This window comes from Marmota marmota, unplaced genomic scaffold (genome assembly GCF_001458135.2).
Source record: "Marmota marmota marmota unplaced genomic scaffold, marMar, whole genome shotgun sequence".
NCBI lineage: Eukaryota > Metazoa > Chordata > Mammalia > Rodentia > Sciuridae > Marmota > Marmota marmota.
The window spans coordinates 4,484,293-4,556,104 of record NW_025999983.1 but is presented as its reverse complement, the minus strand read 5'-3'; the positions used below and the strand labels follow the sequence as shown (position 1 = coordinate 4,556,104).

The following is a 71,812-nucleotide window of genomic DNA, read 5'->3' as shown; positions in this document are numbered from 1 at the left end:
GATGCTGTCAGACCAGCCTTCCTCATGAGCAGAGACTCTGCTGTTACACCAAGTGTCGATGGTAGCAGTGGTAGCTCCAAGGAGTGGCAGTCATTCCTGTAGTGCAGCCTGGACTGGGAATTCCCAGGTCTAGGTCCAGACCACCATGGTCAGTAGCATTCTGGGATCCTTGGGTCCAGGTTTGATCAGATCAAAATATGGTGTGTTCTCTATTAAGACCTGAATATTGTGTTTGAATACAATTACAAAGGTCAGAATGCTTCACTTTAGCTTAATTTAGCCACTCAGTGTGCAGGGGTCTTGAACAATATATGGAGACCTAGGGAACATGATATGGAAAATTGCAACTGGAGCTCAAACCTTTGACGGGGGAGTGTCGGTAGCTGGATGATGAGATGCTTCCCTGCTCACTCAGACACTTCACCAGGGTGTGCTGGGAGCTCTGGCGGAGTTGGTGGTGGGCAGCGTGGACCACATGCGTCCCCTGGGAAGGGCAGGTGTGTAAAGGCAGGGGTGCTCCCCGAGCTTCCTGCAGGTGGGGCAGGGCTTCTCAGCTGTGGAGCCATGCTTCCCATTTGGGGCCAGATGGTCATCAGATGTGAGGCCATCCTGGATACTCAGCAGCACTGCTGCCTCCCCACTAAAAGCTAACAGCATTATCCCAGTGTGACCACCCAAAATATCTTCAGGTATTGCTGAATGTGACCTGGCTCTGAGAGGCTAGAGGGAAAGGCCTGGGGGTGCTGCTGGCCTCCAGTGACATGTGACAGGGGCACCAAAGCTGGTGCCTAGGAGCCTTTTCCAGGGAGCAAGAAAGCTCAAGAACACAACTGGGGGTGGGAACTGTATTTTGAAATAATAAGTCGTTTGAAAAATAAAAACAGCTACCGTTTATTGCGTACTGAGCTTATGTCCGGTGTTTTAAATGCGTCAGCTCCTGTAATCTTCACAATCATCATTTTCAAATGCAAAAACTGAGGTTTGGAAACGAGGCCGATGAAGCTTCACTTGGTGCCACTGGACACAGGCGCTTCCATCTGGGTTCCTTCTTGGTGTCCCAGAAATGGATCTCGGTCTCGCACCTGGTGACTGCATCAACTCCTGCCTTTCCCAGACCCCAAACCATGCAGGTCCGCAGGAAACTGGGATGAAGGCAAAAGTGTCATTTTGTACTTCAAGAAACAGAGGAGCGAAGCTAACTGCAGGAATGATTATTTCTAAAAGCGACTTCGTAGCTCCTCCACGGATTTCTCTGCGCTTTTTGACTGGGGACTTTCGTGTCTGGAGTTTCTCCATGGCTAGCTGCCTCCCTCCGGAAAGAGCCTGGGTCCTTAAGGTGACTGCCCCGCCCCCAGCACCCACTCGCCGCTGCTGACCTCTTCTGGATGGTCCTGGAAGGCCTGGTCCATCTGAGGGCCTTGGCCTTTCCCCAGGACGCTCCTCTCCCCCAGTTTACTAGAGCAGCACCCCTCAGTACGAGCTTCCCTCTCCTCCATCACCGTGACTTCTCATCTTACTGATGCGTTTCACCTAATTTATTCTCTGGTTTTGCTTCTAGAATGTGAATTCATGAAAGTGAGATGTGTGGCCTGTTATTCCCTCTGCTTGGTGTAGTTTGAATCTAAAATGTCCCCAAGGCCATGTGTGAAAGGGTGGTAATATTGGGGTGGTATTAAGAGGCGGAGCCTAGAGGAGTAAGTTACATCACCAGGGATGTGCCCCAGAAGGGGACTGGGGGACCCCGCCCCTTCCTCGCTCTCCCTTCTACTTGGTGGCTCTGTAAGTCCGTAGTTTTGCTTCATTACTTGCTCCCCAACCTGAGGCGTGACCTTGCCACAGGCCCAAGCAACAGGGCCAATCGATCATGGATGAAGAGTATAAAACCATGAGGCAAAATAAACCTTTCTTCTTTTAAGCTGGTTATCTCAAGTATTTTGTTACAGTAGTGGAAAGCCGAAAAACAAGATGTTCAGAGACCTTATAAAGGGTATGGCAAGCAGTAAGTCTTGAATTAATGGGCAAATTTCCTACTTGGACAGGTTGGTTGAATAAAACGAAATGTGTGGAAGGGCGCCTCCACACACACGCAGAAAGCTGAAGGCCACATTGAGCACCAGATTCTTAAGCTGCTCTGCTTGAGCTGCTGCCACCTCTCCCACCTGCCCCTTGAGCAAGGTGGGCCTGGCAGGACTGTGATGCTAGGGCCCGGTGCCTTTCTGAGCAGTCATGGTCTACTGAATTCTTGTGAGATTGAGCTTGTCTTGGCATGAAAAGAATAATCACATTTGGGGGAATAAAAGTAATTACTCCATATTGCTTAATATACCTAATAACTGTTTAATAAAGGATATAAAAATTTCCTTGCTTTTCACCTTTGTAAATGTCACTCAATCTATAACCTAATTACTTCAATTTTCCATTTAGAAAATTAATTCATTTTGAAGGCATGAAAAAGCAGCTGAGAAATTTTCCTTTCTGGCCAAAGACTTAGCCACTCCGAGAAGTTCACAGACCTCTCCGTTCTCAGAGGTCAAGAGCAGAGCTTTCCAAGTCAGCTAAATGGACTTCCACTTACGCTCTGCTCCTTGAGTCTGACCTGAAGTAAATCAATTAAAGCAGACATGAGATTCTCAGGTTTCCCTCCCTCCCTTTCTCTCCTCCTGTTTCTTCTTGCAGGGAACGAACTTGCTCCAGAGAGACCGCAGGAGCAGCATTCAATAGGAGAGGAGCCTCCTCAGTGTTTGGGAAGGAAAGGGAAAATGGAATAAACTGTGTGAAGTACTGACTATGTGCTAGGTTTTAGCCAGACATTCTGCATCTTATTTGATTCTCATCCCTTTGTTAAGAGTCAATAGAGGGATGGATAAACAGCACTCACATTGGTATTGTCTAATAAATATCAATAAATGCCTCATATGTTCTGAAGGCTATGCTAAGTATTTTGCATGAATTATTTCAATTAATCCACCTAATAGCTCTATAAGGTAAGATTGTAGTTACATCATTAACTCCATCTTCTAGATTAGAAATTGGCTTTTTAGTAATCAAAAATAATTTCCCCAAATTTATGCTTTATAAAGAGTCAAACCTGATGCTGAAATAAGTATTGTTTGCTTCTAGTTTAAATAAAGCTCCAACTTCTTAATATCTTTGGTAAGATACCCCACGTGTGTGGAGGTGAGACCACCACTACTCCTTCAGTGCACTGCACGCTCATCCTCCTCAGAGTGGATCCTGCCGCCTGCCTGGAGCTCCATTCACACTGAGTTAACCGGGGGTGCAGGACTGGGATTGACTGGGACAGTGTCTGCTCAGTATGGGGTGCGTGCCCCCCTGTGAACAGCTCTGGGATCCTGCACCTGGGGCCGTGGGGCCAGCACGCCATGTCACTGCCCAGCCTGACTGGCTTCCCACCGTTCCCCACTGCAGACTGTCCTTCAGCTGAGAGGCTTGGAAAGCCCACCACTGAGGGAGGAGCTGGATCACGCTGGCCTTTGGTTCCTCTCTGGGTGTTTGGAGGGAGCCAAGGCCCCTGTGGTGCATGTGGCCCTGGGGGTCTGGGAAGGTGAGATGGAGACACAGCCCCGCAGGGACCAGCGTGTGAGAGGTGGTTTTCCTTGAAAAGAAGCATCTGCCCTCTTTGACGGGACCTGTCTATACTGACCTCAGAGCGTAAGCCTGGTCCCCATGATTTCACTGATAACTGGAGTAAGCCCCTTGAAGCAGGGTTTTAATGGGAAGTTGCTCACTGTGGGCTGAGCGGCATTATCAGGCCGCTGCAGTCTCTTTATAGAAACTGGCGCACCAATACTAATTACAAGTTTTCTTTGAGTAAGGACATTTCAATAGATCCTTGGCTTTTGTTCTTTCTCACCCAGTGATAAAAATTGATTGTGACTAAATCTGAATAATTCTAACTTTTCTCATTTCTCTTGTTCCCTCCGGACAGTAAGGGCACAGTCATTAAAATCAGGGACCTTCCTGCAAGTTGACCTTATTCTAAGCTGGCACCCATTCTCAGGACCTGGGGTGGTCTGAACACCGCGGGTCCTCGATCCAGAGCCTCCTGGCCTGATGGGATATTGGGGTGACATCAGCAGGTGGTGAGAGGAATGGTGCTGGCTCCTTAACTCACCTGGTTCCATCCCCAGGTGGGACCTGTAGTGACAGGAGGGGCTGTGGGTGCAGGGTGCAGCTGTAAGGGGAGCTGGGACTTGAGTCAAAGGTTTTCAACATTCAGGTCTCCAGGTGCTTGGGTGCGATCACATGATCCCCTCACCAATGGATACCCAAGGTCTCCCCTCTCTCCATCTTGAGCTGCCAGTGTTAAACCCCAGCGCATCAGTGGACTGTTATGAAAAAGAATGTTTATGATGGTTTCCTTCCAAGCAGAGCTTTTTCCAAAGTATGATGGATCGTTCACTTCTAAAATCTCGAAGGCAGATAATGGCTTTCCCCTTAATTATTCAGCTATGAGGTTCAAACTTGCGTAAGGCTGGATGGGAGGGGAAGGTTGGGTTGCTGATGGGGACCCTGGTATGGCACCGTCTGTGCTGCCTAGAGCAAGCGCCTTCTTTTGTTCTGGTCTGGTTTTCTAAGGTTCTCTAGATGGATCTCACTACCACAATTTAAAGGGGAAGAAAATTCACAAAATGGCATTGAAACAAGGCAAATGGACCTTGTCCAGTAAGAAAAAATGTTACTTACTGAGGCGAGGATGAGAGCACAGATCATACTTATTTATAACAGCTACATCTGGGGTGCAGCACATGTTCAAATATTATGAACTTTTATATTTCATAATACAAATAAACTGTTGTAATTTATTTTTGTGCATCAGGATTGTGGACCTGCCAGGAATCGTGTTGGATCCTGGAAATATTCGTTTTTAAAAGAATTACTTGTATTATAAAATATGTGGTATATATTTGCATCTGTCTCAAAGCTTTTGGTGTGTCCATACCCAACAGAAGCCTCAGGAACAAGACTTCTGGCAGAGGGGGCGGAGCCTTGCCGGGCTTTCCAAAGCTGATGCTCAGTGCCTTCGGGAGGAGCTTGAGTGTCCTTGGTTGCCCTCCTCACCTTTTAAGCCTGACATTTGCTTGAGGGTATTGCACTGTAGCTGTGACTCCTAAAGTACCCCTTTCCTAATATTCTGAAGCCTGGTTGATATGTATGAAGATCCCTTGAAGAATTATTATTTTCTCCCAATCTATATATTGCAAATAATACCAGCAAAACTGAGCTTTTCTTGTGGTATATTTCTGAGTTGGAATTAACAGGATTCTGAGTCATTTTTAGAAGGTATCTTCTATGAGCGAGATGTTCTTCCCTTGAAAAGGTCCTGCAAAATCAATATTGATTTTAAGGTGAAGCATATGATATGCACCTTTACAATCCTTTCTGTATCAGAATCAATTCCGGTATAACAGACACAACTTTGAGCTTTAAAGATTGGTGACCTTAATAACTTTGGCAAAAGGCCCTGTGAGAAACTATTATGAAGGATTCTTTATTGCTGTACATCACACATGGAAATGACTTTCAACTTTCCCTCCCAAGTGCTCAGGAGCATGGTTAACAAAGCCAAAAAAGAAAAAAAAGAATCCTACAAGGTGAACTTCTCTTGGCCTTTGGAGTGTATATTTTGATTATGATGAGGCTACCAGCTGTAACACATAAACCCTGAAATTTTAGTGGCTTAAATGATTTGATTTATTCTTTATGTAATATTCCAACAAGCAAGCTCAGGGGATGGTCTTCACTTTATGGTTCAGGGGCCCAAACCTTTCCTGGCTCTGTTCTGTTGTCCTCTGTGTGTGGCTTCCATGGTCACTATGAAGGGAAGGGAATGGGCAGTGATGTCACCGTAGCTTCTCCATCCAGCCCAGGAAGCACACGCATTCCTTCTGCTTTTGATCCCTTATAAGAACTGGCATCATGGCTGTGTGCCAGAGGAGATGGGGAATGTGGTCCTTGCTCAGGTCCTTGAAACAGGACTTTGCAGAGAAGGACATCTTTTCGGGACCACAGTCTGTCTGTCTCTGCCACCATAGAATATAAGCCTCATAATTTGTTGCCATTAAAAAAAAAATCAAGATATCTTAATGATATGTTCTTGGGAAATATTTTTCCCTGAAGGGATGTTAGGAACAGATATTATTAAAAAGATGTTCTTGCAGAATCTGGCATCTCCTCCCTGAGTGGGCAGACCACGTGGGTGCACGCCTCCACTGCCTCTGCTGGTCTAACACCCTTGACTTCTTGAGCTCTCGTGATGCTGTGGGAACCAGTCACAACCTTCACGTTATAGACAGCATTTCTATTATAAATGTCACTTCTGATTTCTGTGACATGCAGTGATATGGTATCATTAGGGAGAGGCTTTTCCTGGGCCATTATAAATGTCAAATTTGGTTGGAGGAATTCACTGTGAATGGTGCATGGGCAGCAATTCCACAAACTCATCTAGGAAATCTCCAATGCTGCCTGGTGGGGACAGTCGACACGGCTTTTCAATAACTCAGAGATGTGCTCACCAGGCTTTGGATTTCATTTGCAAAATTTGAATCTCTAAACAGTGAATGATGGCTGTGATTAATAGAGTGCCATAGTCCCACATTACCTTAGATTCTTTTCTTCACTCTGGCAGAAGCCTTCGGGGCTCCTTGTGCATGAGTGTGAGTGGGGAGGAGCTGGAGCATCAAAGTGAGGCCTTTCCGTATTGCCAGACTCCGTCTCGCACCTGATGGGAACGATCACAGTGCCATCTCTGGGCTGTGGGATTGAGGGAGATAATGAAACGAAAAACGCTTAGCCCAGGGCTTGGTTCATTAAGTGCCCAGGGAATTGCAGTTCTTCTCTTCCTCCCTCTCCTTCTGTATCAGTTTTCTATTGCTGCTGTAACAAATTGCCACAAACAAATGTATCGTTTTATAGCCCTGGGAGTTGGAAGCCCAACCTGGGCTCAGGGCCAGCATTGAGGGGTTGGCAGGGCTGGATCCTTCTATAGGCTTAAGGCTTCCTGCAGGCTCTCCTACCTTTCCAGCTTTAGAGGCCACCTCGTCCTGGGCTCAGAGAGGCTTCCTCATCTGTACAGCCAGCCTCTGCAGGTGGAGCCTCCTCATGTCCCTCCCACCCTGGCACCCTAACCCAGTCTTGCTCCATGGTCTTCCATCTCTCAGGACCCTGGGGCTGTGCTGGCACAGTTGGACAGCCCAGGATGGTCTCCCTCCCTAGCAACCTTCATTCTATCTGCACCTGTAACTCTCTCCCCCACTCCGTGCCAGGTAGCCTCACAGGGTTGGAGACTAGGGTGTAGACATCCCTAGGGAGTCCATTTTCTGCCTCTCCGACTTTATTTCTTTTCTTCTGGGTTGTTTTTGTTAAAATAGTACCATTATTTAAATAACCCTTAATATTTTGATGTAGCTGGTGCTGAGCTCTGTCTTTTTTGCTTTTAGAGTCAGCTTCCTTTACTATAGGAATCTTCCAAACTAGTTTTTCTGATGCCTAATTTCTGCTTTTGCTCCAAAACAACTATTTTAAGCATAGTGGACCAGAATAGAGATGATGTTCTATTATTTACCAGTAGCTAGGAAGACAAAATGATAAAGCATATTATCATTTCTTTTTTCTTCTTGGATGTTCTGATGTCACTGGAAAATATGCCCTGATGGGAAGCCAACGAGAAAGAGCAATGCATGAGCAGCACTCACTCAGTATGGGAGCTGGCCATCGCCACCAAATGATTCTGGAAGGACTCCACTTTAACTCTTTGCTGCATGAACAATATTCACAAGGACAAATCAAAATTTGAAACTGAAAAAAAAAAAAACCCAAAACATTGCTGTAGGACTTGACCACAGGTCATACTCCTTTCTTGGGGTATTAGCATATTCGCATATTCGTAGTTAACATCTTTGGCCAATTAAAGGGAGGAGCCTAGGGAGCCCTGCAAGTTGTAGGGGACCTGTGGGTTCCCAGGTCATGGATTAGGGCTGGGCTGCTGTTGGTACACATGCCCTCTCTCTCCTTCTTGAAAGCGACTTGGAAGGTAGCTCATTGCACAGGAAAGGGATTCTGCTCGGTGGGAGGGAGGACAGGTGTACTAGCATTAAGTGAGTCTTTGATGCTTAATGCCCAGCCAGAGTGCTTCAGAGCCTGGGGCTTTGCTCCAGCCTCCTGCTGCTGCCTGCCTTCCTGCCTCCCTAGGAGTCCAGGGTCTGGGGAACCTGCTGAGGGCTCCCAGGAGAGGCACAGCCTGGGCCTGGCTGGGAGGCTCTGGGCAGAGAAGCAGCTCAGAGGGGTGGAAAGGAAGGACGGGACTTGGAGAAGCAGGGAGAAATTCCATTTAGCAAACAGCACAATGTGTGTCCATGCACAATGGCCTTTCCACAGCCGGATTATGCCAGCCAGCGGCTTTGCTGTGTGAAAAAGGAAAAGAGAAAAGCCTGGAGCTGGGCAGAAAGAGAAAGGCGAAAGAGAAAGGCGGGTGAGAGGCAGCAATCAATGCTGTCCTTTGTGCTGCCTGACATTTGAGGGGCTTGTTATCGGCGATTGCTGGCTGCTTTATCTAAATGTATCTCCCCGGCTGCCAGGCAGTGCTGATAGGTGGGACGTGCGATGGCCCTGGGAGATATGGTCCAGATGCTGTCATGTTGGAGCGGCAGCCGGACCCCTCTTCAGGGCCCTGAGGAATGGAGAGAGGCTGGGAAAGCACACTGCTCCTTTCTGTTTCTTCCGCGAGCTGAGAGAAGCAGCCAAACAGAAAAACCCAACCGCAGACAGATCCTGCCCCATCCCAGGCCAGTGAAGCCTGCAGGCAGACACACACGTGTACATTTAGGGACATACACATGTGTACATCTAGACTAGATGCTCGTCCCAGGCAGGGAAGAAGCATCTCCCACACAGCTCTTCTTGCACTCCCCAGACCCTGCCAAGGGGGGCCAGTGCCAATGTGATCATGTGATTTTTCTAACCTTCCACAGGCCTGCCCTGCAAGCACAGCCCCAGCCCAAAGCCTGGCACAGCAAAGATGCTCAGCAGTCCCACCACCCCGTCTTCCACAAAAACCTTTGGTCTGTGTTTAGCTGGTCATGGGACTGGGCACTACTGTTATGGAATGTGGGGTCTGAGCTGAGGCTGTTCAGCATCGTGGACAATGACGGGTCACTTCACACCTACAGGGGCAGCTATGAAGGAAAACGGTCTCTTGTGCATAGTTGGAGGGAGTACAGAATGGCTTGGCCACCATAGAGTGTCTGTGTCACAAAAAATAAAACTACCATACAGTCCAACACTGACTTTTAGATATTTATCAGGAAAACTGCAGTTAGGATCTGGATGAGATGCTAGTTCTCCCATGTTCAAAGCAGCTCGCTCCCCATGGACCAGAGGTGGAAACCACTGAAATGCCCTTTGACTATCAGATGGCCAAAGAAACTGCAGAATATTTACACACAACAGAACCTCATTTAGCCTTGAGAAAAAAAGGAAATTCCTTAGTATGCAACCACATGGGCATCGTGCTAAGTGAAATAAGCCAGTCTCAGGACAAATCCTGCACAAATCTCTTCATAGGAGATTTAGGGTCTAAAGTCAAACTGAGAATCAGAGGTAGAGAGGGAGCTGCTACGGTCTAGGGGAAGAGGAAATGGGGAATTGTCAATCAATAGGCCAGAAGCTTTAGCTACTCCAGGTAGACAGCTCTCAGGATCTGCTGCACATCGCTGAGGGAAGACCCTGTTGGACTTTCTTGCCACAGTAGAAAAAGCACCGAAGTCAAGTTGTGGGGACCCTAGCACCTGTGCCTTGTGTAAATCTCCACTGCCACTTGCCACCAAAACTCAGTTGTGACTAAGCCTTCTGAAGCCGAAGTTTCTCTGTCTGCAAAGTGGCAATGATGCCCACAATTCAGGCAGCTATGAGAATTAAAGGAACCACTCCTCTGCCGGTGTCAGCACACAGTGATTTCCTAGTGTGGCTAAGGTATTCTTTCTAGTACATTTTCCCAGGAAGGAATATATAGGTTGAGTGTTTTTTTTTTTTAAATCTGATATTATTTGAACTAGAAGTGTTTGGGGTTTCAGATGATTTTGGATTGTGGAATAATGTTTGCCTATGTATGAGATATCTTGGGGATGGTACCCAAATCTAAACAGGGAATTAATTCACTGTGCTTCATATATACTTTATTCACACACCCTAAAAGTAATTGTATACAACAATTTTAAATGGGGATTTTGTGCATGATATAAAATTTTGTGGTGTGGAATTTTCCACTTATAGCCTCATGCTAGTGTTCAAAAAGTTTCCAGTTTGGGAACATTTTGGCCTTTATTATGGATGCTCAACCTGCAGTAAAATTCTTTGAAATATTGTCTGCTTGACATTGGATATTTTCAGGCAAAGAAGTTCTTCCAGTATGTGGATGAGCTCACGTACTACTGAACTAGTGGAAATCACACCCTGAAAATACATAATACCAGTGTATTTGTATATTCCTTGCCCTCTCTTGGCCCAATATTCGGGTATTTCTCTCTCCACATTCAAAATACGTTTCCTCAGGGCTGGGGATGTGGCTCAAGTGGTAGCCCGGCATGTGCGAGGCACCACTTCGATCCTCAGCACCACATAAAAATAAATAAATATATTGTGTCCACCTAAAACAAAAAAATAAATATTAAAAAAATACGTTTCCTGTATCATCAGCCAGAAAGTCTTAGATCACACAGGCTGTTATGAATGGAGACTAGGGAGACAGAATGCAGAAGCAGCAAATCTCCCTGCGGATGCCCTGGGTGAATGGAGGAAGCTGAGTTCACAAGGAGCAGCCCCATAGCTGAGGGTCCTTAATCCACAAGGCTCTGCCCCTTTGGGTGGTCTATGACCTCCCACTTAGATACCGATTAAAATTACCTATGCTGCTTAAAAGTTTTGGTGATCCACATGTAAATGTCGGCTCAGAGCTCTGCACAGATTTACACTTGCTTAGAGGTGATGGATTTCACTGGTGAAATTGACCAATTTTCCCCTAATGCAAGTTTTTGCTATGGTGTTGTTTCAGGAAAAGCATCACTTAATGATGACAAAGTTTCAGAAGCCTATAGACAATGATATTCATCACTTCTATTGTTTCTTTAGCTACAGAGGATTCGCTGCCAAACATGGTAATTAATTAGCTGTGTCTCTAGCTCCAGGGTGCTGTCTCTTAGAGACTGGAGCAGCCCTGTGTGTGGCCATGCACTTGGCTCAGCTGCGTGAGGCTTTATAATGAGAAGCAACGTTGGTACAACTAACCCTCCCCAAAGTCAGATGCTTGTCATGTGATTTTATTTATAAAGGTTGATGTTTCTTTCTTGAGACTTCGTAAACAGAATTCTTGAGATGTGGGCTATTATGGAAATAAGAAAATAATACCCTGATGATCGATATCAGGGACACAATCCTGAATGCAGGAGAAAAATAAAAATGTAGCCCTTTAAAATACACCTGGCATTTAAAAATGTTCTGCTGCACTTTATTCTTCGGTAATTCAGTTTCCCGACTGGGCTGTAGGATCTGATTTAGTTTGGAGCTGCCGTCTGTATCATTTTGTTATTGCTAATGTTATGCCAGGGACAAGTGAAGCGTAAAAGGCCATCTTTGTTCTCAGGGCAGCAATGATTTCTGTGTCCTTAAGGTGGAAAAAAACCAGGACATTCTTATTTTGTTTTCTGGAAAGCTCAAAAGAATAAAATAAGCAAGCGGCGAGAGCATGATTGCATGTGTGTGTGAGTGCTGGAGAGACGGGCTGTGCTGACGCCTTGCCCTCTTGTGTTGGTCACCTCTGTGGAACATCCACGTCCTCCCTGCTTTGGCCTGAGTCCCTGGGGTGCCCTACCAGTCTTTGCCACCTGCTGTCCTGTCCGCCTGCCCTGGAACACATGTTCGGAGGTGAGCGAGGCACCCCGGCCTGGGGAAGACTTCTGGGTCAGCAAAGGCTCCCCCGGGCCAAGCTTCCATCAGTCAGGCTTCCTTTCAGCTGAAGGCTTTACGATTTGGGGTGCGTGCGTGGAAGCTGGTCAGCTCACCCGATCACGCACTGTGCAGGTGGAGTTTGTGAGCCCCTACCTCATTCCCTTCCCACCCCACCCCCCTAACTGACATCGACATTTGTCCCCAACCCCTTCCTAATGCTGTAACATAATTCATTGGGGCAGCCCTTAATGAGCTGATAATTAGGCTGGTGGGAGGAGGTGGAGAGGGAGGGGTGGAAATGCCAGACTCGGGAAAGTCGAGCAGGCTGGGGCACCATAAAGATCCCTGAGAGAGCTTTTTGTCAACAAAATGGATCATGCTCACTGGCAGTAAAACTTTCAAATGACCTTCATGTCAAAATATTAGGCTGCTATTTTTCGCTGGATGGTGATTTCATAAACATAAAAAGCACACATATCATTCAGAGTGCAGCAGAATTTGTCTCAAATATGTGGAGCTCCCTTTTTTAAAGAAAGACTAATGTAGCTCCGTGTGGTGGGCAAAATGGCATAACACCCAGCCTCTTGCTGCAGCTGAAATGGATATTTATGGCAGGCTCCCGCGCACACTGCAGGATTTTTTTTTTTTTTAAGGAAACACTAAACTATATGCACTATTTATAAATAGATACAAGAGAAAGATCTAGACCCTACAGAAATTCTGCTTATTTTCATTCAAGAAAATTACTCATTTGAGTTTTGCGATTTATGGAAAAGTCAAGGGTATTAATATTATTCTCAAAGTCAGAATAATGAATGACTGGAAGTGACTCTTCTTAAACAGAGGAAAAAATCATCAACACTATGGACAATAGTGTGGCCGACAGCTATTTTTTTTCCTTGCTGAAATAATTTCTTCTTAAGGTTAGACTTCAGGAAGGCAAATAAACGTTTGCATTTGTATGGTCTAAATGAAGGAAATGTAAACAAACGTCCCAAAGAATTTGCAGCTCTCTTCCGCTGGATTTTCTGAGCAGTCCTGACTCTAGGGGCACTAGGCAGAAGGAAAGCAGGGTGCTGATGGGTGACTCAATGCTAACTGCTGAGTCGGGTCTAGGCAGCAAATCCAAGGATAAGTTGCCCCTTTAGGGGACTGAGAAACAAGGGTGATTGGAGGGAGACCAAAGATCCAGTCACTGATAAAGATTAGAACAGAAATTAAATGTCATTTTCGAACAGCGCTGCGGTTGCCAGTCAATAAAGATCATGTGCATGGGATGTGCCTTGCCAAGGAGAGCCACAGACAGGCATCGAGTTTCCTTCTCAAGGTGCCACTTCACTTGGGCTTCAGGGGCACGAATCAGAAAGGGCCGCCTCTTACCGTCACCTTGGGCATTCCTAGGTGGAGTGAAATTGCTTCCTGCCCTTAAGATTCGGGTGACCCAAATGTCCTGCTGAGCAAGTCACACACAGACATGGGAAGGGTCTCGTTTCGGTCCAGTGCTTCTCAAACTTGACCGTGCAGACCCTCGCTATCTGGGTGTTGTAGTGTGGCCACGTGCACTTACCAGCAGGACCTGACTTAGCAGGATGCGGGGTGCTGCTGAGGGGTTGCATGTCTCACAGCTCTCTGATGAGGCCGGGGGGCTGCTGGTCCAAGGAAAATCCCTGGCGTTTGTGGTCAGCTTAAAGCTTACATCTCACAAAGCCCGTTTCTCAGATGCTGTTTTCTTTTAGGCTCCAACTACTAGTCCTGACCAGCAAATAGAAGGGGGTTTGATTGGCCGGTCACAGGACCACATTATGATTCAATCTGACCACAGATTACTCAGGATGACCTTTCAATTTTACTTTTCTAAAATTTTAATGTGGTTAGATGGTAGGTTTTGAACAGGGAAGGTCAGTTTCTTTCATACACAGGATAAGATGCTTTAAAATAGATCATGACTGGGTTTCTAATATTAGAAATAAATACACAGAAGGTCTTCTCTGCTTCCCAGACTGGGCCAGTATCTGAGTTGTGGGTCAGGCTAGGACTTGGCAGGGTAAAGATGGCATTCTAGATGCACTGCAGGGGCTCAGTCTAAGGCTGGGCTTCCCTTGGGAAGAGGTGACCCTCCAAAGGCTCTATAAATACTGGTGACTTTGAAGGGTCCCTGATAACGTGGGAGCTGGTTCATACCTGTAACAGTGTTCATTGGCTGAATTATTTTATTAGAAAAACTTTCACATCTGAGCAACACAATATTCCTCTCCAAGCCACCAACAAGCCATAAGTCCTTGGGGTTAATGCAGTTCTGTGTCTCCAGCAGCCGCTGTATCTATTTTTAGAGCACAGGGGGCCTTGGCAGCTGCAGATCCCTTGCAGCCACAGTCAGGCTGGCTCTCAGGGAGGAAGTGAAGGTCTCTGGGATAACCACTCATTCCCTGGGGGCATTGACCATGATCATTTGCTCACAGTCTTCTACACAGCTCTCTGTCTTATGACTTACACCTCTGTTGATGGACAGAGCTTCCTAAGGAAGATGGGCTATCCCCAGCTACTAATATTAGCCAACTCTTTTCAACCTCCTCCAAATATTTCAGAAGAATACATTTACTTCCAAACAGTACAGTTGCCAGTCATGTATCATTTAAATTATTCACCAAAGTAATTCATTCCAAAATTCTGAGTAGTTAACATTAGCACCCTGGAAATGTATATCTGAAAAATAAGACACTTGTGAATCTCTAGATACAAAATGCAGGTTCCCCCACTCAGACCAGCCATCTTTAATTAATGTGCACTCGGCTCTATTTTCAGCAGTGCCAGCTGCTATGCACCCAGAGCTCAGAACCAGCTGTAGTCCTCTGTCCACAACAGCTAACAGACTAGAATTAAAAGGCACCAGACAACCAGGCAAGTTCTAACCAACTCAAGAACAAATGGAAAAATTTAAGGGTATACATGCTCCCAGTTTTTGTGTCTATACCTAGGTGACCATCTGTTCTAAGTGGTGATTAGGACAGTATAATCACTGTGAGTTTCTTATCTGGGAAACCTCACATTCAGTCCTGGTTGGCCACCTTAAAGTTCACTACTGTCATTATTCTTAAAATTAATAGCCTGGAGAGCTTGGTGGGGGCAGCAGGGTCTTCCTGACTGAACTTCACATCATAGGAGAGTTCTACGAGGACCCTAAGTGAACACACATTAGTTGAACTCATCTCCATCTTCTTCTTGAGATGGCCTTGCACCTAGATCCAGAGTGGACCTCCTTTCACAGGGTCCAGCCTCCATGCTGCTTGCCAGGTGGAAGGGGACACTAGACTTGGGGAGGAGGGGCACTTATGAGGCTCAGTTCTAAAGGGCCATCATTGGCTTGCGTACTGGATCACAATCATGTTCTGGGTATGTTAGTAATCTCAGGCCCGTCATGGTGGCCCACTTATAACCTACTCATATATGCCTTAGAACTGCCCTTGTAATTTATTTAAATGTATCAGGACTTTGCTAATCAGAGAACAGTGTCAAATGACCAAGGCTCTAATATAGGAGCAGATATGATTGAGCACTTCTCTCCCTGTGGCCCGAATAGAGAGCTGTCTAAAATCCATCTCTATAGTTCTTACCATACAAAATCTTAATCTCCAGCAGGGAAGTCAAACCAGAGGAGGAGGAGAAGGAGGAGAGGAGGAGGAGGAGGAGGAGAGGAGGAGGAGGAGGAGGAGGAGGAGGAGGAGGAGGAGGAGGAGGAGGAGGAAAAAGAAAGCCAAGCAGACTTCAGTTTCTGGTAAGTCCTCCCTTCCTAGTGCTCTCTCACTCTGTCCATGCTAGCCAGGCCCCAGCACCATACATCTGGCATCTCTGTCCCCTGTGTAGACCTCTAGTGCCCAGGATTTTTTAATCTAAGTCTTTGTGAACTCATCGTATCTACAGTCTTTCCACATTTAGCTGCTGAATTTATCACTTTGCTCATATTCTGCCACTGATCAAAAATACTGTGTCCTTCCCCATTAAAGGTCCAACCTTTAGGCGAGTGGCCTCTGAAAGGACTGGGAGATGCGGAAGTGAACCAAAGCTAACTGGAGCAGATGCCTAGCTTCAGCTGAGAAGGGAGCATGCCACTTTTCTGGGAATGGGCGAAAGCTAGCTGATCATTCACGGGAATAAAGGAGTCCCTGAGCCCTGGGGGCCAGAGCCCAGGAGGGGCTCTTCCTACCTGGCCCATCGCACAGTATGTCAATATTGAAATGACAAGTTTTGCAAAAGATGAGTAGTTTATTTGCAAGGTGGTCAACACCAAGGTGAGAGACCAAGAGGTAAATCCACCTCCCTGAAGATAGGGTTGCGGCTATTTACGGAGCAGGATGAGTTGAGGTCTGGGAAACTTGATTGGAGGTGAGTTCATCAGTGGTCTGTGCCTGGAGAGTTGATCTTCATGGCTCTTCATGGAGTAGTGCTCGTGGGATCTGAAGGTCTTAGGCCTCCTCACAGCAAAAGGTCCCCTCCCTGACACCTGCAGAGCCCCGAGTGAGGAGCTGCCACTTTCAACAGGAGCAGATTGCACATCCTAAAAAGTGACCTAGACAATGGTCACTACCACGACCACATGACAGAGGTATCCTCCACAGCATAGTCAGGGGGCACCTAATGCTATATTGTTCAGCTGTGTGACCTCCCAAATCAGTGACTTTTAAAGCCAAAGAAAAGCAAGTAACTAAAAGTTGAGCAAAGCAGGGGGTTATTCTGGTCTTCTCTCGGCTTCATACCTCCGTCCCTCCTCCACTCTGCTCACCCCCTCTGAGCTCCGTCCTGCAGTGGATCTCTCTGCATGGTCCTGGAGTCATGTTTTCTAAGTTTAGCAAACTCAATGGAAAGAGAAAAAATCTCATCCTGCAGACTTACTGAAAAGTCCAGGCGATAGCTCCATCTCTGCTGGGCCCGTGCCACTTCTTGGTGCCTGTTGTGAGACAGTGGTAGAGGGACTTGGCCGGCTTGGCCTACCCATTCCTGTGGCCTCCCTTCAGCTGTGAGTGACCAGCACCCCAGCCAGAAAGAATGGCAGAGAGGTGACTTCCTATGGGAAAGTTGGGCAACTGCAGAGAGCAAGGCAGCGTGGAGCGTGGATCTCCCACAGCTGGAGAAGGGTGTTCGAGTCTGAGCCACCCCACCCTGCTATCAAAGTTAAACAGGTATTTGGAATGTGCTCCCTGTTCCGAAATGTCCTGTTCCAGGTTCTGAAACAGTGATTGACTTCCCAGAGCCCCCTCCTCCCACCTCTGGTCAGAGGGAGGCCCAGGACGACCGTTCAGCCTGGGTTTTAACTGGTTCTCCTCAAGCCCTCACTGGAGTATCTTAGCTACACTCGACTCCCTTTAACTTTTCTGCAGGGCTTTGGCATAGAAAGCGACTTTGTTTTCGACTTAAATCAGAAGCTTTGTTTTTGGAGTCTTATGTAAATCTACAGGTTTTCTTTGAATTTGCTAAAGTTGGAAAATGTGGCTCCAGGGCTGTGAGGAGGGAGCCTCTGCAGAACTTAGCCAGGGGAAAGGTCCTCATGCTGGCATTCTGGATGTGGGTCAGGTGACAGGATTGTGGGACACTGGAAAGATAAGGGTCAAATCCTGTGCTGCAGAGGTGGCTTCATCACACCCCCGGCAGTCTTCAGAACATGTTCCAGAGATGACGAATTCAGTGGTTCATTGAAGAACTCATGTGACCATGTTCTTTCTGTCCACTTGAATTTCTTTCTTTCTTTTTTAAATTTTTAATCTGTTCTAATTAGTTATACAGGACAGTAAGATGCATTTTCACACTTTGCACACCACTGGAGCACAACTTCTTCCTCTGGCTGAACGTGGTTAGGATTTCTTTCTTTCTTTCTTTCTTTTTTTAAAAAGAGATGAATTTTTTTTTATTTTTTTAATATTTATTTATTTATTTATTTTAGTTTTTGGTGGACACAACATCTTTATTTTTATTTGTATGTGGTGCTGAGGATCGAACCCAGCGACCTGCGCATGCCAGGCGAACACACTACTGCTTGAGCCACATCCCCAGCCCCTGGTTAGGATTTCTTTGAATGGGAGAATTTCCTACTGATTTCCTGCCACCTAACCTGGGTGTGCAAGTCCTCCCAAGCCCTGGTGCCTTGTGGCAGTCAGAGGGTCAGTAAGGATCTCCTAACCACGCTGGCTTATGGTGCCTCATGATCCGAGGAACTCCCCCCTCCTCACATCTGCATCAGCCAAGCTGGTGGGACCAGGACCCCAGGAGGCACACTAGTCCCTCACCCTTATCACAGGTCCATTTTTTTTTTTTTTATCTTAGCTTTAGTTGTTGTTACTCAGTTGTGTGAGTGTCTTGTGTTTTCTGACTGTTAACCCTTATCAGCTACATGGTTTGCAAATATTTTCTCCCATTCTTTACAGTGCCATTTTGCTTTGTTGATTGTTTCTTTTGCTGTCGAGAAGCTTTTTAGTTTGACGTAGGAATCAATTTCATCTTTTGCATGTGGACGGATATACATTGCTCCCGACACCATCTAAGAGACTATTCTTTCTCCATTGTGTATCCTTGGCACTCTTATGGAACATCAGCTGACCACATTTACATGGGTTTATTTCTGGGCTCTCTATTTTGGTCTGTGCATCTGTATTTATGCCAGTACCATATTGTTTTGATCACTTTGTATTATAATTTAAAGTCAGGAAATCTGATGCTTCCAGCTTTCTTCTTTTGGCTCAAGATTGCCTTGACTATTTTTTTTTTTTGTCATTCCATATGAATTTTAGAACTGTGTTTTCTGTAAAACATGCCAATGAAATTTTGATAGAGATTTAATGAATGAGTAGGACTCTTTAGATAGCATGAACATTTTAATAATACCATTTCTTTCATGAACATGGGATATTTTTTCAATAATGTCTACTTAATTCTCTTCATCAATGTGTTACTGTTTTCAATATACAGATTTTTCATATTTTTTTATTAAATTTATTACCAAGTATTTTGTTCTTTTATATTCTATTGTGAAGTGTTCTCTTAATTTCTATTTTGGGTAATTCATTGTTAGTGGAACTGCTTTTTATTTGTTGATTTTGTTTTCTTCAATTGATTTTTTTTAACTTCTAAAATTTTTTGGTGGCATCATTAAAGTTATCTATATATAAAATTATGCCACTTGTAAACAGAAACAATGTTACTTATTTCTTTATGATTTTTGATGACTTTTTTCTTGCCTGGTATAGTTTTATCATGAAAGAATGGTGAATTTTGTTAAATGCTTTATATATATATATATATNATATATATATATATATATATATATATATATATATATATATATTCAGACGATTGCATGATTTCTAGCTTTCATTTTGTTGTTGTGATATATAGTGGTTATTGATTTGCATGTGTTGGATCCTTCCTGCATCTCATGGGTAAATCCTACTTGATTATGGTGTGTGGTTATTTTAATGTGCTGCTGAATCCTATTTGCTTGTATTTTGCAGAGTATTTTTGCATCTGTGCTCCTCAGGGACATTGGTCTTTTCTTTTTTAGTAGTGTATTGTCTGGCCAGTTTTGTCTCTGGCTTTTGCGTGCTGGTAAATGAGGCTTTATAGGATAGGTTTGAAAGTATTTTTTCTTTCAACTTTTTGGAAGAATTTGAGAAGGATTGATGTTAATTTTATTTAAATGTTTGTAAGACATTTCTGTTCCATTTGGGTTTCAGTTATCCAGGAAACTATCTGATCTTGGAATTGTTTTTCAGAAGATTTTTGATTACTGATTCAGTCTCCTTATTTGTTATAGGTCTGTTAAGATTTTCCATTTCTTCATGGCTCTGTCTTGGTATGATGAATCTTTCTAGGAATTCCCATTTCCTCTGAGTTATCCAATCTGTTGCTATATAATTGTCATCTCTGCTGTCCTTTGTATTCCTGTGGTATCAAGTTTAATACCTCCTATTTCCTTTTTGATTTATTTATTTGAGTCTTCTCTGTTTTTCTCTTAGCCTAGATAAAGATTTGTCAGTTTTATCTTCGCAAAAAAATCAACTCAAATTCATTGATTTTGTTTTTCTGGTCTCTATTCCATTTATTTCTGCTGTGATTGTTTTGTTATTTCCTTTCTTCTACTAACTTTGGGCTTGATTTCTTCTTAATGTAGTTCCTTGAGATAAAGAGTTGGGTTATTTATTTGAGATTTTACTCTTAATAAATTTATATTGCTAAATTCTTCTTTCTTAGGACTTTTTTTTCTTTTTGCTGTATTCCATAAGTTTTGGTATTTTATTTTATTTTTTTAGTTTTGGTATATATATTTTTGTTGGTCTCAAGTTTTCAAAAAAAATTGTTTGATTTCTTGTTTACTCATTGGTTATTTAAGAATGTATTGCTTAACTTCCACATATTTGCAATTTTTAAAATTTTAGTCCTATTATTGACTTCTGCTTTCTTTTATAATGATTGAAAAGATACATGATTTCAGTGTTTTCAAATTGGTTAAAACTTGTTTTTTGATCTAACAGATGACCTTTCCTGGTTAATGTTCTCTGTATGTTTGAGAAGAGTGTTTTATTCTGTCACTGCTGGCTTTAATATTCTATATAAGTCTACTAGGTTCATTTAGTCTACAGTGGTGTTCAAAACAGCTATTTACTGGTTGGTTTTCTATCTGATGATCAGCTCATCATTGCAAGTGAGGTGCTGAATTCCCCTAATGTTATTGTGTGCTTTCCTTTTTTTTTTTTTCCATTTTGATTAGCACTTGCTTTGTATATTTAGGTGTTCTAACGTTGGATGCATACACATTTATATATATACACATTTATAGTTGGTATGTCCACTTGGTGAATTGACTCCTTTTGCATTACATCATCACCTTCTTTGTCTCTTGTGACAGTGTTTGATCTAAAATTTATTTTGTTTGATATAAATGTAATCATTCATGATCTATTTTCAATAAATGTCTTTTGCTATCCTTTACCTTAAGCCTATATGTGTTCTTAAGTCTAATGTGAGTCTCTTGGAGGCAGCATATAGTTAGATCTTGTTTTTTCTTTTCTTTTTTTTTTCATTCATTCTCTTCATGCCTTTTGATTAAAGAATTTAATACATTTAGTTTAAAGTAATTATTGATAGATGAGAACTCAGTGTTGCTATTTTATTGATGGTTTTAGAGATCTATCCTTTTTTTTCCTTTCCTGCTGTCTTTGTGACTTAACACTGTTTTTTTCATAATGCTATGTTTTCTTTCTTATTATCTTTTGTGTATACACTGTAGGCTTTTAAATTTGTGGTTAACATTAGACTTACATAAAACATAATAATCTGTTTTAAACTGATAATAATTTAATTTTGATTGCATACAAAAATCTGCATACTTTTATTGTCCCATACATTTCATGTTAATACTAATTTAATATCTTTTTATATTATGTATCCTTTAACAAATCATTAGAGGTATAGTTTTTAATATTTTTGTCTTGCAACTTTTACTAGAGTATTCTGAATTTGAGTGTATACTCATCTGGATCAGTGAGTTTTGTACCTTCATATGTTATCATGTTACTAATTAGTATTCTTCCATTTCAACTTTAAAAATTCCCTTTAGCATTTCTTGTAAGCAGGACTAGTGGTGGAGTACATCCCTGACTTTTATTTGTTTGGGAAAGTTTATTTCTCCTTCATTTCTGAATGACAGGATTATTTTTTCGTTTGCTTATTTTTTGGTACATGTTCTTGTGTGACATATTTTTCTTGCAGGACTTTGAATGTTTTGTCTCTTTCTCCTAGCCTGCAAAGTTTCCACAGAGAAATCTGCTGATAGTCTTGTGGAGGTTGTTTTGTATGGAAAAAGTTACTTTTTCTTGCTTTAAAAATTCTAATTTTGGCATTTTGATCAAAATGTATTTAACTGAAGACCTTTTTAATGCTCAATCTATTTTGAAAATTTAAAGTTTCCTGGTTGTGGATCTAAATTTTTCTCTTCAAGGGCTGGGGATGTGGCTCAAGCGGTAGCGCGCTCGCCTGGCATGCGTGTGGCCCGGGTTCGATGCTCAGCACCACATACAAACAAAGATGTTGTGTCCGCTGAAAAACTAAAAAATAAATATTAAAATTCTCTCTCTCTTTCTAAAAAAATAAAAAAATAAAAAAATAAATTTTTCTCTTCAAGTTTGGCAAATTTCTATGCCATTATCTTATTAGATAAGTTTTTTCCCCTTTTCTCATTTATTGCTTCTTCTGGAACTCTCCTAATGCATACATGTTTGTGTATGTATGTGTGTGTGCAGGTACCTATATATACGTATATGTATACCAGGACCCCCCACCCCCACCCCCAGGGTAAACCCTAGGCTAGAGCTTGCTTTTGTGTGTTTGGCTTCCTGATTGGAAGGCCCCACTCCTGCTCCGATGCCCACACATTCTGTTGTTGCCCCAGGCCTCCTTGACTCCCTAACATTAGTGAACCCAGAGAGTTGTTTGGAATTCATCCAATTCTTTTGTTTTATAGAACAAGTACAGGACAAACTCAGGTTAACCAGCACATTAAATTATCCCATGATGGAAATAAGAAATTGTACACTGTCAATTGAATCAGAGAAAAAGATCAAGGGGGAATCTCCAAGGAAATGTTAGTTCCTCATCAAAACAGTATTAAAAAAAAATCTTAGACAGAGAGCCATTTATGGTACTCTCTTTGGGACCCCTGCCATGCTGTGGGAGCCTTATTTAAATGGTTATTTTTATTTTTATTTTGATATAGGGTCTGCCTAAGTTGCTGAGGCTGGCCTCAAACTTTTGATCCTCCTGCCTCAGCCTCTAGAATGCTGGGATTACAAATGGGTACCACCATGTCCAGCTCATAATGTACATATTAATTTGTTAGATGGTGTTCGTTAAGTGCTGTAGGCTTCACCCATTGTTTTTCCTTCTTTTTCCCTTTTGTTCTTCTGGTTGGATAATTTCAAATGATCTAGCTTCAAGATCACGGAATCTTTCTTCTGCTTCAGCTAGTCTGTTGTTCAAGTTCTCTGAAATTTTTAGGTCATATGTTATAATTTTCATTAACAGAATTAATTTTCATGTATTATGTTCCTGCATTAATTTGGTGATCTATTTGTGTTCTGTTGCAGCTCACTAAGCTTCTTTAAGGTGATAATTTTGAATTCTTTATTAAATATTTCACAGATACCCATTTCTTGGGGGTCAACCACTGGGGCTCTCTTTTGTTCCTTCTTTAGAGCTCTATTTCCTTGGCTTTTCATGTTCTTGCATTTCTGATTTTGAAGGAGATAATTGCTTCAAAGTGAATCTTAGCTGACTGTCTTTGGGAGAAAGTCTTCACCAGTGAGCCTGGCTAGAGACTGGAGATGTCACCTGGGACTTCCCTGTGGATACCTCCCCTTCTTTGGGGAGTGGGTCAGGACGGTGCGCCTCCTCTCAGTCCTACTAGGCGGGTCTGGTGCCGGGAGCTACTGTTCATTCTCCCCAGGCAGCTCCCTGTTTGTTCAAGGCTGTGTGTTTTCTCCCAAACTGGTGGAGTCACACTGGTGGTAATGGTCACGCCTGCCATTGAGCCCCGTGTGCTGCCTGAAGGAGTTGGCAGGGGCATGCGCAGGGTGAATGGAGCACTGTCTGTGGGTGAGGGCCACTCGATGGAGCACGGGAGCTGGCCAGCGGGACCTGGGGACTTCTGTGGGGACACTGGCCAGTTGCTGTGTGCTCCCCAGCCCTGCTTTGCTTTGTAGCTTTCTGTACCCAGACAATTCAACCATGCACCCTCAGCGCCCTGGGTGGGGTGAGATAGAAATGGGTCTCCTCTGTGCATCCTGCAAGTGCAGGGAAGCCAGGTGCTCACTCTGCTCTCACTACCCTGTAAGGGCTGCCCCCACCAAGCCCTGCTGTCTCATGGGAGGGGTGCAGGTACTGTGAACCTGCTCCTCCTCCCTCATCGATGCCGTCTCCCCTCTCGGGCTTTAGATCCTCTGGAGTGCTAGACTCAGAGCTAGACTCATTAGACTCAGGCTCCTGCAAGGCACTCCTGTCCACGCCTGGTTGCTGAAGATCAGTGGTGCTGGCGATGGAGCCCGGGGCCTTGTGCATGCAAGGCCCCATTCTACCCTTGCCCTGTCTCCCTGTTCTTTTTATTTATTTAAGATAAGGTCTCACTAAATTGTCCAGGCTGGCCTTGAGCTTATGATCCTCATGGCTCAGCCTCTTTCAAGTTCCTAACATTTTTAATTAAAACTAAGAGAACGTGCCTCAGAGGAGGTTTGTCAAAAATTTTAGGTAAAAGTTTCCCTTTTAAAGTAAAATCGACATAGAAACTTGCTCTAGACCTCTAGATTTATTTGTTGAAGCGGAGATGGGGCCTCTGGGAGGTGACTAGGGTTAGATGAGATCTTGAGGGTGGGTCCTCTGGAAGTGCCCTTGTAAGGAAAGGGGAGAGACCAGAGGGGACAGTGAGAAGGTGGCCACCTGCAAACTGTGAAGGAAGCCATCAGTAGGGGCTTATTTCCTCAGCTCTGGAGGCTGCAGGTCCAAGACCAAGGACTCCTCAGAGTTGGCTTCGGGCCTGGAATGGCTGCTGTCTTGCTGTGTCCTCACATGGCCTCTTCCTGTGTGTGTACAGAGAGCCCTCTTATGAGAACTCCTTCCTATAGGGCTAGGGCCCTATCCTCATGACCTCATTTAAATTTAATTACTTTGTAAAGGCCCTATCTCCAATTGGAGTCACATTGGGGATTAGTGCTTTGACATGAATTTTAGGGAGACACAATTTAATTCATATCAGGGGTAATCAATTATTTAACGTATATGATTGATATGTAAGTAGGTTAATGCACAGGAATTAGTTGGAGCTGTGCTTTATAGGAAACCAGTGCTTAGCAATTGTTCATTATTTTTATTGGAAGACCATGTCGTCATCAGAAAAATCCGCCTGTATTAGATAGTGCCCAGACTTTGGAACAAGGTAGATGATCTCATGGGGTTTTTACTCAGAGCTGTCTGGGCAGACAAAGGTCCCGGTAACCCCCTGTCTCCTGCAGCTGGAGCCTTGATTCCTGCTCTCTGGGACTCTCAGGAGGGAGAGATGTCCCACCCCTTGGCAGCCACATATGGAATTCTCTACTGTCAGCCTTCCTTCCTCCGGACAAGAAGACCTGCATTAGGAGGTGACAGTGACTCAGGGCTTGTCCCTGGCTACGCACACACTTCAGTTTTAACAGAACGGGGTAGTCTACAAGAGTCAGGGAAACAGATTGGAGAGCCAGGCTGGAGTGAAGCGGGGTTCCCATGCTCCCCACAGCCTGGGCATCCGTCCTGAGCCCGGGAGTCTCCGTGAGTGTTCAGGAGGTGCCTGCTAAAGGCATCAGCAGGTGGAACTGACCGCAGCTTTCCTCTGAAGAGCCTGTGAGACGCTGCCAGGTCCTGAGGTGCGTTGGCTGCTTCTTTTCTGGTAAAGAATGAGAGAAAGAAGAAAAGGGAAATTCAAAGGCAGAAAGAAAGGAAAGAAGAAAAGCAGAAAAACAAGAAAAGAATAAAGAAAGAAAAGAGGGGAGAGGGGGAGAGGAAGGAAGAGGAGAAGGCAGGAGCCAGGCGGGGCTGTCTTGGGAGCCACATCTCTCCCCTGGGGGCACCTGGCTCTGAGGAGGCCGGGCCTCACTTCTCATGTGTCACCAAATTCATTATTTTCTGCGCTGACACCTACTCTTGCACCCCCCGGGGCAGTGCTGGGCCTGGCTGCACCTGGGCCTTGCGACAAGGAAGACGGTGACTGTCGTGGACCCAGGAGAAAGTGGATGAGCCGCAGCAGGAGAAAGAGGAAAGGGGCAGAGGGGGGGAGAGGCGGCCTCGCTGCTGCCGTCACCTTCGGGTCTTCCTCTCCCTGTCCTCCTCCGGCCTTTCCCAGTGGCGGGAAGCGAGAGGCAGAGGTGCAGAGGCGCGAGGTGCCCGCGCTGGACTCTCCATTGAGGCCCAGGGGAGCCCAGGTGCGCGCCATGGCCGTCGGGGAGTGGCCGGGGACCTGGAGCACAGGACACACCGCGCAGACAGGGGCCTCTGTGGGATTTTGAGAGACCTCCTTGGAGGCAGGGGTTGGGAGAACAAAGCCAGGGGGCTCGGGTTCAGGACAAACCCCAGTTCTTCCCGTTTTGTTCCTTCGGCCTCCGCGTGTTTCCTCCCCAGACCGAAGGTTGGCGGTCCCCAGCCCCCAGCAGCCCTGCAGCCCTGGCGACGCCGTGTGATTTTACCCCATACGGAATGGATTTCATCCTCCAGCAGCTCCGAGGGAGGCCTGTGGGCAGGAAGGCTGCAGGGGGCTGTGGACTGAGCCCCCCCTCCAGCCTCCCTGGGACCAACTTCCAGGTGACATAAGTTAGTGACAAAATCCGGGGAACAGAAACCTACCATGCTTCCTAAGGGGCTGAGAACCGTGAAGAAATGAAACACTGGCCACGCAGAATCGGGAATCAGGAGTGGAAGCCGGCAGTTATGGGGCTCTGGCCAGGGTCCCGGCTGCTCTTCAGGGGACAGCTGGCCCTGCCATCACACGAGGACAGGTGTGCACGCAGTGGACCTCCATCAGGAGGTGGGTAGGCTGTTATCGTCAGGGCCAGAGTGTAGACAAATGGTTGGAACACAGAAAGACATCTTGGGATTTAGAGGGTTAAAATTCCCAGGAGCTTGTAAAAAAAATGCCCCCACAAATGAATAATAAAAAACATTTTGGCCATTTGGACATAAATAGAGCAGCTCAATACACTAGAAATCATGCCTGCAGTGCACAGAGACATAAAAGCCCTGAATAATGTATTAACACGTCATGTGAGAAGAGAAAGTGCTGAAGAAATAGTGTAAGAAAAAATAAATAAAACCACATTAAAAGTGAACATGTCCCATTTGGTCAGTTATGTCAAACGTAAAACAACAGAAAGCACCATTTGGAAGTTAACAACATTTTTAATTCTACTGGTGCCTTCTCTTTTATAAACTATATCAAGGTGTGAATGGAGTCCAGGCTGAAGCATCGATTTGTATGTCTGCCTTGAATATAAATACATATTTAAAGAATGTGCAAGGCAGAATGTGTATGAAATTATTAAATTGGAACTGACAACTTCTTTGCCACCATCATTTCCTTTAGGACGCAGCACATCCCACTGGGGCCTTCACTCCCTAGGTATCCCAGGCCTGGACACCAGGTCCTGGAGGGGATTGAGCTTTATGTGCTTGAATTGGCCCCAGTTTTCTTGACTGTGAGGTGGGTGATAGAGTATCTTCACTTATTATTGACAACAAGAGCAAGAAAATGATTGCAGTTACTACAGAGATTTGCATTTATTGAACCTCCCATCCCTGGGAGTTGAAGGATAAGGTTCAAATGGCAAGGTGATGGCGGGGCCCTTTCTGGAGATAGTCGGCTTTCTTTTTAAATATTGTCTGGAAGAACTGAACCAACCATTCATGTTTAACTTTGTTGCTGTTGTTCTTGTTCTTGTTTGCTAGTGGCTTTGAGTACATTGGTAAAATTTTCTATTGTACATTTTAAGGAGAGAAAAGGAGTCAAATGAACATAAGGAACAATGCATTTGGAAACAATGAGCCCAGTTGCCCTGGGGTTTAAGATCAGGGCTTATGAGACATGGGATGCAGAGGAGAGATCCGCAAGCTCCAGGGCTCCTCTGCCCCCTCCCCATCCTGTTTGCATCCTCTGGGTTCAGCCCAGACTGGGAGGTGTTGCAGAGCCAGAGGGAAGGCGGCAGGTTTGGGCGGCCGGGGCTCTCAGGTACACCTGCGCCTGGTACCCTGCACACAGGGAATTCCATCTCAGACATGCATGGGTTAGCTGGATCTCTCTCACGCTGGAATCTTGATGAATACGCCATAGGCAGTTGCTGGCAGTGAGCCTACTATAGTATACCATAATACGCATTGCTGTTCTATCTATAACGCAATACAGTAATGACTGTGATGAAAGTAACAATGTCTTTTACGTTTTAATGGACTGTTACCATTTTCTAAGCACTTTCTCTGATATTATTATCTTAATCTGATTGTGAAACTTACAAGACCCCAATGTGATAGTTGAGACAGTCATTCCGAGAAGACTGTAGCCCAAACCTTCTATTTCCAATTAAAAAGTGAACAAACAAACTGTTGGTCTTTACATTGTTGCTCCATAGTTATTCACAGTTAGTAATTTTCATTTCAGTTTGGAACAGAGACATGGATGGCGCTATGGTTTGAATGTGTCCCCGCAAAGATCATATGTTGAAAACTTAAACCCCAAGTCATGTTAATGATGTTTCGGGGTGATGCAGAGGAAGAGGTCTGAGTGGCTCACTGGCTGCATCCTCCACTGTGTTGTGATGCAGGTAGGAGGTCCTCGCCGGCCCAGCGGAGGCCAGCACTGTGCTGTTGGACTTTCTAATCTCCAGAAGCATGAGCTAAATTAATGTTTACTCTTTTTAAATTACCAGGTCTTGAGTATTCTGTTATAGCAACAGAAAACAGACTGAGATGGAGAGACTTCATTTAGATTCCAAATTGTCATTAGCATGTAGGATTGCTTACATTCAAGTAGCCATTATGGGATAATAATACATGAATACTTTGGCCGGTGCTCTCACATCCAAGCTGTACCCTTCCTTACTGCATATTCTTATCATAATTGTGGTGAGTAGAAAGCTAGAGGTTTTCACGGGACTGATTTTAACTGGTGCCAACAAGTTCTTTGGTAGAGATTCCTGGCTTGTTCAAGCTTTCGTAAGCCATTGTAACATAAGAATGGGGAGAAACAACTTAACCTTGGTTCTAAAGTTGAAACAGACCTACTTTAAAAAAAATCAAATATCAGAAATACCTGTTGTGGAGGTGGCACGTGCTGTCAAATGAAGATAAGATTCGAAGCAGGAAGTTCAAGTCTTCGCACCACAACATTGGGCAGGTCACATGGCCTCTGTAATACGGTTCTCTTCTGTGTGAGATAGGAAGCTAGTAGCCACAGTAGTTAAGGAAAACCTTTGTGATCATGGGTGAGCAGAGGAATGCTTCACTGAGAGACACGTGCAGGAAAATGGATCTGGAGCTCTAAACACCTGACAGGATACTCGTGAGGCTCTGTGGCCTGGATTTATTCACATGGGACTCCCACATGGTTAGTTTTTGCCACGTCAGTCCCTGTAATTTCCAGACAAATTCATTTTCCCCACCTTTTTGAGGTACTGCATGAAAAGCCTTATGTTCTTATAAATACAGTTAAATGAATGTGTACTATGCCCAAACCCATCCAAACCCATGCATTCACCACGGCAACTGATTTAATGGACATCACTCTTTATCTCCGTGTTCATATTGCTGGTTCTTGAGATGGATTCCGGCATACTTGTTCACATTGGCTATGATTTTTGTCAAGACAGTAATAAATGGATGAAAAATTAAATTGCTCTCTTAAGCCTTCCTTGAATGAAGTCATATCCCCTCGGCAGGGCATAGCCTCATGGGTTCCTTTAGGCTTATTTGCTTACTTATTTTGTAACGTTGTTGCTGTCATAACCGGTATATTTTTGAAATAGTAAAATTGTAGTCAGACAAATGTGTTAAGTAGATAACTACCCTGGTTTAGTTCCAAAACTAAAGAGGATGCTGTGATACCCCAGACCCTGATGGGAATCCAAGTCTGTCAAGACGGTGGAAATGGTGGCAAAAGCCTCCGATGCTCATTTGTTTCGTTTCAGATGTGACATTGAATGTTCTAAGATAAAACACATCATTACTAATGATGGCATCTATCATTCTGTCATCCATTTGAAGCTCCTAGAAGAGGAAAAAATGCAAAATAAAATTTGTTCCATTGTACAAAAAAAAAAAAAAAGCAAATGCCTCATCTAGAAAGTTTTTATTCAACTACAAAATATCCTGAAAGTTTCATTTAGCTGTCTAAAGAGAAAATGTAGTAAATAACTAAAAGAAAATTACTAAGAAATGCTTAAAGAAGGCTTAGGTTAGCTGCTTGGGGACTAGCAAAATAGCAATTAAGTTTATAGAATGAAGGGATTAAAAGTAACACAAACGAAAAGTAGAAGGAAATGAACTCCGTTCTAATCTCTAAAAATGGCTTAAATAAAATGCTCATTATAGGGTGGGTTTATGAGGCACACAGCTGAAGGATTAGGGTGCATGGATTTAAAAGACCAGAAACCGACTTCTGACTACGCTGGCACAACGCGGGCAGCAGGCTCTCGCGACGCCCATCTCGTCGTGCCTGAGACACAGGAATGCTCTTGGAAACCGGGTGACTTTTCGGTTTCGTCATCAGTATTAATAAGCTGATTCCTTGCGGGTGAAATTCCTCCAAAATATTCATATGGCGCTTATATTTATTCTTGAAGGTCCTTATTTATAGGAAGATCGTACCAAACAGTGTACTGCAAAATGATTCCTGAAATAGAGTTATTGCAATTCCTGCCGCAAAGTAAATGAATAACCAAATGTACCTCTAATCTTGACTGGAAGGCATTTCCATAATTGACGCTCCCAGGGCCTTCTGTGAGCGACGGTGGAGAGCGGAGGGATTTAACTTGAAAAGGCTCTGACACTTAATGATTTATGGCCCTGTGCCTCCCTGAGCCGGGCCCAGTATCTGCTCTGCACAGAACATGACCGGGGCAATGGAGAGCAGAAACCTCATTTAGCTTTACAGGGAGCCTAAATGGCACAGCGCTTCGGGATCAACGGGATCTTAATGGGAAGCCGCGGCAGGCGCCCTGAACCAGGAGCCTGGACCTGGAGGCAACAGGGTGTCCTGGAGGGCGGGGCCTGGGGCTCACCTGGGAACGCGGAGGCCAAGCCTCTGCACCGCCTGAGTATTTCATCACCCACCATCCTCTCCCTTTGATTTGCTAAGCACTCGCATTAGGCAAACCCCTAGGTGCCCAGAGATCTGAAGGAGATTCACCAGCTCAGAGCAGCCCCCTTTCTGGACATTCTGTATAAAGATGAATTTCTGCATGTGTGAATGTATTGGCTCCTGCATCAAAAGAACCTCCAAATTGGTGGTGATTCTACCACTTCCAAAAACCTGTGATTGAATAACCCGTAGAACGATTAGACAAATGGGCAATTTGATTCCATTAGACTTTGATCACTTGGAACAGGCATTACATCCAACACCATCAGAACCACGTTCACCTTGCTCAGCGCCTGAGTCGAGGCTCCCGGGGAAGGCTGGAGGTGCTAAGGTGTTTAAGCGCTATCTATGCAGACAGCAAAGCTCATATGAAATTCTGCTAGTGAATATTTTTAAAAATAAATCAGACTAGTCTAGCAGCCATTAAATAGCATTTTATAAGTTCGAATTAGTGAGCTTTCATTGGATTCCTAGTGGCCATAATCTATACCACTTTTAGGCATGCGTATTTATGAATATAAAGATTTTCTTACAACATAAGATTTATTTTAATTAAAAAGTGCAGGGCTGTCACCAGTTTACTGTGCTTTGTCAAGGTTAGGCACAGATGTGGGTCAGGGGTCTTGACCAACCTCTCCCTCCTCCTGGGGTCTTCCAGGCTTCCTTCTTTCCCACACCCTGACCTCAGACGGTGTTAGACCATCATCCTGTGCTTCCAGTCTCTGCGGGGACAGGCCACTGGCCACACAGCACGTTCTTGCCTCCTCCTGGCTCTTGTGTTCCAGGAGCCTAAACCCTTGGCAAAGACCCTTCAAGTGAACAAAGGTCATGTGAAGAACTTTGGCCTCCAGCCAGGGCTTCCCTTCTCCAGCCATGACAGGATTCCTGGGAAAGCACTTCAGAGAGAGGTGAGGGAGCAGCAGGGCATCCATCCACACCTCCGCCCTGTGCCCAGCTCCTCCCCGGGGAGGGTGGGGTAGAGACAGAGCTGGGACTGCATCGCAGGCATGTCTTCACCCAGTAGCCAATCCTGGTCTCCAGAGCCTGAAGTCCTAGGAGGGAAGTGGACAGTGTGCTGGGCCTCAGGGGCCAGAGAGGACAACGTGAAAGTTCAGTGTGAGTCCAAGACAGGAGTCTGAGCCCCACTCAGCTCCACCCAGCACAGACATAAAAGCCTCTGGTGTCCTGCCTCAGGAAGGACAGCTGATGGCTCACTGAGATGGTCAGACTTTACAGACCTTAGCGGAGGTTAAGGTGTAAAGGTGTTTTATAAAAACCCTTGTTCTTCACATCTGAGTTTGTGAATTGATATGCAAGTTGCTTCAAATAGATGATTCTCCTGTCCTTGAGAGTGAAATTGTGTTCCCCAAAGTGACAGGTCAGTGTTCCGACCCTCAGCACCTCAGAATCTGCCCTTAGGGGGAGACATAGCTGATCAAGTTAGAATGAAGCTCCAATGACTAGGGGTGGCCTTGATCCAGTGGGACTGTGTCCTCATGAAGATGGGAAAATAGAGGGAGAAGGTTGTGAAGAGAAGTGGGGAGAAGGCCACAGGAAGGGGGAGGCAGGGAGTGGGACAGCAAACGCTAGGAGCTGGAGAGGGGCCTGGAACAACAGGTGCTCCTTCAAAGCCACAGGGGAACCAACCCTGTGGACACCTTGCTGCTGGACTTCAGAACTGACAGAAAGAGCTTCACAACAATAACTAACAGTAAAATGAAACAACTATGATAATATAGTGTAACAAAAGTTCGGTGAATGTGGTCTCTCTCCCTCTGTCAAAATATCTGATTGTACTGAACCCACACTTCTCCTTCTTGTAATGATGTGAGATGAGGTGAGGGAATGACATGGGCAGTGTGAGGTAGCCTTAGGCTGCTATATATGGTTACTTGAACACAAGCACTGTGATACCAGGATAGTCAGTCTGATAACTGAGAGGGCTACTTAGTGACGAATGAGCAGGTAGTGTATATAGGGTGGATACACTGCACCAGTAGATGATTCACAGAGAGGGCCAGCACACGATTTCATCCCAGTACTCTGAATAATATGCAGCTCAAAACTTGTAAATTGTTTATTTCTGAAATTTTCCATTTAATATTTCCAGACTACAGTTGATCTAGAGTAACTGAAATTGTAGAAAGTAAAACTGCACATAAGGAAAAGACTGCTATAGTATATTTAACTCTATAGAGAAACTATTATCATTTAAACCCTTAATCAATATAAAAATGTTACTAAAATATTGTAAACATTTTTTTATCTTCAAATTCCAGAGTGCATTTTATCCTCAAAACACATCTCGACTCAAATAGCCACATTTCAAGTACTAATAGCTCGGTGTCACTAGTGGTCAGCACATGGGCCAGTGTGTTTCTAGACCACAAGCCCTCTCCATGCCTTCTACCTTGACATTGCGTGATTTCAGCATCTCTGTCCTTAGGTCTGTTAGCCAGTTTTCTATTAGCATGGCAAACTATCTGAAAAAAAAAAATCAACTTTTAAGGGAGAAAGTTTTATTTTTGTTCCATGATTTCAGAATTCCAATCCGTGGTTGCTTGGTCACTTGGCCCTGTTGCTTTGGGCTTGTGCTGGCATGGCACGTCATGGTGGGAGCATGTGACAGAGGAGATTGCTTACCTCATGGTGGCTGGGAAGCAAAGGAAAGGCAGGCTGGGGCTGGGGTCCCCATAGGCCCTTCAAGGTCATGTCCCCCATGACCTGACTTCCTCCCTCTAGGCCCCGCCTCCTGAGAGTTCTGCTTCCTCCCAGTAGCACCTGGCTAGAGACCAGTACTTCACATGGGTGTTCTGTGACATTTGAGAGCCGCAGGATAGTACTGGGAGTCTGGCAGCAGTGTGTGGGCTGCTCTTGGCGTCTGGGCGGTGAGCTCCATGCCATGTGCCCAGTCTCCCTCCAGCTTGTGGCCTGGTCAGGCTCACCCAGCTCTGTGCCTCAGAAGAGCTCTTCCGTGGGACTGCCTGCCATTGAGCAAAGTGTCCATGGTTCACCAGCTTCATCAGCGCCTTTCTATTTTAACAGACTAATCTTTGCTCCCTGCTAGGTCAATTTCTATATCCTTAAAGGATGGCTTCCTGGTTAATTGATTTTGTTTTGCTTAAATAACTGTAGTCCGACTACCTGTTGCCTGGGGGAATCTCCGAGGAGTGGGCATCTTTGATGAGCTCAGGCACGGCATGACAGTCTCCACCCTCTTGTGCTAATACTTGTCTGTGTCTTTATTTTCCACCACTTCACAGCTTCCTGGTGTGTTTCACTAGCTCGGGCAAGACAGTGCAGCTGATTCATCTTTACATGCGATTTCCTCTCTGGGAGAACATTCTGCCTGCTAGTCCTTCATACCTATTAATAGGGCTTCTCCAGCTTCTTGTGGTGCTGCTTCTTAGTTCATTTCTTTGATTTATTGGCGCTGTTTAAGTTCTTGTTTCTCACTAAGTTCTTCTTCTGATTCTATCCCACATCCTGCCCCCATAACTTTGTTCCCACCGATAAATGTTGACATTTGTTAACTACCGAGTCTCCCAAAGCTGAGCTGTGATTCATGTCACCCTTTAATCGGTCAGACTTCTGGATGAGATTTGTTTCTCTGGCCTCAGTTTTCACAGAGGGATGGGGCTTCTCTGTTCTACTTCAGCCTTAAACCCTGGAGAACGTGGTGGGGCCGCGTTTGATCCGCGGATATCTGTGCTCATCATGCGCCCAGGGACCAGGAGCAGAGGCACAGGGCTGGGGTGGGCTCGGCACCACGGGGAGGTCTTCCTTCTTCTTCAAGCATTAGGGGAACTGTGGGACACAAGTCACCTGTGGTGGGAGCAGAGGTGGCCCTGTGTCCCCCCTCCCATCTTTTCTCACTTGTCAGTGGGATGTGGGATGCTTCTGCCCACCCCTGCCCCAACCTCACCTTGAGGTGTGGGAAAGCCACCTCTCTAGGCCACCTCCTGTGTCCCCGTCGCTGCGCAGCTGGGGTCCGACTTCCTGGCCAGGGCCGGCACCTCGCTGCTCCCTGGGTGCACACTGCTCTGGGGCTGAACTGCAAAAAGACGCTGGTTTGAAAATGAAGGCTTGCCCGACAGCAGCGTCCCCTGCTCCCCAGGGAACACCAGCGAGCCTTACCACCCCGTGGTGGCAGACTCTGATGACACCCCCTCCCGATTCCCTTTCTTCACCCGAATCTGGGCCCCATGATCTGCAGTCTGAAGCTGGAGAACCAGGAAACTCCAGTGGTTTAATTCTGTGGGGCAAATTCCAGAGTCCAAAGGGCCAAGAAGCACAGGGATCAATGTCCAAGGGCAGGAGGAGATGCATGAGCCAGCTCAAGAGCACAGAGCGGGTCCCGGTTCCTCTGCCTGTTTGTTCTGTCAGGTGCTCGTGGATCGGAAGATACCCACCTGCACTGGGGAGGGGATCCCAGGGGCGCGTGGCAGTTCGTGGCTTTCTGGAAGTCCATTCTTGGTGCAAGGTACGCAGCCTTGTGCTTGTGCAAGCGAGAGCAGGTGGAGAGAGTCCTCATCGCTGGACAAGGTAAAACCCTGCTCCAATTTAAAAAAATTCATGGATTCTTTCTAAAAATACCGCCCCCCTTTCCTTTCAAAGTTACAGTCCCTGTGAGGGGAAGGGCCGGCTGGGGAAGGAGGAAGGAGAGGGCATATGCGAAAGCTGGACTGGAGTCTCATTCGTGGGATGAGCGAAGCGGCAGAACACTTTCTGGTGGGTGAGTGAGTGCCGCCCTCTGCCCAGGACGGTCCTCCCAATGATGAAGTGTGTGGGTCTGTGGAATCTGGTAATTCCCATCTCTGAAAACTTGCACTTTCAAAGAAAAAAGTGGCTGGAGACGGCGTTGCTGTTCCAGAACAAGGTGCATGTGTGGCTCTGTGTAATCTCTGCCCTTGGATACTTTTCTTGTACAGCTTTGTGTTTAACCCACCCACTAAGGAATAATTCTGGCCATGGTATTTTGGCATATTCTTTTTATTTCACACTATTTCTGGTATGACTGCGGCTTGAAGGTTTAGATTTATGCATAAGGTACCTAGACTCACGCCCTAGGTGGGTGATGCTGGGTATTTGGAGTCTAGGATCCCAGAGGGCCTGAGGGGCTTCTTTGGTTTTGCTTTGTCTTAACTAAACATATCACATATTGTATTTGAAGAGTTTGCTTTCCATTTCAATGCAGCAGAAACAACTAATTGGGAAAAAGGTAGTCTAATATTTATATTCATTTGAAAGTTATTAATAAAAGGACCAAATTAATTTTCTCAAATACAGTATACCAGGTGGAATTTTGCAGAGTAGAAGCAGATGTTTTTCCTCTTAATGTTTTAAAAACATTCATCTTTTGGGTAGGGAGCCTTGAAATCACAGTGCCTTAGGAGTCTGAAGTAGGAGGATCATGAGTTTGAGGCCATACTCAGCAACCTAGTGATACTCTGTCTCAAAATAGAATAAAAAAGTGTAGCTCAATGGTGGAGCACTTCTGGGTTCAATCTCCATAACCACCCCCCGCCCCCACACACACACAAAAGTGAAAAGAAAAAGAAGATGTGAAGGCCATAGTTTCTTTAAAAGTTTTGGCAAATAGTAGGTGGAGAATAAAACTGATGCTTCTCAACTTGAGACAGAGAATAAAAATTTGCAATGCAGAGCTGCCGAAGTAGACTCCGTCCCGAGCCTCTGTATTGTGACCTGTAACTTGTTCATCTGTGGAGCTTTGGAGAGAATAAAATTAATTAACTTTTTTAGGACAGAATTGTTGTTTTCAGGACAGAATTTCCTCTTTGATAGTGCACTAATGAACTTCAGTGTTGAAGGGGCTCTTTTCCTCTCCAGAGTGGATAGCTGGGGACATCCTGGCCATGAAAGGGGCTGAGGCAGCCTAACACCTTTCCTTCCCCTCCTTCCTCTGCCTCAGCTCGGCCCTCACACACCCACACGTCCCCATTCCTGCCTGCCTGGGAAGGAGAGGTCAAATTCTCTTCACCCACCCAGGAGTGGGTCAGCTCCGAGGCACACTGAAGGCCTCCTCCATGAGACAGCTCCTTGGTATCAGATGGAAACTGCAGAGGCTCAGGGCTGGGGCACCAGGTGTGGCTGGAGGACAGCGGAGAGAAGAAGTGGCAGCACTGAGGACAAGCTTCAGTAGGAGGGTTACCGTGGTTGGCCTGTCCACCACCAGGCTGAAGTGAGACCAAGAGCCAGGCCACCCGAGGCTTGGGAGAGCCTCCAGAACAGGACAACTCCAGGCCACACTCACTCTGGGTTCATCACAGGTCTACTGTGCTGCAGCAGCAGCTCTGGGTCTTCATGTGAAAGCCGACCCCTCAAATGCCCCCTCCTTGTGAGCTCGGTTGACTCTAGGAGCATCACAAGTGACCAGGCCTGAGCCAGTCAGCAGCCCACATTCCATCCCAGCCCTGGGGAAGCTGCACCATCCAAGATGGCTCCATCATGCTGAATCCCAGGGCTGTGGTTAGACAGACCTGTGGACTCCAGCTTGGGTAGGTGTGAGGACCTTAAAATCCACCATGTCCTAGAAAGGTGTCCAGGAGGAAATGGAGCCAGGAGCAAAAGGACGGGGAAGTGGTCCTTGTGGAGTGTTGGGGCCTGTGGATCAAGTCATACCTGAGCTTTCCATTTGCATATATTTAAGTGCCTTTGGTTGGATTTTCTACTACCTGCATATGAATAGCATTAACTCATTCAGACTGTGCTTTCCACACTGTGTGTTATTAGAAGTTTGCAGTCAAGAGCCTCTGGCTTCTGTCCTTAGGGGGCTGCGTCTGGATATTGGGTGGGTGGAGTCGGTCCATCAAAGGGTTAATTCACTTTGACTCCTCCATTGGTTTTATTGAGATGAAGATTTTATGGTTCTTTCCATTTTCTATATCCTGCTGTCTCCAGTGATTGCTTTTGGCAAGGTTTAGGTACATAAAGTGCTTGTTGGTATAAAGTGACAATTTTTGATAATGTGCTACAGTAATTGGCTAATCAGCATTTAAGTTCCCTGTAGGAAAATTTGTTCACAGTGATATATATTTCTGATCTCTCTCAATTCTTTATGAAATTTTGCTAGTGGATGTTTTTTCGCCTAAAATGTGAAGCGTGAGAGAAGGCAGGTAGTTGTGGGGTGTCATGGTTTAGATCACAGTTCAAATTCTCAGTCCACTCTTTGAATGATGTGACTTTGGCAAGAACACTTAATCTCCCTGGGCTTGAGTTTCCTCATAGGGAAATGAGCCTAATAATGCTAATCTCAGAGATTTAGTACAAGGATTAAATGCTCTGATGCTTGTAGGTCTTTAACAAAGTGTCCTACATGTAGTAATTACTTAAACGGTGGACTAAATCTGATAGAACTAGACAAGTCCTGGGATCCTAACTAATGGTAATGACTTTTAAAGTTATAAAATGTTTCATTAACTATGTATTCTTTTTTCAGATCATTTTCATAATAATTCACTTTAAATAGCTATGATATTATTTATATAGATTTATTTGTCAATTAATCTTTACTTATTTAAAATCATAAAACAATACCTTCTATTGCAAACTGATGCACTATGAAACATGTAAAATAAAAAGTCACAGTTCCTGTAAGTCTTATTCCCTGCCTTTTGCATACTTCAGATATTGCAGTGTGTCTCGTAGTGTGAATTTATCTTGATATTTTGGGTGAACATAGACTGTATGGTTGTGTGTGTGTACAAATGTGTGCAAGCAGTTTGTGTGTGTGCACATGTGTGTTAATATGTGTCTCTGAAACTTCTATTTTCCCCTAAGCAGTGTATCACAGCATTCTTAAAAATAGAACATATATAGCAATATTCAGGATTTTTATTTTGTCAGTATTTACAAACAAGATGCCACGGCTTCCTCGGACTTCAGCCTTGCTGCCAGCAGAGGTCTCGTCCTGAGGACTTGGATCATCCCGGATGCTGAGCGCTTTGACAACGTCCAGGACAGGTGGAGCCTACTTAAAGGTAGAATTGCCTTATTCCTAGGACTACATAATTCAGTTTAAAGATATGTCTTAACCTTCCAGGACCAATCTAAAAAGCATGTTTTGTCCCTTAGGTTTGGGAAATGCGCTTTTCCTCTTGCTTTGGCTGTGTTTGTGAGAGGTCTCATCTGCTGCAGGTTTTTTTCCTTCATTTATAAGTCGGTTTTAAATGAGGCTGCTATATCACACATTCAAAATTGGCAGTGAAGAGAAATTTACATTGGTTTACAGCCAAACTTCCATGTTTACAAGGCACTGAAGTCAAAATTAGTAATGGCTGGGTAAGTACCAGAGAATTCTGATTGGAAATCAATACCAAATTCTATACCTTAGAAGATCCCTGGAACCTTTCCACTCAAACCAACTTTATGATGAAAGAATTTAAAAGACTCAAACAGTTATTGATACACTTGACAGTGAAACCTAGGTTTCTTGGATGGTAAGGACGATGAGTGACCTGTGGTGACCTGGATGTCAACCACTGCACACTATGGGGGTGGGGGGAGGGATGGGGGTGTGTGGCTGTTCCCACTCAAGTTCAAGGGTTGGTATGAAATTTGCTCTTCACAGAGTCTTTGAAAGGGAGATCCCGTGTCCCCATTTTTAGAGAATGTAATTGGTATGGTTAGTGCTGGATTTGAACTCAGGTCTAACCAACAGTAAAATATAAGCTCTTTTTGGAAACATCACTTTATGTGTGTGTAAAAAAGGTATTGCGACAATATAATAAAATATTTTTTCTTTTACATTGTTGCCATGTCTCACTATCTTAAAAATTAACCACTTTCACGTTGTGGGGTGAAGTCTGGTACCCCTCCACTGTTCACGTGGTCTCGTCTGTAGCTGGAGAAGCCGCCATCGGCCAAAAACGAGCACGCAATGAGGAGACACGGAAAGTAGGAATTTAGCTTCAAAAATAATACCTTAGGGAACTGGAAAACAGTGTAGTGCCGTCATGTGAAAGGATGGGGAACACAGTGCCGTCAGTGGAACACACAGCTGACCGCTGGGCCGCGCCCAGGGTGGCCAGCTCTTGCTGCCTTCAGCGGGCTGCCCTTGGCCTCTCTAACTCTCCACTCCCTTAGCCCTCCCTCCCCTCCCTCCACCTTTACTTGTAGCCAGCAGCAAGATGAAAGGAAGGGCATCAGGAGTATGGTGTCTTCTTGCCCCTTTAGGGACAAGCTGTCCTTCCCCCCTGGCTCCCAGTAATGGCGGAGGCTGTCTGTCCAGGCTGGTTCTCCCCTCCCTCCCAGCGCCATGCCACCTCTCCTCGGTCCCTGCACATGTGTCCCTGGCTTCTCGCTGCAGCATTTGAACCTTTCACAGCAGCATAGCCTACCCCAGCACCTCTGCGTCTGCCCTGCTCCTCCTCCAGGCACCCAGCGCCTGCGCAGAGGGCCATCCCCTCACGGCCAGGCTCCCTCCTTGGCTTCTTTATCCACCCGCTGCTGGCCATTGCTCATTTGGGGGCACTCCCTTCTGGGGCTGCCAGCAGGCCCCTTCCTTCTGGTTTCCTTCCTGAGTGTGCAAAGTGCCCGTGGCTCTGGCGTCCACCTGTGGTCCCATCTCACCTCTCTTCTCCTCTCTCCCTCTCACAGAGCCCTCTCCACTGCCCTGAGGGTCCTCCAGGTTCAGCCTCTCTGAGAGCAAGACACGGGGCAGCTCCACTTGGGGAACATCCTGCAGATTTCTGGGTCAGCGGGTCTCACATTGCACCTCCTCTATTTTCCTTCCCAAACACGGTAGGGGGGTCCAGAGCCCCCGTTCTCCAGAGCCCAACCGGTTTGATTCTTTACTATGTATGGCCCTGTTTCTTGTTTCCCGACTGTACCAGAGACGACCATCTCCTCTATTTGTTTTCTCACAAGATAGGAATGTTTAGACCATTTTGTGGTGAAAATGTGACTTACCTACAAAAAGCACACAGAAGAGAAATGGGGGCCGAGGAAATGATCATAAAGGGACCGTGCCACCGGGCCCAGCCCAGGAGCTGGACGCCGCCTGAGGCTTGGACTTGCAGTGCCTCCTACAGGCTCCCGTGTTGGAAGCTTGTCCCCAGTGCCAAAGTGTCCAGAGGTGGGGCCCTTGGGAAGTGACTGGATCATGAAGGCTTTGACATCACAAGTGGATCAATCCACCGATGGATTAATCATTTGATTGCATTATTGGGAAGTGGTATAAACTCAGAGGGGAACCAGGCTAGAAGGAGTGAGTCACTGGGGCTATGTCCTGGAAGGGTGTATCTTGTCACTAACCCACCCACCCTCCTTTCCTCCATCCCTGTCTCCTTCCCCCCCTCACTCCCTTCTTTCTTCTCTCTCTCTCTCTCTCTCTCTCTGTCTCTCTCTCTCTCTCTGCTTTCTAGCCACCATAAGATGTTCCCTGCCCTCCCTGCCATGATGTTCCACCTCACCAGAAGCTCAAAGCAATGAGGCCAAGAGACTATGGACTGAAACCTCTAAAACTCTGAGCCAAATTAAATCTTTTTTTCTTTAAGCTGTTTTTCTCAGGTACTTTGTCACAGCATTGAAAGACTGATTAATATAGGTCCTCATGGCCCCTCTTTAGTCATTAAACATGTTATTTTCTTTTCTTATGTCATTTTCTTCATTCTAATGGTTTTTGTCTTGTGTTTTCTTAACCTTCTTGAGATGGTTGCTTAACTCCTTGACATTTTGTAGCCATTTTTTTCCCTAATGTTTCTTTTTTATAGTTAGAAATGTATTTCTTTGCATAATTTTGCATCTCCTAAGCTTCGGAGTGCAGCATTTTCATTAACATTTAATTGGATATAAGTGTTTAATTTGCATTTTATATTTTTGAAACAAATGCATTAATAAGTTTTTTTTTCTAAATTTATGTAAGTTGAGGGACTTTCTTGTTATCTTTTTGCTACTGATTTTTAACTTAATTATCTCACGATGAGAGCACAAACATTGTGTTATTTTCCTATGCATATTTGAGATTTGTTTTATGAGACTGGATATAGTCAGTTTTTGCAAATATTCTGCTTATGCTCGAACAGAAAACTCATTTTGTCATTGTTGAATCCAACAATCTCTTTATATCCATTAGTTTGATTTGCTAATTGAGGTGTCCAGATCTATACTGTGCTGATGTTTTGGTCTACTTTTCCTATTAAATACTGAAAAGGGTAGTTAAGATCTCCCACTATGGGTGTGAATCTGTCTCCGCCATCACCCTTTACCTACACATGGACTCACAGCCAAACCAATCTCACGGCTTCTGTTCATGCCCCAACATGCAGGTGCAGTGTGTGTGCATGCGTTTGTTTATTTATTTGGGGGCATAAGTCTAGTCAGGCTATTCTCAGCTAAACTTTGAGTTCCCTCATTCCACAAAGATCTATTGAATGTCCGGGATGTATCCGGTGCTTTCCTGAGCCTGGGGGAAATAATTGCAAACCAAAAAAAATTATTTTTAAAATCTCACAGAAACTGCAGGTAGACAGACAATGGACCACAGATAGATAGCTAGAGAGAGGCACAGAGAGATAGTGATGGTTTCCTCTGTCCATATCAGTTTTAGGACAAATTCTTTAACATGGTTTATAAATATTTGTTCGACTTGTTCCCTGTTGACTTCCGCAGCCTTCTGTCTGACTCAATATCACTAAGGCTTGCGTCCTGTGTGGCTGACTCTGCCTGGCTGTCTTCCTGCCTGCTGGAATCCTGGTGACTGCCCACTCAATCCTCGCGTGTTAGCTTAGACCTTCTTTTGTTGAGGTAGCCTTCCAGACCCCTTGTCCCTGCAAGATAGTCCCCACGTGCCCACCAAACTCTCAGCCCCACAGCTGCTGTCACCTGCTTTACCCGCACCCCTCACTACTGTGCAGTCAAGGCTTGTGCCTGCCTTTGTACTCTTAAAGCAAAGCCCACAGCCTTGTTCAGTAAAGGTTTACTTGGAAGTTTGTGAAAGTCCCATCGCCAGGCATTATTGTTCAATATGTGCTACTTGTGCTTAAGTAATGGAGTGACACGCCTGTCTAATAAGGTATGGATGCTGAGAGCATGTTGATGTTTTTGAGTTGTTCTGCTGACTTCTAGCTTAATCTCTGCTTTTTGAATTTCAATGAAAACGCTTTTCTCTTTCCACCAACAATTCATATGAATGATCCCATCAAAATCTTCAAGTCAGTTTTATGGGTTACAAAAGGTATTTGGTGATGGGTACAGCTAAAGAATAAAATGAAGCAGAAGAATCTTTTGTCATTGTATTTTTAGAGCTTAGAGGTGTTAGCTGTTAATGACATTTAAATAACACACTGTTTTGGATTTCACTGGGAAAACTAATGACATGCATCTAAAGAAATTCAAAGAATCAATGTGTAAAGGAGTGGATAATCAGCTTTTGTGCCACTTCTTCAATTATAGTTTTCTTGCAAGGTAACTAGAATTTTCTAAATTTCGGGAAATTTTCATGATAAACGTTTCTTTTCTCTTCCTCTAGTTGGAGTGCTGCTTCTCCCGGATATGGGGACCTGCCTGGCCTCTGAAAATGCTTTGTTGCATCCAGGAGACAGCCTGAGCCAGTGGCAGGCCTGCTCTGGAACAGGCCTAGGTGAGACTTGTCTGCCCGGCTCCGTGTTCTCTGCCACTCTGGAGAATCCTGCAGGAGCGAGCCTGGGCTTCCGGCACTGTCTGCCATGTGGTGGGCGGTTGTGTTGGTCACAGCTTGCCATGTGGGCCTTGGCCTTTCATAAGGCTTTTTCCATTTTTGTCTCACTATGGTAAAATTTATTAATATCTCAAAAAGTCCAACTTTGCAGTGAATTAACTTATTTTAGCTCTGGTAAGAAGTGGACAAAAATTAAAGTAGGCAGTGTCACTGTTTTGCTTTCGTAGGGTTTGATGACGCACAGAACCAAGTCGACCCACTCCCTGAGTCCTAACAAGTCCGCACACTGGTGACTGCCTGGTCCCACGAGTGTGCTCTTCAGCACCTGGTGCGACGGGGAGGAGCAGCCAGCAGGTATCACGTGTCTGGATAAACTGTCTCCCGCTATCCAAGCCCTGACCGTGAAACTGACTGCTATTTTTGGGAGATCATAGTTTTGTAATAAGAACAATATAAAGTTCAAAACAAACCCATTTTTTACTTATGCAGGTGTTGTTCAAGTGCAAAATCGACTTCAAGTTTAAGGTAAGTTGATCAAAACACCCGACAAGAGCAACTAAGAAGAAGAAAAGTTTATTCTGGGCTCACAGTTTCAGAGGCTCAGCCTTGGTCTGCTGACTTCATTGTCCTACGTGAAGCCAGACATGATGGCGGATGGACAGGCCGAGAAAAGCTGCTCAGTTCACGGCAGCCGCGGGATAGACCAGGGACAGTATAATCCCCAAAGGACAGCCCCCAGAATCTCACTTCCTCCAGCTACACCCCATCTTCTTAACGACCATCCAGTTAGTCCATTCAAATTATTAATCCACCAAATGGATTAATCCATTGATGAGGTTGATTTCATGATCTAGTCATTTCAGTTCTGAACATTCCTGCATGAACGCATCCCTTTTGGGGGGACATCTCTTGTCCAAACATTAAGAGGAGGTGGGGTGGGAGAAAAGTCATGAGGACCAGTTGAAAGTCTGGTTAGACAGTGACAGTACCTGGCTTCCCTCTCCACCATCATGGAAGGTGGAGGAAGACTAGAGGTGTCCTCTGGAAGAGTGACAACAGGGAGTGTCTGGACTCTCAGGAATGTCTGTCAAAGGAGAGCACTCACCCGCTCCTGAAAACCAGGATTCAGTAAGAATGACTTGGTAGAAGGTGCACAGCCCAGGACTTTCTCCTCACTCGACTTCAGAATGGGGAGTCACCAGGCTTGTGACCTCTAACAGAGAATTTCCTTCAGTGAACAATCTGATCAGTCCCAGGGAAAAGACCCCAGATTGCTGACAGAGAAGGTTCCCAGGTGAGCAGACCCAGCCGCTCACAACACAGGGCGACTGTTCAGCTTTGAGAGCCTATTACCATTTTTTTTTAAAACCCAAACTGGGTCCTTTTCCATCTTGGAATTGTGGAATCAATAATGAGACCCAGTGCCAACTGAGCAGTGAGGGAGACTTTTATTTTTGGCCAAGAATAGGAGAAGTGGAAGCTAGACTAGCAAATCATTCTTATCCACCGGGTACAGGACAGGGGGTCATGGATCTAGGGTAAAGAATTGAGGGGGGGTACTTAGACTAATAAAGGGAAGGATATGAATGGCTTTTCCAGAATAGAGATTTTCTAGGGATTTGGGCTCCCCGTGTTTTTGCTGCTTTTATAGTTCTTTCAGGTCATTCTCATGACAATTGTCAACTGTCAAGGGACCTGGCTGTGTCATATGCAGCATGCAGATGGGACCATAACAGAGTCAGAGCTTGTCTGGAGATCACTTTGGCAACTGTCTTGGCTCCAGTTGGGCTTGCCTCCCCTACCTGAAGAGGGACCTCTGGCTTCCAAGGACCCTGTCCTCAAAGATAAGCAGGATTAGGGCAGGGTAGGGATTCAGCTAGGCCACCAAGGCGATGAGCCCACTCTGACTTACAAGAACACAGCCAAGATTGCTGGATATCTAAAGAGGCCTTCAGCATGAAAGACAGACCAGGGCAAGCATGCATGCAGGAACCACCAAAGAAACAAGGTCTGAAAGAAGAAATATACTTAACAAAACCCAAATAACCTTCGTTAGTATCTTCAGAGTGATGAACAAATCACCTACACCCAGGAAGAAGAACGTGTATGTTGGAGATTAAAACGTGATAGGAATAGTAAAAGTGTTCACGGAGCATGGAAGACTCGAGAAGTTTCTCAGGAAGTATAAAAAGGACAAAGTACGCAAAGGTCATCCGAAGGGCAAGCTGTGAACTCAAGAGTCCTAACAGTGGAGGTTTGGGAGAGAGAGGACAGGGAAGGCTGGACGTGGAAATCAGTTGAGAAATGTTCCCAGACGAGAATGTGAGGGACCCACACACGGAAAAACAATCAAAGCATCTGGCCCAGCGAATGGGGCAGTGAATCAAAACAGGGCGACACCAAAGTGCATAACATGAGATTTTGGACTACCTGGGACAGAGAAGATCCTTAAAGCTTCTGAGAGAGAAATACTGGGGTTATCCAGTGGGACCCAGAAAGGCTTTGGGTTTCTCAATAGCCACTCCAGGGCTGGGAAGACAGGTTCAATTCTTAACCAAAAGTGAGTGAAGAGGAAAGACATTTAGACACACCACCCTTCTCAGGAAGCCACCCAGTGTCATGCACCATCAAAATGAGAAAACTAAGGAAAGGGCTACACTTGGGAGAAAGGGAAAGTAGAGGGTGGGTGGGTTCCCAGCACGGCAGGTGTGCTGCTGGCACAAGGACCCACAGGCAAACTGGGGTGGAGAGGATACCCGGTTCATCTACATGAACGAAGAAGAGAGTCTAGCTGGGCACGTGGCACAGGCCTGTAACCCCAGTGGCTCCCGAGGCTGAGGCAGGAGGAGTGCGAGTTCAAAGCCAGCCTCAGCAACTTAGTGAGGCCCTAAGCAATTTGTAAAACCCTGTCTCTTAATAATATACATTATTTATATATAAATGTATTTTTATATATACAAACATATTAAATATATTTTATATGTGTGTATATATATATATATATGTGTGTGTGTGTGTGTGTGTGTGTGTGTGTGTAGATAGATAGATAGATAGATAGGCTGGGGGATGTGGTTCAGTGGTTAAGCACCCCTGGGTTCCATACCCAGTACCAAAAAAAAGTGAGCGCGCACGCGCACACGTGAAAGAGAGAGAGAGAGAGAGAGAGAGAGAGAGAGAGAGAGAGAGAGACTGAGACTAGTAAGGGTCCAAAGTCTGGAGTTGAAATATTATTAAGTACATGAAAAAGAGGTCAACATGAAGGACATAGCACATAGGACATCAAGAACATTATTAAATCAAACAAAATTAAAAATGTATGGGAAATAAAAATGAATCATTTTAATACTGTGTGACTAGCATTTATGTGGATAAATGATGTAGAAATTAAATCATGACGTAACTTATGTTACCATATCTTTATTGGGAGGCTGGGGAGGAAAGGGTGGAGCCGCATGGAAGGAGTTGGTCAGGATGACAGGGTCATGGGGATCCTGGAGGGGCCACTCATGGAGATGCCCCAGGTGTTGACCTGAGAGAATCCCGTCCGAGAGAACAGAGAAGCTGGGATTTTCTTGGAGTTGCATATGCTGGTGGTGCGTGTGGGGCGTGGGGGGGAGGAAAGCTGCTTATTCTTGTTCTATGATAGAAAATCATTTGCATTGGCTCAAACTAAAAGAATATACTTTCAAAAAAGACATAGCAATATACACATGTAATTTATAGACGCAGAGGTAAGTATCAAAAGACTCAGCCAAAGTGGTTGTGAAGAATTTCCTGGATGGGGAAAATGAAGCTACTGCTTTTCTTAAGCAAGCTGGGGACACTTTGGCTCCTCACGTGCGTGTAGCAGACATATGCATGACTTCAATGAAATAACCAGTTAACAATGTGAAGATCACCTGTGTTACCTTTCAGGCAGCAAAGCATATCTGAGCAAGGCTGGGGGCAGGCAAATAGATCACCAGTTTTCCAAATCTGTCCCACTGACTTGCTCTGAGTAGATAGGACCAACTTAAAAAGAATTGGGGACAATGTGTCCAACACAAACTGCTAGTTCTTCCAGCTAACTGGGGGAGGCTAGGTAGAGAAGAGGAAGTACGCAGGCTTCTTTAGTCCTGTGCTTTTGTAGCAAAAATTTCCAGTTACAGTCAGTGTGATGCTTTAGGATGATTAAATCAAATTGCAACTTTCAGCAATGTTCCTAGAGGTCAAATGAGTGTGTCATTGAGCATTTCACCACTCACAGACAAAATCTCTGCCTTGGTAGCAAGAAGAAGTATCTCTTGAGGTGAAGTTCCTTACTGGAGTTGTAATAATGAGGTTCCGGAATGCACGGACAGGCAGGTAAGCTACGAAGGCTGCTCTCCCCAAACCTGTCGTTGGCATGAAGAATTGGAAAAGAGAAAACTTTACAGGAAAAAGTAACTTTGCACACAACTACAGACTCCCTGGGAAAGAAAATGCTTTAAGTTTTACTAATTACATGTGGCAGTGTTTTCAATATATCATTGTTCTTCGTGGCATTACAAAGACACAGACATTTTCCATCTGCAAATTTTGATGAGTTAGCAAATATTTTTAGCATTTTAAGTCATGGGATGTGTTTATGCCATCTATAAGCTACATATGTTTATGTAGCTATTTTATTTTTAAATCACGCATATGAGTAATTCATCCTCTTTGGAAAAAAAAAATTCATCCTCTGGTGAAGAAATTCAAAATAGGAATCCGGCTGGAGCTGTCAGCCACATAGTTTTCACAGGGACTCACCATCTCTATAAGACCTTCACAGGGTCACCTTAGTGACCGTGAGGTCTGGGGTCAGACCTCAGGCTTGAGTGGTTAGAAAAGTGATAAACCAGCACATGACTAGCAGTCCTATTTCAAGTGCAGATGCACACTTACCAAACTGTGAGACTAGGTGTGAAATCTAAAGCCAGTTTATAATAATTACAATGCGATGCTGCCAGGGTTGGCCAAGATGGGGTAAGAAGGATTCTATTCTTTCTCTTGAAAGAAACTAAAAATATGAGCAAAATATAAAACAATGGTTTCCCAGGATGAGGCATTAGGAAGCAGAGGTCAGTGATTCCCGAGAAAGGGACAACCAAGAACAGCCCTATGACCAAATGCAGGTTACTGTGCACAGAGAGTTTGCAGCCACCGCACAGGAGAGGGGCCCCGACTGGAGGGAAAGACTCTATGTGGAGGCATTGGAGTCAGAGTCCAGGCCGGCGGAGGCAGGCAGGGTACAGGCAGGGCCCTGGAGGGCAGCGAGGAGCACACAGAGAACTCTCCAGGGGTAACCCAGGAGCCCTCTGCCCTCTCAGGGGGCCCAGCGGCACTGTGTTTGGGACGTTATTCCCAGCCAGGAGGACAACCACCTGCGAGGAGAGAGGACAGCAATCCTCAAAGCTCAAGAGTAGTGCTGTTCACACCAGGTGTGCCGCAGTCTGGCTGGGCACGATTCAGGAGCCACTTGTCAAAAGAAACGAACTTTATTTTTAGAACCACACACGCCAAACAAAACAGCTCCTCAGGAAAACCTTCAGAGCCCAACTGCCACCACCCGCTTCCCACAAGCCTCTCCACCTCCCCTACTCCTCCTGCTCTTGAGGCCGATTGGCTGGGTCGCGTGGGCGGAGCCAAAAAAGTCCCCCAATGAGCAGCTCTGTGGAAACAGCCCAATGAGCATCACCGCAGAGGAGCCAATCAGTTGGCAGCTAGAAGTTGCTGGGGCTGCTGTGAGCCAATCATCAGCTGGCAGCTGGAAGTTTGCTGGGGCCCCTTCGGCTGTGGCTCTCAACACAGGTGGAGAGAAGACCGTGGCAGTCCAGGGCATGGTGGGTACTCGGAAGGTTCACCTGAAGGATGCTCAGCTCAGTGCTGAGTGACCATGCGTTGGCACAGAGCTCAGGGATCCTTAGGAAAATGAAAATGAAAATCATACAGCAGCCAACAAAGCGAAACTCAGTCTTTTGGCATCCAATGAAAAGGTGCCAATAATGCAAAGAAGCAGGACATGCCATTCACGTGGGAGATACACCAGCGAACCGCCGGGAGGAGGAAGGTAAAGCCGCCATAACTGTGTTTCAAAAGGGGCAGGAAAGACAAAGCATGGTAAGGAGAGCTGTGGAAGATACAAGAAAGGCCCAGATTGAACTTTTTGAAAAATACGGTGTTGGAAATGAGACACACTGGTGGGATACCAGCAGAGCAGACATCACGGGAGAAGGGACGGACATCCATGAGAGCAGAGCCCACACGATGAGGAATAAAGGGAATTTCAAATTGAGGAAAACCACAGTCACAGATCCAAGAATCTCAGCCCACCCCAAACTGAACAAAAGCAGGACAACCAGGAGCAGGCACCTCACCACACTGCTTAAAATGAGCAATGAGGAGGGGCCCGGGAGCAAGTGGAGGGAGCCACACTGGGAGCTGGGCTTCTGGGCACCACGGGCAAGCCAGGGCGCGGCGCCTGCGAGTCCTAAGAGGAAGCAGATGACCAACAAACCTGCAAACCTAGAGTCTAGGCAGAGAGAAATAGTCTTCAAGAATATCCTTTGCACTGCGTCAAAACTGAATGAATCAACAGTAGATGTGCATTATAAGCAATGTTAAGGAAGACCCTCATGTGGACGGAAAAAATCAGCAGGTAGAAGTCAATGTCCACAAAGGTGAGCAGAAATACGAAGACCAGAAATAGCAAGTATTTGGATAAATTAAAAAAAAATTTCTGCTATTAAAAAATCTTTTAAAAAAATAATGGAATTTTTACTCCAAAATAATGACAACACATATTTGGGGTTTTAAAATGCTATCCTGATACGTGTTTAATGAGTGGATTTCTAGAAAAAGCCTTAATTTGCAGCATTTGCTTGTTTCCATTATTGACATGCTCCAACCATAGTTGATTTCAAGTTACCAAACTGAAGGAGGATGTGGGAAGAGACACACGGTTGACTTCCGTGAGATGGCAAAAGCTGGTTTATAAAATGTATAGAAGCTGTATATATGAAATAAAGTAGAACAAAGAGAGGGAGGGAAAGGAACTGTACTATTCCTGTAGCTCAAATACTAACAATGAAGTGGTCTGATATAACTTGAAGATGAGAGTGACTGAACAGAGGTGTTAACCCTGCAGCTACCATGGAAAACAAGACCAAGTTATGGCCAATACCCCAATGACGACATGATACATAACAAGAAGCAATAAACCCAGAGGTTTTTATAGAAGAGCCTAATCAAGGAGCAGATAATACCAGAGAAGATAGGAAACAAAGTGTTCAGTACAATGGTTTCCCCTCATCAGTGAAGGACACATTCCCAGCCTTCTGGTGAGAGGCATTAAGCAGATTGAATCAAGCTACATGTATTAGTATGGAGAAGTCTCAGAAAAATAATATTGAGAGAAGAAAGCAAGGTGTAGTAGAACACACACTATATAACACTCAGTGCATGGAATTTTAAAAACATGCAAAATGTTCCTAAGTGTTTCATAAATATATACCATAGGTACAGAACTGTACTATCAACATACATATGGCACTAACAAACATCCAAGCCAGAATAAGCAGTGGCCAGGGGCAGGGAGAGATTGCCCTCTATCTGAAATGTTTTATTATCTAAGAAAAAATCTGAAGCAGATGTAAGCATAGTTGGATTTGATAACACTGAGTGTCGAGAATGTGGGCAATTTGTTATACTGTGTCTACAAACTTTGGTGAATTTAGAAATTCATAGTAAAACAATATGAAGCAGTTCACCCACCACAGGTTCTGATACCTGTGCTTGCACCCTGTGGGCACAGTGCATGGCTCCGCCAAGTGTGACAGCCTGAGCACAGCCTGGGCGTGCAGCTCTCGGGGACGGTCAGCTGCAGAGGTGAGTCAACTGGGCATTTCCCCAGGACAACCTGCTTACAGAAGGTCTTGCTGTAGGACTGAAGGTCTTGAAGCTTACTATCAGCCTTTTGGATAATCTAATGTTTTCAATAAGATATTTTAGTATATCCAGTGAGATCTGGGAAAAATTTTGCGGGTCTAGTTGGCCTTCTGTCCCTGCCTCCTTCCTCCTCCTCCTCCTCCTCCTCCTCTTCTTCTTCTCCCCCGCTCCTCCATCTTTGCTTGGACCCCTCTTTCTCTTCTTCTACTCCCTTTGCCACTTTCCGTGTATAGTGCTGTGCTTCGGTTGATTTCAGCTCAATATTTAAAATATAAAGCACATTTTCTTTAAATAAGAGAGGGGGAAATAAAGAGAGAAGAAACAAGAGAGGAATTTCATCAAAACAGAGGAAAGATAGTAGAAGAGATGAAGGAGATGGGGGGAGAAGGACAGAAAGGGAAGAAGAGTGGAGGGACTCTGAACTTTGACATGTACACACACGAGTACAGCACAGTGAGCCTCAGCGTCAAGGACGTCTGTAGGACACTAACTAAAAAAAAAAGTATAAATAAATTTCAGCAAGTGTGGAGGGGGAGTGCCGGGGGCTGAATAAGAGCAGATTACATTCCACACTTTTGTGATTGTGTCAAATGTATCCTAATGTTATATATAACTAAGAACCAATTAAAAGATACTGTCAATGGGGCTCATGGCACCTCCAGAGCAGACACAGAACAGAGGCTGGCTGGGACGCCCAGGCAATAGAATAGAATAGAATAGAATAGAACAGAACAGAACAGAACAGAACAGAATAGAATAGAGCTCCTAGGGAAGTAGCTTTTCCTCACCCTTAGGATCTGAAGGAGGAAGTGGTTATGGGGTAGAAGTACCTCCATGGTGTGATCCCAAGTACTGGCAGTAGTCTATAGCAGATTTCAAACTTTTATTTAATTTAGAATTTAACCAAAAATTCTATTTATTGTTAGGTTTTTGCTTGTGTAGAACACTGCATATATAATTGCTTGTATAGGATTCATGATTTTTGTAAATAGTTTATTTTTAAACAAAAGTGCTTCTGGTCTGATCCGAAGCTATCGTCATGCACAGATTACAGTGCATTTAATCATAGAAATGTGGCTAACCTGTCAGCCACATTTCTATGATTAAATAGGTCCTTTGTGTTGGCAGGGACTGAGGTTCTAACGGAGCCTTGCCCTGTCCTGAAGGTGGTGGTTAAGCCAGTGGACTCCTGTCCTCCCAGCTTCCTCCTCGGTCCTTGAGAGGCATGGACTTCTGAGGTTCTGTGCAGAGGGGGCTTGTCTCTTGCCTTTGGGGTCTAGTGTGCTGCCCTGTTTCTCAAGCTGTCGAGCACTGCATGAGCAGAGGTGTATCACCGTCCTGGAGTCACCAGATGTCACCGCTGCAGATGGCATTCAGTCTTCCGTTACCTGGATAAGTGCAGCCTGACCTGGGGGCCGAGCGTCATGCTGTGGCCACTCTGGTGATGGAATTCCACAGGGAGCTCTCACAGGCTCTGGGGACTTGCTCACGGGACCATGACGGGCTGGAACCGTTTCATGGTTTCTACCATCTGCCCTCCTAGAGAAGGAAACCTACGTTACAGTATTTTTAAAGTTTCAGAGCTCAGGGAAAATGTGGTTGGCCTAAATTATGAGCTCAGCTCGTGACAAATGGAAATAGGATAACATGAAATGGTTCTAAGGGATTAAAAAATTAAACTCAACTAATTTTGAAAGTTCCTCTAAAAATTGAGCATAGGGAAAGCAAGTGTGAATATGGCCAGAATCAATCCTAGAAGAAGCAATCAAATTCTAGTCCCTGAGTATCAGCCAGTCTCCAGCTACTGAGGACCAAGAGAGACGGTGAACAGATAAGAACACAGCTTTCTAAGTTTCTGACAGAAGAGAATCAGAGAAATATCGGTCATCTTGTCACCGCATAGAGTTACCCACAGACTGTTAATATCTGGAAGTCCAGCCCTACCTGAGGCCTAGCAGGTGGAAGCATCTGGTGGGACTCTGGCAACTGTGGCTTGGCAAGGCTCCCCCAACGAGGTGATGCATATGGCGCATACCAAACGTGGGGTGGGGGGCCGACTCCCTCCTCAAACAGAGCAGGCAAACCCTGGAACTACTGGATTGTCTAGATGCTCCCGTTCCTGAACTCCAGTGTATCTTAAGGATTTCCAGGACAGACCTCCTACTAGGTGACAAGCTCCATGGTGTGGGGACATGCCTCAGCACTCTGGATCACCGCAGCCTGGCAGACGGCCCTGCAAGTGGACGGTTCCGTGACTTCTATGGGGGAACATTGACAGCAAAACTCCTTCTGGCCAGGCTTGGGACTATTGTCTTCCCAGACATTGGGGAATGGTAACATAGCTGATACCTTATTAGACAGTAATAGTTATCCACCTCGCTATTTCTAGGATTAAATGAGGTGACTACAGTGTGTGGAATCCCATTTTTGCTTTCAATGGTTAGACTGCTGGTAGTTTGAAATTGGCAGTGGTGGAGAATTGCCACCACAGACATTGGCCACCATCTTCCCTGTGCTTCAGAGAACCGGTCCTTAACCCCCTTCCAGAGCACCTCAGAGCATGCAGCGGTGGACAATGCTGATGACACATGGCGGACCCTGAGTGCGAAAGTGCTATTTAGCACACAAGGTGGCAGGGAGCTGTGCTTTCCTGGATAAGCAGCCTGGGCGGGTGGGTGGGGAGTGCTGAGCTTGGGAAGCTGCCCTGAGCACATGCTTCTCAGAAGAACAGCCCGGCCTGACCCGACAGGGGTAGGAGTGAGCGGTTTTCTGTGCTGGTCTTTGCTGATGCTCATCCTCCAAGGGAAACAGAGCCCTTGCTGCTTTATAGTCTATTTCCATGAGTGGAGGGTCAGCTTGGGTTTGTACTTTGACCACGTGCACCCTCCACCACCTTAACCCCTACAGCCGAGAGGAGCCACGGCTCTGGACATCCGTCTCTCGGGTCTATGGGACCCTGGTGGTCTGTATGGATCACTGTGTTCCCATGCTGTCCCATCAGCACTAAACATTCCCTTGTGAACCTCATCTTGTTGATGAGTGACACTTTGTCTGCACAATGGAGTCCTGCTATAGTTTCCTTACAGTAAGCTTCTCTCATTAATGTAGGACCGTTACACTGACTTCGTTCTGGGATATTTTATGACCAGATGTCCCAGATTTTCTAAAAAATTTCTGATTTTATATAATTTTCTTCATTTAAATTAAGGAGATTCATTATATGGCAAGCAATCGTTACCTAATTTTATGCCCCTTTAAGATTCTAATAAGAATGAATGAATCTACATATAAAAATAGTATAAAAATAGCTTCTCAACACAAAAATGAGATGAATGATAGATATAAAAAATCATATAAAAGTATAAAAATTAAATCACATTTAGTTATACACTTAACCCCCGAGTTTTGAAGAGAAGAAAATTACCCAATATTAAAACTGTCTTGGCAAATTCATGACGCATGATCCCTGTACATGGTCTTGCATTTGGTGACAGATGATGATCAATGTGGGATATGTTCGCAGACGAAGCACTGTGTGATAATGAGCACAGCATCAAGATTGAAGATCCAGGCAGAAAAGAAAAGAAAGCAAAGCATCACATGGACACTCAATTTTAGAAAACTCAAAATTTCAACTTTCATTAAAGAGAGGAAAAGAGGGTTGATTTTTAAAATATGCCAATAATTTCTAGGAAATGTGGAGCCATTTAAGAAGTTTCTTCTTTTCCTGTAAAGACAGCGAGTTCAGAAAACAAAAAGATCTATATTGACTGGATCAGCACAAGGCTCATCCGAGAGGAGAAGGAGACAGGTAGCCCAGGAGAAAAGCGGCTAGGCACACAGGGAGAGGACCGACCCAAAGGGCTTGGGGGAGGAGGACATTTGTATGATTTTGAGCACAATTATGTTCCAAAGACTGTCCTAGGCCTTAGATATATGTTTAAATTTTGATTTTTCAGAATATCTTGCAAAGTGGATGATATCCTTAATAGCCATGGTTGGTTGAGCCATGGAGCCAGAAATTGAATTTAGATCTGTCAGTTTCAAAGCCCACAGTCTTCCCCAAACCTCAGACTTCCTCTTGAGGACTCATTGGCTGTATTCTATGCCAGGTTATACACAGGAAATTTCTCATTTAGTCCCACAAAAACAAGTGGTTTTTTTTTTTAGACCACTATGTTAAACAATGTTATGATTCTAATTCTCAAAAGTTCTTTCTTTTATGCTCCTTTGTAAGATTTTTAGTGTTAAATGATTAAACTTAAATGATTATGCTTCTGAAGGCAAACCTGTAAAGAAGATAACAAAGAAAGACCAAGTGAGCCAATCATATGTATTTCAGATGGCACTTTTAGTTCACTTGTCTCAATGATTAATTCAAACCTAGCTTAATAAAGGGCCCCAGACTGTGATTCCAAACCCATCCGTGCCCACAGATTGAACTGGGGAACTTGGTAGCTTTACAGATTTGGTCTTTATCTAGAGATTTTGTTTCAGCAACTGCAGAGAAGCCTGCCAGGGCTTTCTCCTCTTCCTCTCTCTGAGTTTTAACTTTTCTCATCTATAAAATAGAAATAAAAGTACACATCCCGTGGTGGGTGAGATGACGGACAGGAGGCGCTTGAAGCTCCAGGCGGTCGATCCGTACCTGAAAGGTGCTCTGCTGTTCAAACCACACGCCTTTCTTGGCTTTATGGAAATGTGCCCTTTGGGGGTAATTTGTAGGGGTAAATGTTATTGTCATTTCTTCGGAGTCTTTGTCTTCAGTTCTGATTTCTTGAGATCAATTTCTTTATGCAAGTAAACTGGATGCAGCCTGGGACTGCCCCGTTGTGGGATAAGTGTCTCCCCGCAGACTGCTGGCCAGGAGCCCTGCCCACAGCAACACGAGTCCCAGATGCAGGGAAGCCACCACCAGTAGAGGGGACAACAGCAATGATGCTCTCCCCAAACTCCCAGGGCTCACCTGCCTGTGCCCTGGTCCCAGCCCCAAGTCCCTCATGCTGAAGCTCAGGTCGGGATTCCTTGTGTGGTGCAGCATCCCAGCTGGGTTGACCTGGAGGGTTGGTGACCCGAAGCTGGTGTCAAAGCATCCTCCCTGCTTGAGCATGCAAACAGGATTTTCTCTATTTTTTTTTAAATTGAATTTTATTAAATAACTCATGGATATAGTTTGAAAAATCAAATATTACTAAAAGATTTAAAATGTAGAAAACAACATTCCTTTAGACTTTTCCTTCCCTGGCCCAGGGTCCCCCACTTCCACTATTTTAAGTGATTCCTTTGAAAAACTTACCTCTACATTGGAAGGAGACAACCCTCACCCCGTGTTGAATTTTGTGCAACTCTGGTAGGAACTTTTCAAGTGGAAGACAAGTGCTCAGCCCCTCAGGCCACTTCTGGTCCCTGTTTCCCTCCTCATATATTTATATCTTGATTTTTGAACATTCAGTATTTACACTAACATGATGTTCATTGCCATATGATTACTATTATGGTCTGGATCTTAAATGTCCCCCCAAATCTCTTGTGTTGAAAGCTTGTCCCCAGCTGGTGGCACTATTGGGAGGTCATCACCAGGGGCGTGCCCTTGGAAGGCTATGTCCAGTCCCTGGCTCATCCTCTGCTCTCTCTCTCTCTCTCTCTCTCTCTCTCTCTCTCTCTCCCCCCTTCCCAGCCACCTTGAGCCGAGCAGTTTTGCTCCACCGCAGCCTCCCCGCCATTCTGTTCTGCCTCTCCACAGCCCACAGGGTTGGGGCCGAGCGACTGTGGCCCGAAACCAGGAGCCAAAAGAAATCCTTCCTCCTTGTGGTTGTTTCCCACAGAGATGGGGAGCTGAATGGCACAAATGCAGTGTCATTCTTGCACCAAATTTGTACACAGGGAGGGAAGTGTGGGGCCCTGGGGCAGCCCCGCAGGGAAGCAGCCGCCAGCCTTCCCCAGGCTCGGAGGCAGGACGGATGCTTCCCTGGGCTTCAGAAATAGCAGGTCCCCGACACCCTGCCCTTGACTTCTCACCTCCAGAACTGTGGGACCACAGGTTTCTGTGACTCGCCTCCTACTTGGCGGAAACAAGGGATGGCCACCCTAGGAAGATAGTGCAGTCCCACTGGTTCCCTTCTTCCCCCTCACTCTGCGTGGGTTCCTTACAGCCCAGGCGCAGCGTCTGGGGCAGGGGCGTCTTTCCGCCTGGGTTCCTGCAGGGAGTATCCTTGTTACCCAGGGTTGCTCCTGCGTCGTCCCCACGTGGCCAAGCTGCTCTCTGCTCTGTGTTTTGTGAGCTGTTCAGTGCTCCTGGCTTTACACTGCAGGCTTTGGGCAGTGACTATGCTTAGCCACTTTGATTTCTGGAGCTGAGCACTGGACAGTAACCATGATGGGACAGGGGCACCAGGGCCAGCGGAGGAGGACCGTGACGTTCACTCAGGCTCCTTGGGTATGGAAACTGGTGGTTTGGGGTTGGTGACGTCTAACCTGCTTCTTAGGCCCACATCCTAGTCCTCTGTGGCTTTAGACCTGCCCCAGTGTCTGCTGCACCTGGGCATGAGTCACACCTGTCTGGAGATCGCAGTTATTGAAGGGGCCAAAAGCCCTGGGGCAAGCCCCTGGGCAGGTGTGGACTGGTCCCTCCTCTGCAGGAGCAAGAGGGGTAAATCCCATGATCCCTGTACCCCTCCTGCTCCAACCTCAGGTGAAGAGGAACCTGGATAAAAACAGCAGCAGTGTTTGTGGAGGTTCTGTGGCAACACACAGGTGTCTGGTGCGTAACCGTGTAGTACTAGGGGCTGGCAGCAGAGGCGGCTGCTCCGCTGTGTGTGTAAATGTTGCTCCTTTCAGGCAGCTACAATGCTTTCAAATGAAGAATGTGGATATGCTTTCATCTCACTCTACATTAGATGATAACTGCTAGAGCCAACATTAACTGAGCAACTACTCTTTGCTGAATAGTGTGCTTCTGGGTGTATTGCCTTCCCTCCAGTCAATGCTTAACAGAATTCATTCATCATTCTGCACATATTCCAGACACATGTTTCTCGGCACAAAAGTACAAGAGTAAACACATCACATTAAATCTCTGATCTCCCTGCACTTGCTGTAACTGTTATGCCATTTTACAGGTGAGTAAACTGAGCCTTGCAAGGTCCAATGACGTGCCAAGACCATGCAACCCTTAAACGACAGGAAACAGGAGCTAAGATACTCCAGGTGCCTGGAGTATAGGCATGTCATTGCTAAGCAAGAGCTTTGAGCCCTTGATTTCCTTACTCCACAGAGGAACTGTCGGAACGTTGCCTTGGGAGTTAGACATCAGTAGCTAATATCCTTGATCAATCTACGGGTGCCTTTGCCACACAGGAAGTGCAGCCACTGCTGGGTGGATCTGGGAGAGGAAGGACTGAGCCCCCACCTGAACGCGCAGCCAGCGTTCACATTCCTCTGCCCTTGTGTGCCACGGCGCCCTCCCTGGTCCTCAATCCTGGTAAGCGATGGCCTGATGAATGTGGCCTGAAGTGATTCAAGCAACATACTGTAATTTTTGGCGGTGCTCTCTGCAGATTTATTTCCTGGTCAGTCAGGTGGGACAGAAGGCAGATTACGACTTAGCGCATGCATTGGAATCCATGGTCGAGTACTGGAGAGAGAACAGGAATAGCTTTATGGGCCAGGCAACAGTTTCCCAGAGTTACTAGAAGTAATCATCATTACACTTGCTTGTTTCCCTGGAATAGAACCTGAGAGGGGCGTGGAGGCGGCCTTGGTGAATAGACATTGCTCTTTTTTTATTTTTGAGTTAAAAACAAAAAAATGTGCACTGGAAATAGTGGTAGTCATCGTTATTTTTTGGATAACCTTAATTTGTCCTCCTTCGAAGCGTTAAAATTTATAAGCAGTGCTAATGGGAAGCTTTTTCTTCTAACTATGCAGTTGCTATCTCTTTAACCTCCAACCCCACCTCCGCGAGGGGAAATCCATCTTCAAAGCTTTTAAGAGAAAGGATGTGATTCGTGTGATATCCCTCCCCTCTCCCCACATATTCTGCATTACTTCTCCTGGCCACTGTTCCATTAATAGCATTAGGATTTTTATTTTCCTGATCTAAGGGCAGAAGAATTGGACCCATTCTATCCAGTAATTTATCAGTTTCTCCATCACAAAGAGTGTTTTTTTCTGGGTTTCTGGCAGCTCATCTCTCTCTGCCAGGGGGAGAAGGAGCACTTTACTCTTTTGAAGAGCTGACATCAGAAGAGTTCAGCACATGCACTGAGATTCCACCTCATGAGAAATTCCCCTTCAAATCGCTGGTCTTGCCTCTTCCCAGGACCTTTTGAATTCCGTCCCAGCGTCATGTGCTGGCTGTGGAGAGGGCCCCTTTGAAGCACTTTCAGAGGCTTTGAGCAGGCTCTTTTGAAAGAAAAAGGTTGGTGGTGATGGTGGAGGAGGGGCCGGGAATCCTCAGTAGCTGAGGATGGTCTGTGAGTAACTCAGGACACACCATGGGGCCTGGCTGGTGCCCGTCTCCCCAGGCTGCAGACAGCATGAGCACTTGCATTTGTGGTCTCTGGAGAAGCAGCAGCCTCTCTTCCCCTCAGAAGGACACCATTTAGAGCACCTTAGGCTTCCTCTGAACTCTGCTGCACATTAGCGTGACCTGGGGAAATTTAAGTCAATACAGTGCCCCGGGCCTCCCTGGATCCCTAAGGAGGGAGTCGGGGGGCTGCTCCTCAGGGGAGCCCGACTGCTGGGGTGGGAGGAGCCACAGCTGCAGGCCTGTGCTCGTTCTGGGTGGTGGTGTTGGGGAGAGGGTTCTGGAAAGATGTGGAAGACAGTGAACACCTTGTGCATCTGCACCCACCTCTCTTGTTTTCCTTCTCAGTTCAGGCCTTTGAGAGCAGCTCTCTGGAGAGAGGAGGTGGGTGGCCAAGGGTAGAGACCGTCTTGGGAGTGGTGAGAAGCCTGTGTGGGGAGGCCTGGACTCCCCCAGAGCTGGACCGGCCTCTGAGTGGTGTGAAGCTGCTCCTGAGCTTGCTGTAACTGGATCCTCTTCCTACCAGCTCTTAGAATTTTCTCTCTCATCACGGAGGTTCCAGAATGGCTCTGCCTTCCTGTAATTCCAAAGGATACTCCAACCAGCTGGGCACTGGGGTGCAGTTCCCTCAGCCTTGGAGCCTCGTCCCCCGCCACACATGACGCTGCCTGCTCTTGCTGCTCACCTTGGAAAGACCCAGTGTCCAAACATCTCTGCTCGTGGTGCCGAGAAAGCCCGCTCTGGAAAGGAGAGAGGAGGAAAGGGGTAGGAAGGTAGAATTCAGCGTGATTGTGCCGCTGTTTGATGAATGAGCTGAAGGGAACACGGTCCAGTCCATTCACTGGGTCACTTTGACTAGACCACGCTCCTGTTGGTTGAGCGCCCTGGGCTGGACGTGAGTTCTCACAGACTGCAGCAGGAGACGGCTCCGGGTGCTGCTCACAAGGTCTTGGTTCTCTGTCCTGCCGGCCACGGACTCGCCGCTGCACCTAACAGCAAAACGGTGAAGTTGTGCGCAGGCCCCGACGAGGAACACGGGGAGTGTCCTTGAAAAGTCCTTTTTCATATCTTCTTATTGCAGAGACGACATGGAGGGTGGGCAAGCAGCAAATATTGGGAAGAAGAATGAGAAACAGCAGAAGGAGGTGGGGGGAGTCCACCCTCCAGAAGAAAGTCCCCGATGATTTTTTTCTGTCTCCTAATGGACCCCCAAAAGAACATGGGATTTTATCCCAGCTGCTGCTTAGTTACCTGCTTGTAATTATTTATTTGTAACTTATGAAAAAAAAACAACAATAAAACAAAACAGAACCAAATACTTCTATTTTTTACCTGATGTACTTTTGAAAGCTGTGTGATATTCTGTAACAGATGTCCTGTAATTCATTTATCTGACCCTCTGTTTAGCTTGCCTGATTTTTTTTCCCTTTGCAATTCACCCCTGATGGGCTGCAGTGGGCCCCCTGGAGCTGGGCATGTGGCCCACCCACTGGTGTGCAGCAAGGGCTTTGCGGAGGGAAAGTAAGAGTAAAAATTCTCTGTTTGCAGCATATACTGATTTTCTGTGGTGTCTTCTCCCACCCAGACCAACCTAAGCCCCCAAGGAGAAAGCCCTGGTGGTGTGGGTGGAAAGCAGCTCATGTGGCCCACAGGCCTGTATGAGGCGGCTCTAGCCTGCAACTGCGACCCCCATGCAGAGGTTTTAGGATGAGTTTCTTGGTCAGAGGCTGTGAACGTTGCAAAAGGTTTTTGTATGTTCTGTCCTGTTCCCTTCCACCAGCCATGGATGAGGGTGTCGCAAGGTTTCGAGTTTTCCCTGGGCCCTGTCTGTCCTAAGATGGGGTTCATCCTCTCCAGGGAGGCAGGATTGGGTCTGGGGTGTCTCCTCAGGGATCCCAGACAACAGATGCTTGGCCACGCACTCAAGTTGGAAAGGGGTGGCCAGGCAGAAACTGTAAGGAATCCCTTTTGACTCTCAGATTTTAGGAAAAGTTAAATAACAAAACAAAACAACAACAAAAACAAACAAAGAGCCAAGATGCCGGATGACAATTCTCAGGAAATGCCAGCGTCAGAGCTGTACAGGTTCAGAGGGAAAGGGATCAGAGGGTTAGAACACTTCACCAAAGAAGGGAGGATTGTTCTGCAAGAGAAGAGAGGAACTCCCTGGTCTCTGGGTGACAGGCCTGTGATCACAAGGCCGGGACTCAACAGGCTGGTGGGAGCAGGAGGTGGCCATGGAGCCAGGCCAGGAGCCCACAGGGTGCCCTCTGGATGCTGCCTTGGCCTTCGTCTGTGGGTACTGGTCTGGGATGGAGCTGCTGTCCACACCTTGGCCGCTCTCCCCAGCTGACCCTCGCCTGGCTACCTTTTCGCTGTCTCCCTCTTTCGTATTAGGAATTTAAAAATCCAAGTCGTAATTCAGCTTTCCAGATGGCACAAAGAGCCTGGTTGACAGACACCAGTGCGTGGTAACAATTAGATCTGCAGCTCTGATTCTTTGCCCAGGATTAGACTCTTGTGCCATTCTCTCCAGTCTGTACAACCCGAATATCAGATGACATTAATCTCATATTCTCCATAGAAAGCTGTCCCGAGGATTTATTGATGTTTGCAGCTTCTGATTACTCTACAGCCAGAGAAGGCCAAGAGCAGAATCTTACATTTTTCCTGTTGACCTTTGAAAAGTAGCATCCTGTGACCTTCTCCACAAAGCCTGTGACCTTCAAGCATCTAAACTGTCAACTTTTCCACAAATTATGCCACTTTCCCCCCAATATTTTCTTTCAAAGATATTTAATGGCATCAGTGTTTGCTTTCGTGGAGAGAGAGAGAGAGCAGCGGAGGGGGAGAGAGCAATTACGGTGGCTGGCTGGCCCTCCCTCCGTGGCACCTTCACCTTGCATGGGAGGTACTGGCCGGCCGGGGGTGCTTTGAGTGAGACAGGAAACAGTTTAGGGTAAGAAGTGCTTCTCACGCCAGATGAATCCTCAGATCTTACAATTTTGTGCGCTTTCTCCCTCCTCAGCTGTTTCTCTTTGAAGTAAAAGACTGCTATTTCTTTGTGCAAGTGCAGCTGTGACTAGTCGATCATGGTTTATTTTAAGACGAGAAAAGAACTGGAGCAAAGAAATAGCTATTGTGATTTGTCATCCATTAGCAAAATTCAAATGCATCCAGTCTTGTTCAGATATGCAGATGAAGTTTCCATACATCAAGACACTGGGGCGTGGGTACCCTGCCCAGATGAATGGCATGGCTGGGGGCCCCTTGCCAAGCCTTGCTCGGGCGGGCGTTCCAACAGCACCACAGGGCTGGGACTTTGCATTACCCTTCCCTCCCCACACCCGCCTTAGTTCCGAGCTCTATTCTTGTGGGTCTGAAGGATTGCAATGGCTTCCTAAGGTTTCCTTTAGAATCCGTATCTCTGGCCAATCTTTCCTGCATCCTGCACACCCAGACAAATCTCGAGATGGCAGGTCAACACTATGACCTCTGTCTAAAATCCTCAGTGGTTTCCCATTTTCTGTGGGATAAATTCTATTACCAAAGGGTTTCTTAGTTGGCTGCCACTGAATTGTCCAGCCTATCTCCAGTTCCCTTTCTGGATCACTCCCTGCCATTAAGATCATGTGCTCACCAGCCAAACATGGCATGGCCAAGTCCCAAGGCACTTCCGAGTCTGCCCTGAAGCGTGGGTTGGGCTCCACCTCGGGAACCTCCCCCGATCTGAGGTATCTCTCTCCCTCTTTGTTTCATTGATAGATTTTCAGGATCAATCAGGGCTGTAGCAATTTTTGTTCAATCGTCCAGCTTTAGAGCTGAGAGGACTATTGTTGAGGAATGAAATAGATGACCCCGAGGCACCAGTGATGAGAACAGTTGCCCTGTATTGACGACTCTCCTAAATGCAAGCCTGGTAGTAAGAGCGTTTCATTGAATTACCTCGCCCGGCTGCCTGTTGCCAAGGGCCTGGAGCCACAGCAGGCCAGTGCCTGCAGCTTCCCTCCATGGTCAGAACCAGGGCCAGGACCCAGACCCAACCAGCCAGCACCAGAGGCCCCACTCAGCCACTCTTCCACCACACCTTACTTGTGACACTTTCCATATGTTATTTTGTCATATTTGTGGATACTTCTTATTTTACCCACCTGCATTTATAAGCCTCTGGGTGGTAAAGACCATACCTTTAAAGCCTTTGAAGCCCACAGTATAGGTTTTCAATAAGTACATTAGTGCTGCCTCTACAACTCACAATCAGGGATGTCGGGCTAGTTGAAAAGGCTCCAGGAGCCCCAGTTTCCCCTCCGAGTGCCTCTATGTGCAAACAGTGTGGCCATTGACTCTTCCCTCACACTCACATTTCAGTCCTATCACCCGCCTGCCCACACTGACACTCCCACGCCCCGTCCTTCCACGGGCCACACACAGGGCTCTGCCAGAATCCTGCTTCCATTTATACAGTTCTCCAATGCATCCCTTAACAAGCCCCGGAGTTCAAAGACGGGCTGTGCTGTGCCTCGGCTCCACAGAGTCCAACATCATACTCACTCCTCTCTTTAGCCCCCAGGCCCATCTCTAGTCATTTCCAACTCAGTGCATTTCGAATGTATACGTGAGTTTAATCTTCATAATAAGACCATGAGATGGAGAGCACCCGGGGGAAGCTCCCTCTGCCCCGGGGCTCCTGCCATCTGTCCAGCAGGGTCAGGAGAAAGGAGCTGTTTCTCTCTTTTTTTTTTTTCCCCTAGAACTTGTTCTGTGCTAGACTGTGTGAAGCAGCACCCCACACTGCACCATTTACTTCTCCTAGTAACAATGGGGGACAGGATTTTTAATCTTCATTCAATGAAAGAGGAAAACAACGCTTTAAAGACCCATAACTCACCCTGGGCACAGAGCGGTTAAGAGCTGGAACCAGGATTTTAACTCACCTCAAGTTCTAGAATCTACGCCCTGCTCCCCCCACCCCTGCAAGGCTTCACTGCCGCAGGAAGGATGGAGGGGCAAGGCAGTCCCCCACGTGATGAGGGGCGAGGCGCCCCCTGCCCGCAGGTGTCCGTGGTGAGCTGTGCTCTTTCAGCACTGATGGCTGGGTGAGTTTGGGGAGGCTTCCATATTTGCAAAGAATCAATCTCCAAGTTTCCATTTGACCCACCAAGAAATCGGGCAATCACCAGGAAGGGGGTGGAATCAGCTAGAATAAGTGCTGCCAAATTAGCCCTTGCTCATTTGTGGTCGAAGCACAGGCCAGTCGGAGAGCTGTTAGAAAGACCACGTGACCAGGACTTTTCTGGAATTCATCCCGTCCCTGTGACAACCTTGTAACTATGTAAAGAAGAGGAGGCTGCAGAGGTGACATCAGGAGCTTCCATAATTGCATCCCTAATGAAACTGATTGAAAGGAGATTGATGAGCAGATTGAAAGGACAGGGTTTTACCCTGAGCTAATTGCTGTTTGTTTCTATTAGCATCTTGGAGTAAACACGGGTAGCTGCGCTGAGTTCACCCATGTGGTTGTAGGGACTGGCACTGTTGATCCTTCAAAGTGGCCCCTTTGACAAATTTCCCTGTTTTTCTGGTGGCTGGTCTCTCTCGGTTTCCCTCCTGGATTCTCACTCGCCTGTTCCTTTCAGGTAGCCTGTTCCTCAAGTTCCCCTTGAGGTTATCCTCAGAGCTCACTCCTTGGATGATGTTCGCTTGCTTCTATAACTTCAATTTGTCATCTTTTTTTTTTTTTTTAAATTTTGAGAAAGGGTTTCTCTAAGTTGCTTTGGGCCTTGTGAAGTTGATAAGGCTGGCTGGCCTTGAACCCTTGATCCTCCTGCCTCAGCCTCCTGAGTCCCACCATGCCCAGATTCAGCCTGCCGTCTTTAAGGGTGACAACTCAGACCTGTGTGACTGCTGGTACCTCTGCTTTCCTGTCCTGTGCTCCCTTCATACTCAAGCCAACCCAACTCAGCTCTTTCTCTCACTGTACAAACCTGGTCCTCCTCCTGTGCTCAGGGAATGTACCTTCTTTTTGGCCACTTGTCCTGGCCATGACTCTGATTTCACTCTCTTTCCAGCCCTCCATGTCAAGTCTGTTGTCCTAGCCCCTAAGCTCTTTCCCCTACACCTCCTTCCCGTCTCCACTGCTTCCCTCCATTCTTGCCCTTGTTCTGCTCTGTCCAGGTGGCGGGAGTTTGCCATCCCTGGGCCCGATATCACCCGCTTTGTGCCACACTCCATGGCGCAGCCAGGATGCTCTGTTGAAAATACGAATCTTGCCATGCACTGCTCTGATCAAGGCAATCCGGTGCTTCTGTACCTCTTAACAGCGATTTTGTGACAGAGTCTCCTCTGCCATGCCTGTTCTGTGCACCTGCCCTCCACAGCTCCCCACAGAGCCCAGCCTCCTCCACCACACCCCGCCAGATGATCGCGTGCCTTCAGGAGCCGGCCCTGATGTCCCCTCCCTGGGTGGCTGACTCCTGCTCACCTTCTCTCCTCATCTTAGAGTTCCTTTCCTTCAGAGCCTCTGTTCCCCACCCCCTAGCCGCTGTCCTCTTACGTGCTCAGCCAGCGGTCACTTCTGAGCGGTACAGGGGCTTGAAGGTAGGCATGTAAAGGTGGGAGGGGGCGTGTTTGGACTCGGATGCTCAAGGGGTGTGCTGTGGTTTGGTGAGTTTGATTTCTCTTCCTAACAAACAAGACAGGCCACTTTGTCCCATGGAGAGTCCCCGGCGGGAAGGTAGGGAAGGTGATATACCCCAGACACTTTCAGAAGGTTCCCTGGCAGCCTTCATGGGACTTTTTGACACATTACACAACTTTTACTCTCTTCAAAGTTTTGCTTGCTTAATTGAACAGATTTCCATTAAAGCAAGCTAGAATTTACCCTCAGAGTTGAACTTTCCTGTCTGATTTATTCCTTTGTAACATGCTTACAATGTTGATTCATCTTTTTCTTAAGAATTTTTATTTGTTTACATGGATCACATGGGTTATGACCTTGAAATTTGAGAAGAAAAAAAAATTAATTAAAAATAAAAACAGGGAAAATTAAGCTGATGGTTGCTTTGCCAATGCCAGTTCAACCACTTAATCCTGGCTAATGGGTAAAACATTCCATGAATTCAAGTTGTAACTTAAGGCTAGCACTTGAGGCAGTTCAAGTTCAGAGATGTGGTTTGTGAAAATATTACTGGTTGTTGCTTATTTTCTTCTTTGGGCATTCTTTTGAATCATAAATATTTTTTATTACTCTGCATAACATTTAAAAAGATATATATATATATATATAAACACATTCTATTGAAAAAATATATTATGCTGTAAACTATCATACAATAACCAAATGACATAAACTTGGTACCCTGCAGGATCTCAATAAATATTTATTCAAATAAACTGAACAATGTTAGTTAATGTATGATTAATTTTAATAATTTAGTTGTTGTTTTTTAACAAGCTTTTCTAATTTGTTTTCTGTAGTATAGGGAGTTTTATTTTAGTATATATTAACTGTTTTTCTTTATGTGCTATTGAATTGCATGACAGGCATTGTCCTGAAAAACCATATATTAGGAAGAGATAATGTTGAAGAAAGAGAATAGTAATTTTGTCCAATTCAGCTGGTTAAATTCTGAGTGTTTAATTCTTTATTTGATCACTCTTATAACTGAGCTGAGTCTCAGATAATCATGGAAGAAACACACTGTACTGTTTTATTAAGAAAGAAATAGCTGTTCTCCAGGAAGGGGAAAAACACAGTGAAGGGCATGGTTCCATGGCTGAGAAATGAGTTAGGAGTCCTGCACCACCAAGGGGCGAGAGGCTGCCCTCCACAGTGCGGTTCTGCGGTGCAGCCGGCCTGGGTTGGGGCCGGTCCTGAGGCTGGGTGTGGAAGGAGGCTGGGGGGCACTTGTGCTGACTGCCACAGGCCGCGAAGCAGGCAAAAGCATTCACACTTCATGCTTCTTGTCCATGCACAGAAATAGACCCATCTTCAAATCAAGTTGCTGTGAGCAACTGAGAAGCATTGAAAATAATTCTGGAAAGAAACCAATTTTCAGTTTAAGGCCACTGATCATTTTGCTTATAAAGCCTAAGTATCCCAAGTATTTTGGGGGCTTGGGACAAGTCCTCACATCTGGACATTTACACTACTGTAAGCGCTTTTCTTCCACCTAAATGGTCCTTTTGGCTAACTCTTAAATTTGGGAAGTTTTCCATTATTACTTCTTCAATTATTTTATCCTGCCCCTTGCTCTCTTCTGTCCTGGGTTCCAGTGACATGATTGTGTGTTTGCATGTGAGCCGTGGTCTGCGGTACCATTTATGTTTATTCCATTACTTTTCTCTCAAATATACAGGTTGATAGTTTCTGTCTTCAAGTTCACTGAATTTGCTATTAAGCCAAGTCCATAATGTTTTCATTATAATTTTATTTTTTAACTTTAGAATACGCTTTTTGAAAAAAAAATTTTATTTCTCTTTCGGGATTGTACATTCATTTTGAGGATACTTTCTTTTGAGTCTCCAAATATATTGGTGATGATTGCTTTAAAATCTTATCTGCTAATTGCAACATGTAGGTCATCTTGGGGTTTCCCATTCCTTTTCTTTCTTTCTTTCGATAGCTTTTTCTCTTGGGCTCTGGTCAGTCTCTGTTCCTCCAGGGTCTAGGATTTCTAAGTATGGTTGGGACATACTAATATGTACGAAGACTACAGACACTGTTCTGTCCCTGGGGAGGGTTGGCTTTTGTCCATGCAGGCAGTTAACTTGTCTGGACTCGGGCGCCAAACTCCGTGTCCCCAGCAGTGGGCAGAGGTGTCAATCTTGGCTGTCCTGTAAGCTTCCAGCAGCTGTTTTCTTTTTATGGACATCCTTGGATCTCTGTGACCAAGTCGTCTCTGCTTCAGGATGTCCTTCTGTCTGTGCTGCCGTTCGTCTGTTCTGTCCTCTGACACTGGCGGCCAGTACGGTGGGCTCTCGGCTGCACAGAGTCCGTGATGGGGGAGGACCCTCAGGCGAAAAGCTGCAGATCCCTGAATCTCACCTGTTGAAGTTCCCACCTTTCAAGCCTAAATTCTGACCCAGTTTGTGTTGCTTCAGTTTTTATCAAAGTAGGTGTTCTCTAGTTGTTTTCTGTGAAAGGGTGATCTCACCTACTACTCCGCCACGCTGTCCTTTGGTCACATTTTAGGGACTTGGATGGACCAGTTTTAGAGATGTGGGTTCATTTACCCACAGAATTAGCAACAGCCAAGGAGAGGAGCTGGGTGCAAAGTGACTTTGAAATAGGGAAGCTCAAGGCACTGACGGTATTCAGTCACGCAGTCCTCGAAGTGTCTGACTGACTGGACGCTTAAAGAACACAGAGATAGAATTTGCTGCACAAATACTTAAGATGAGATGTGGAAGACTGTTCTCAAGAAAAGGAAAATCTAGAAAAATCGGGAGGATATGCCCAAAGTTGTGGAGGTGACGGACGGAGGTGCAGAACTCACAGCCTTGTTTTAATTCAAGATCGTCCTTGACTGAAGGACAGCAGATGGCCATGGCGTGGTCTCAGTGAAAGCAGCAAAATCACCCACAGTGACAGTTTCAAAGGGAAAATCGGAAGCAAGGTAAGAAAGACAGGGGATCTCATGTTGCAGGAATTGGGTTTCTGCCCTCCTTCCACGAGTGCTCTGGGAGGAACTTTTTCAACTTTGCAAAGCAGCAGAGGTCTCAGCACTCGTGGTCCTAGGGAGGGTGTGAGATCTGGAAGAAAGCCCTGAGGTTTACACGTGCAAATGTCCTGCAAGGGAGATCTCCTGCATGTGCACATCAGGGGTGGCCTCCAGGCAGTGTTGGCCGGAAGGCTGGCAATTCTCTGTTTCTGTTTACAAAGAAGAGCCCTCCCGCCCATGCCCGTGATGGTGGTATGGGACCTGCAGCTTGAGGATGTGCTAGTGGGAGAAGTAATGAACATTCAGACTGGCATGGGTGAGATTTCCCTCAGGACACTCTGGCTCCAATCTCAAGTCTCTGGGGAACAGGAAGTTTATATTTGTATAAGAACCACAACAGATAGATAGGTGGATGGATGGATGCATGAGAGATCTGAATGCAGTTATCTATCACATTCACATAAAGCAGGACTCCAGATCGTGTTGAGAATTTTGTAGGGAGTTCTCATTTCATCTGTTGCTTCAGTATTTTTCAGTTATATTTTGTTGAGTTGTTTTTTTTTTGTCTTTGCCAAAGTAACCTCTCTAGAGGGGTGTAGCGGCACATGTCTGAAATCCCAGAAATTTGGGAGGCTGAGGCACGAGGATCACAAGTTTGAGGTCAGCCTCAGCAATTTAGTAAGGCCATAAGAAATTACCTCAAACTAAATACATAAACATGTGACTGTGGGTGCAACAAGTTGTAATCAAAGTGAACAACTCTAAAGTGGAGAATGGGAAACACTTTTTTTAAAAAAAATATTTTATAAATTGTTATGAATTCAATTTAAATCACAGAACAATATGTTGAGTATTAATGGGAACTCTGTCTCTCAGCCATTCTATACTGTACCAAGCCCCGTGGACAACTGGCCTGTAACTGTACATTTAAAATGGTGATAAATATCTGATATCTTTGCACAAGAGAGGAACTTCAGGAGGCAAGAGTATGCAGTGGCAGTGAAGGGACAGGGTCTCAGCTCTGAGAACCTGCACAGTCGGCGTGCACCTGTGTAGGAGAGCTCTGCTGTCTGTGAACAGCACCGGTATTGCAGCCCCTCCTGGACCCGGTGCCTCTCCTGATCACGGCTTCCCCTGGAACCTCTCTTCACTCCCAGCACTGGGCTTAGCTTGCTTCTGGAATACACCGATTTTTTCTGATCCATTACTTGATTCCCTGTCCTTCTCATAATTAGCATGTCATCAGTACGAATTTTAGAATTATTTAGCATTGAAAAAAGTTAAAATAACATGGAAAGTTTAAAGGCTAAAAGTTACAAGAACATTTTCCATCTAATAGTTTTTTAACGACTATATTTTGATGCAATGACTACAGAAAGATGCACAAATTGTAACTCTGCACACAGTGAGCACATCTCCTTCCCCACAGCGCAAGCCCAGAGGAACAGCAGCCCAGCACCTGAAGTTCTCCTTGTTCCTGGCTGCATCCTGGCTGCAGCCGCAGGTCTCCACCATCCTCCTCCTGTTCTCCTGTGGGAACGCCCGGTACTGATTTTTTCCGAGCTTTTTCATGGAGTATCACGAGACTCAGCCACACTGCACCGTGCTGCGCGTCATTCTATGCCATTCCCATCGCTGCAAAGGGTTTCACGTCATGGGCAGAACAGGCCTTGTCCACTTTTTCTCTTGTTGGTGATACCTGAGCTGTACTGCAGTGCTTAGCTGTCATAACACTGCTGCTGTGAACATTTTGTGCAGGTCTTTGGATGCACAAAAGCACACATTTCCACACATGCGTAGAAGGGCCATTTCTGGGCCATAGGATAAGCATATGTGAGCGTGGACACTCACACCAGCCGTTTTGTGAGTTCTGCTGGTTTCACTCTCACCAACTCTTGATATATTAGTGTTTTAAAGTTTTGTGGGGTTATACAGCCGAAGGACATGGTGCATCTTTATGGACATCTCTTTTGAGAGCCTTTTTGCCTGTGTTCTCATCTGTCTTATTCTTAGAGGTTGGCAAGGGGTCTTTAATCACATTTAAATGGAGCATGCAATGATAAGGGCGAGACAGCACCCCCTTAGAGCTTGCCCAAGTCCTCAGCTGCTCCTGAGGGCTCACGGAGGTTTTGTATCACGGCAATTTAGGC

The 71,812-nt window shown here is 45.7% G+C and overlaps 2 long non-coding RNA genes across 4 annotated transcripts in view; both read left to right on the top strand.

The window, feature by feature from the left end:
• Window positions 1-23,929: 23,929 nt before the first annotated feature.
• LOC125617606 lies at window positions 23,930-46,427 on the top strand. 2 transcript variants are annotated; one of them, XR_007348663.1, is made up of 4 exons: window positions 23,930-38,868; window positions 43,359-43,469; window positions 43,754-43,880; window positions 44,016-46,427. It is a non-coding gene; the product is annotated as an uncharacterized LOC125617606 (long non-coding RNA). The 2 variants fall into 2 exon arrangements; XR_007348662.1 differs by having other exon boundaries at window positions 43,754-46,427.
• A 22,472-nt stretch (window positions 46,428-68,899) lies between these two features.
• Window positions 68,900-71,812, top strand: part of LOC125617605 — a 126,348-nt gene continuing 123,435 nt past the window's right edge. For both annotated transcript variants that reach the window (XR_007348659.1, XR_007348661.1), the window contains exon 1: window positions 68,900-69,617. This is a non-coding gene — a long non-coding RNA (uncharacterized LOC125617605). The remainder of the gene's footprint in view (window positions 69,618-71,812) is intronic.